The following is a 71,512-nucleotide window of genomic DNA, read 5'->3' on the forward strand; positions in this document are numbered from 1 at the left end:
CATATGATTCCTAAATGGACATTGACTCCATGAACAGTACCTCACTTTTTTAAAAATATATATTATTTGTTTTGCACTATTTTTAATCTATTCATTATACATATATATACTTAATGTAATTGATTTACTTTTTTTCCTTCTATATTATATATTATCATGTGTTGCATTGTACTGCTGCTGCTAAGTTAACAAATTTCACAACATGATAATAAACCTGAATCTGATTGGTCAGCATACATGACCAGGCATTTGATGATACCAAATGAGCTCTTTCTAATGTGACCCTACTGGCGTGCCCAGTCCCCAACGCACCCACAGCTATTACTACTGACACCTCAGACTATGCTGTGGGTGCGCCCTCTCCCCAACGCACCCATAGCCATTACTACTGACGCCTCAGACTATGCTGTGGGTGCTGTGCACGAACAGTTGGACGGAGGCGGGTACCAGCCACTCGCCTCATCAGCCGACCGCTCCATCACCCCGAAAGGAAGTACAGCACGTTTGTCTGTGAGCTTCTCGCTCTCTATCTGGCCGTCTGCCACTTTCGTTTCCTTCTAGAGCATCGTCATTTCACAATGTTCATTGACCACAAACCCCTTGTGAATGCGATGGACAAAATATCAGACCCTAGGTCTGTACGGCAGCAACACCAACTGGGCTACGTAGCAAAGTTCACAACTAGTATACACCATATCAAGGTGAAAAATAATGCCATGGCTGATTGCCTCTCATGGCCAACCATTGAGCCCGTACACATAGGGGTTAACTATGCAACCAACTAAGTTACTGACCCAGAGGTCCAGGCTTACTGGACAGCAGTCACAGGCCCCTGGCTGGCTGAGATTAAGTTCAGGGAAGCAGGGGTTTCTCTCCTGTACAATGGTTGCCATTGCCCCATCATGCCCGCAAACTGGAGATGGATGGTTTTTGACTCCATACGTGGCCTCTCACATCCAAGCTGGAAGACCTCACACAGACTGGTTGCTCTAAAGTTTGTGGCATGGCCTCGGAAAGAATGCACCTGATTGCACTGCAGCTTGTGCGGGCAAAAATAAGCTGCCATGTTCAGGCGCCATTGGCACTTCATGAGGTGCCCGTGTGGCAGTTTGACCATGTCATTGTGGACCTTGTTGGTCCTCTTCCCCACTCCCGTGGTTTCACGCACCTCTTACCGTGGTGGACCATACCACAGATGACCAGAGGTCGTCCCTTTAACATTGATGATGGCCGCAGACATGGGCCTGGGCTGTTGGGTTTGGCGACCCATCTGTTATTCCCTCTGACCGTGGTCCACAATCCATTTCAAACCTCTGGGCTGCGATGGCCCAGAACCTGGGTGTTAGACTACATCACACCACGGCATGTCACCCACAGTCCAATGGCCTATCCAAGCGGTTTCACCATTCCTGAAAGGCTGCTCTGGGGGCTTCCCTGATGGATGAGCGTTGGCATGATCATCTCCCAGGAGCCATGCTGGGGCTCTGAACAGACCTGCAGTCATCCTTAGCTGAGTTGGTATACAGGCAGCCATGGTCTCATTCCTGACGCCACGACAAGGTGGGTCTCCCAACGGCATTCCACCCTTCTCAGTAAATTCAATTCCTTTTCACCTCTTCCTATCTCCCATCATGGCGTACAGCACTTGGGTTCGGGTTGACCTACATTCCAGCTTGTTTGTTTTCATCTGCCATGATGCACTCCAACAACCTATTCGGTCCCATATGATGGAATGCTTTTCAGAATGAGAAGGAAAGGTCATGGACAAGCAGAGTCAATCTGAATGTATTTCAGTGGATTGCCTTCAGCTGGCCCACCAAGACTTGGAGTATTCAGTTGTCATGTCCTTGGCAGCACGACATGACCATCAATGTGTCAAAGCCCCTCTGGGTGAGCCAAATGTACCTGCTGTTCCTCCACCCATGGAACACAGGACTCAAGCTGGGTGGCTTGTCCGAGCTTCAGATAGGCTCACAATGCAGGTTTTAGTGGATTCTGGGGGGGGGGGGGAGGCCTGTGTAGGGTAACGTATTTGGGAGAAATATAAATAATTCACAACCACTGACATCGACTTAGGTTTTGCTTTAAGAGGCTGGTCTGACTTGATGACGTTGTCATGTTAAGATTTTTAGCACTCTTTTGTGTCTAGGTTTTGGAGTTCAATAAAAGGTTTAGTTAAACATAAAACACCTCACTTCATTTAATTTGTGAAAACCTACACACCCACAAAACTTATATCACATAGTAAAACAAAGTACAGTGGATTCCAGTTAATTAGGACACATCAGGACCAGTACATTTGGCCCAATTGAGTGGATGCCTCGATTAGCTGAAGTTTCATGGAAATAGTTAAAAAGGTATAAAAGAGACAAACTACCTTTTAACTGAGTAACAAATTATATATTTAAATGAAATACACAACAAACTAGAACATTACCTATAAACCGTATTATTAAACCTGTACTATAAGCTATAGACCTGTGTATTATAAACCTGTGTATTATTTCCTAATAGTTACCCATGGAGGAATTCATCCAGTGTGCACTGCCTTGTTCTTTTGATTGACAGTAAGTGAACAAAATCAGAGCAGGCACCAACTGCAGATAATGGACAGCCTTCAAACAATGCTTTTGGCAATTGCATCCTGCAAATCTTCATTTTCAAGATGATTGCTGATACCTTCAAATTCCTTGTAGTTCCTAACTTGATGAAGTAGTGAAATTGTTTCATTTTCACGCACAGCTGTTTCTGGCATCACCAAGTCTGAATGGAGTGGGCCCTTCCGACCCCCGATTTTACGCAAGCCTAATCACAGGACAACTTACAATGACAAATAACCTGCCAACCGGCATGTCTTTGAAACGTGGGAGGAAACCGGAGCACCCAGTACGGGGGGAAGGGGGGGGGAAGAGACTGTAGACTCCCTACACACAACGGCCGGAAAGTTTTTCTGTTCTTTTAAGAGTTCTCCCAAGTAAGTGACTGATTACCACAACGCTTAATACATTTATTGCTGTTAAATGCCCTGCGCTTGTATCTCACACTTGCTCACATATTTCTCCAGTTTATTTTGGTCGCAGTGGTTATGAAATGGCAATAATTCCCGACTCGCCGGCTAATCGACACGTCAATCAAACGCAGGTACAGAGGGATTGGCTGCTGAAGCGAGAGCTGGGCGGGGCCAGAGAGGACAGACTTCGGAAGCAGTTCAGGCCAACTTGTCTGTGCGGAGACCCGAACAGAGTCTGCCCGAGTTCAGGGACCGAACCTCTGAAATGGAAGTCAATTTCCTCTTTCTGAAATCCAGGCGGAGTGTGCTGAAAATTCTGGAGATGGTGAGAAAGCGAGCTGGGGCTGTGTGGGGGGAGAGAGAAAGAGAACAGAGAAGGCGAAGAGCGAGAAGTGGGAAGAGAGAAAGTAAGAACAGTGGAGAGACAGGACGAGTGGGGGAGTAAAGAGACAAAGGCTGGGGGGTGGCGTTGAACAGAGAGAACTGAAAAGAGAAAGAAGGGAGAGAGAGAGAGAGGTGGAAGGGGGGATGGAGGTGGAAGGGAGGATGGAGGAGGAAGGGAGGGTCGAGAGGGGAGGAACGGGAGGGTGGAGAGAGAGAAAGGGAAGGAAATAGAGGAAGAGAGAGTGGAAGGAAAGGGAGGGTACAGAGAGAGGGGAAAAAGGGGAGGGTAAGGAGAGGGGAGGAGAGTGAGGGTGGGAGAGACTGGGTGATGAGAGTGAGGGTGGGGAGATGGGGAGAAGAGTGAGGGTGGGGAGAGACGTGGGGTGAGAGTGAGGGTGGGGAGAGATGGGGTGATGAGAGTGAGGGTAGGGAGAGACACGGGGTGAGAGTGAGGGTGGGGAGTGACGGGGTGAGAGTAAGGGTGGAGAGAGACGGGGTGAGAGTGAGGATGGGGAGAGACAGGGTGATGAGAGTGAGGGTAGGGGAGATGGGGTGAGAGTGAGGGTGGGCAGAGATGTGGGGTGAGAGTGAGGGTGGGGAGAGATTGGGTGATGAGAGTGAGGATGGGGAGAGATGCGGGGTGAGAGTGAGGGTAGGGAGTGATGGGGGTGAGAGTGAGGGTGGGGAGGGGTGAGTGTGGGGAGAGGTGAGGGTGAGTGTGGGGAGAGACGGAGGTGAGAGTGAGGGTGGGGAGAGACGGGGTGATGAGAGTGAGGGTAGGGAGAGATACGGGGTGAGAGTGAGGGTGGGGAGTGATGGGGGTGAGAGTGAGGGTGGGGAGAGATACGGGGTGATGAGAGTGAGGGTAGGGAGAGATACGGGGTGAGAGTGAGGGTGGGGAGTGATGGGGGTGAGAGTGAGGGTGGGGAGTGATGGGGTGAGAGTAAGGGTGGAGAGAGACGGGGTGAGAGTGAGGGTGGGGAGAGACAGGGTGATGAGATTGAGGGTAGGGAGAGACGGGGTGAGAGTGAGGGTGGGCAGAGATGTGGGGTGAGAGTGAGGGTGGGGAGTGATGGGGGTGAGAGTGAGGGTGGGGAGAGACGGGGAGCGGGGGAAGTGAGAGCATAGTATCATCGTATCAAATGGACAGCCGAGTAGCTAAAGGGGATGAGGTGGCAATGTTGGTTAAAAATGACATCAAGATCTTAGAAAATGGTGACATAGGATAGGGAGGTCATGCCATCTGACAGCAGATTTTAAAACTCTGGGGTGGGTAAAACTGTTGCGCAGTACTGTACGTTGTAATGAATTGATCTGTATGAACAGTACGTAGCACTTTTTTTTGTACCTTGGTACATATGACTTCCTTACAGACCATAGTTTTTCACTCCACCCCTCTCAACACTTTCACTATTCTAGTCCCTCCACTCCTGCAAGAGGACCACAACCTTGTTGTAGGGTTCGGAGGCTTGTGTGCCTCAATGACCCAGAGAGCTATGTTGATGGAGTCGGGGCTTTATGCTTTGGCTCTCGGTAGTGTCACCCATGCCAAACAGGTCAAAGGGTAGAGGACAGACTAAGGGTGGTCCACCGGTCCTCCAGGTTCAGAGATTCAGCTCAGGGCCAACAGCCCTGACTGGTCAAACGAAACTGTTACGGAAACAGCAATGAAGAGCCTTTGTACATCTGAGTGCAATGGTATTCCCACCCGGGACTGGCATGGCTGACAGAACTCCGGGAGGAAGCTACTGACGCGATGAAGGAAGACCTGAACACCACTAGGAATGGAGGGACTTCATTGTGGCCCCAAAGGCCAGCGGTGTAACGGGCAGTAATAATAATCCCTCCCACCGCCCCACCAACCTGACCAACTCCATCCTTCAAACGGATTAAGTGAGAACAGTTTGAAAGACGTTCTTGAATGAAAACGTCAGGGCTTCTGTAATCATTTCAAGTCAGCTGTGGAGGCCAAGTCTTTATATGTATATTTAAAGCGGAGGTTGATAGGTTCTTGATTAGTCAGGGCGTCAAAGGTTACGGGGAGAAGCCAGGAGAATGTGTTTGAGAGCGATGATGGAATGGCCGGGCAGACTCGATGGGCTGAATGGCCTAATGCTGTTCATATGTCTCATGGTAAAGGATATACAGTATATTTGCATGGTTAGGAATTTGCCGAGGTGTGTTGGTCGGGACATGACGTGCAGCAAAACCACAGCATTCAATTATAAAGAATTATATAAAAATAGATATATGTAACTTCAAAAGCTAATACAGTTAGAGGGCAAACAAAATGTTCATGAATACCAGCATGTATTTACAATGGGATCAGCAGTGCCTGCGTAATGCTGCTCTTGGAATGCCCCATTGACCAGTTCCGGAGAAGTTGGTGGTGTGGGGTGTGGGGAAGAATCTCGAGGGGCTGGTGTGGTTTCCAAAGCGGAGGGTGATGCCCCTGTTCCATCTGCCCCCCAGGCCGTGGCCTTTGTGGTTTTCGTCTCGTTTGCTGCTTCGTCCTCCTCGGGGGCCTTCCTGGCCGTACCGCTCATGGAGATCTTCATCACGCTGGCCTTCTACATCTTGTACCTGCTCAAGCTCGACTCCAAAATAACCTTCCTCTTCTGGCCGCTCATGGTAAGACTTAAGCAAGCCGGCTCCGTAGTGCGTGCTGCCTTAGACCTGATCAGAGCGTGGTGTGCGTGGTGCTTGGTTCGTGTCAGTGGGAAGGTCTTTATTTCTGTTTATTTTACAGTACAGCTCGGAATGGGCCTGGCCATTTGAGAAGCACTGCCCACCAACCCCGATTCAACCCTAACCTAACCACAGAACAATTTACAATGACCAATTGACCTACCGGTACCAGTACATCTTCGGCCTGTTGGAGGGACCCAGAGTAAACCCCCACATTCCACTGGGAGGATGAGAGAGATTCCTTACAGAGGACACTGGGATTGAACTCCAAACCCTGATATCCCGAGCAGTGATTATGTCATGGTAACTGTTTGGCTACCGTGGCACTCCAGGTAGCGGAGGTACAGAGACATGGGTTGGGAATGCTGGAACGAAAGAGATGAGTGAAGATAATTGTGGCTTATCGGCCTTGTGCCCACCCTAAGAGTCTGTAATGGGACGGTGTGGAGGGAGCTTCACTCTTTGTCAGACCCTGTGAGGCTGTGTTGGGACGGTGTGGGGGGAGCTTCGCTCTTTGTCAGACCCTGTGAGGCTGTGATGGGACTGTGTAGCGGGAGCTTCTCCGTATGTCTGGCCCGGGAGTGTGTAATGGGAGTGTGGCAGGCATCACTCCGTGTCTGACCCCTTTTTTTTTTAAACAAAATTCTTTATTACAAATGTCGGTGCTATACAATATTTACAAAACCAGTGACTAACACATTTACTACACTACAAACAGACAATACATGTTAAACCAATATATTGCCATCCTCATCAATGATGGCATTTACACCCCGTGGAGCCCAATGGTCCCAGAACACCTCTACGGTCGCCGTGGACTGTGCGTATTCCTTTTCAATGTTCACCCGGGCACGAACATACCCCCTAAACATAGCCAGGCAGTCCGCACGGGGAGAACCTCCTGCCACCCTTTTCCAGGAGCCACGGATGGCAATTTTCGCCAGCCCCAGGAGCAAGTTGACAAGGACGTCCTCATCCCTCTGTGCCCCCCTCCTTACTGGATGACCACATATGAATAGGGTGGGACTGAAATGCAACCAGAAGGCGAGAAGCAGCCCACGCAAATACGCGAAAAGGGGCTGCAGCCTCACACAGTCCACGTACATATGGTACACGGTCTCCTCCAGCCCGCAGAAGTGACACGCGGCTGGGAGATCCGTGTACAGACTAAAGAACTTATTGCAGGGCACTGCTTTATGCAGCACCCTCCAGCCGAGATCCCCAAGGCGCATGGGAAGGACTCCCTTGTAAAGGGACTTGCATTGGGGACCCCCCTCACCTCCAGGTGGAAAGACCGACCGCCATGGCGTGTCGGGACGGTGGACAAATGCTAGGAAGTGGAGGGTGTGGAGCAGCAGCCCATAAAGGTACCTCCTACCTGCATCCCTGAATGTGGGATTGTGGGTGTCGATGAAAGACGGCTCAAGTTGTGTGGATTCGTCTCTCGGGTAAGGCTGTGGGGCCTGGGCCCGACGAGCAGCTCAGCTTGAGTTGATCCACACACCTGAGCCGCACCGACATCCGTTGAGGCAGGGCAAGGGTCGGCCAGGACCCCGCCCTCTGCCAGAGGGGGGGATTCCTGGCCTGAGGCAACCATGTTCCAGACTCTCAGTAGGTCCTGATAGAAGCCGGGCAGCCTCTGCAAAGCAGCACGGCTGACGCCCGCCGGTGGTAGCTGCATATCTTCATGAAGGCAGCAGCCCCTCCGGAGGAAGAAAGTCGCCAACACGTGCCACCTGGGAGGGTGCTCGGCGTACAGGAATCTCTGCAGAGTCCTGAGGCGGAGAGCCGCCAGTCGTGTGCGTACACACACCAGCGACTGTCCGCCCTCTCCTTCTGGGAGACTCAGAACCGCTGCAGAGACCCAGTGCTTCCTGTTTCCCCAGAAGAAGTCCACTAGCTTCCTCTGCATTCTCGCGACAAAAGGGGCGGGGGGGGGGGCCAAGGTGACCATTCGGTACCACAACGTGGAGGCCACCAGCTGGTTTATGACCACCACCCTGCCTCGATAGGAAAGCACCCTGAGAAGGCCTGACCAGCGCCCTTGCCGGCCCATGACCTTTGTCTCCAGGTCCTGCCAGTTCGCCAGCCAGGTCTCCCCAGAAGGACTCAGGTAGACTCCCAGATAGAGAAGGCGTCTGGTGCTCCACTCAAAAGCTCTCATCTCCTCCGGCAGGGAGTCCACCTGCCACTGGCCTACTAAGAGTCCGGAACATTTCGCCCAGTTGATCCTGGCGGAGGATGCCGCCGAAAAAACATCTTGGCACTCGCGCATTCTCCACAGGTCACAGGGGTCTGTCATCAAGAGGAGTACATCATCGGCGTAGGCCGAGAGGACGACCTCCATGTCCAGTTCGCGCAGAACCAGACCTGTCAGCCTTCTCCGAAGAAGGCCGAGGAATGGCTCGACACAGATTGCATACAGTTGACCGGACATGGGGCACCCTTGACGCACTCCTCTTCGGAAGTGGATAGGTCCTGTCAATGATCCGTTAATCTTAACTAGGCACTCTGCGGCAGAGTACAGGAGCCGAACTGGGGCCACAAAGTGTGGTCCGAGCCCAAAAGCCTGCAGGGTGCCCACCAGGTAACTGTGGTCCACCCGGTCAAACGCCTTCTCCTGGTCAAGAGAAAGAAACACTGCCGGGGTCCCAGTCTCCTGGAGTAGGTGGATCAGGTCCCGTACTAGGTGGACATTGTCCAGGATGGAGCGGCCCGGGACTGTGTAAGATTGGTCAGGATGGACCACCTGTCCAATTACCGAACCCAGACGGTTGGCATTGCCCGGGCGAAGATCTTGTAGTCCGCGCACAAGAGGGAGACCCGCCGCCAGTTCTTTAGCAGGCGGAGGTCTCCCTTCTTGGGCAGTAGAACCACAACAGCTCTTCGCCATGAGAGAGGCATTTCTCGGTGGCTAGGCTCTCCCCTAGGACAAGGCTGTAATCATTCCCCAGGACATCCCAAAAAACCTGATAAAACTCAACACTCAGTGCATCCAAACCAGGGGACTTGCCCCTCCGGAGTTGCCGAAGGGCAGTGGACAGCTCCTCCCAAGTCAGGGGGGGCGTCCAGACGCACTGCGTCCTCTGGGCTGACCTTAGGCAAATCCTTCCAGACCTCATTACACGCCTCCGCATTTGACGGATCAGGCGAGAATAATGACCGATAGAATGAACGGACTTCGTTGTTAATTCCATCAGGGTCCGTGATGGAGGAGCCATCGGCAGCCAGCAGCTCCACTAGCTGCTTTTGAACTCCCCGCCACCTCTCCAACGAGTAGAAGAAGGGTGAGCCACGGTCCAAATCCTGCAGCATTTGGATCCGTGACCTCACGTACGCACCTCGGGACTGCTGGAGCTGCAGGTTCCTTCTTCTGGTATTCCTGCCACAGCTGCTGGTCTCCAGCGGTCGGACCGAGGCGGGACTCCAGGTCAAGCAACGCTCTCTCAAACCGCTCAACCTCAGAGCCCCGCCTCTTTGTCGACCCCCTAGTGTACTCCCGACATAAAAACCGGATGTGGGCTTTGCCCACATCCCACCATAGCCGTAGGGAGCAGAACTCTCTCCGCCTCTCCTTCCAGGAGACCCAGAACGCTCGGAACGAATCCCGGAATCGGCTGTCCTCCAGCAGCCGGTTGTTAAAATGCCAATACCCAGATCCCACCCGAGGGTGTAGTGGAATAAATTCCATCCACACAAGGTGATGATCCGAGCACGACACTGGCCGCATGGAGGACGCCGACACGCGGGAGACGTAGGCCCGAGAGATATATATGCGGTCTATCCTGGAACCCCCCTGTCTAGACCTTCTCGAGAAGGCGCTAGAGTTGGGGTGAAGATTCCACCAGCTGTCCACCAAGTCAAAGGAGCCGACTAGCTCCTTTAACTTTTTTGCTGATGCTGGGTCGCGTTGGAGGCCCGAGCGGTCCTCCGCCTCGAGGGTGCAATTGAAGACTCCCCCGAGGATGACGCAGTCCCCAGGATCGATGGAGCTCAGCAGGGTGGACAGCTGGCAGAATAGGCGCGTCTGCATCACACCGCGCCTGGGAGCATACACATTGATAAAATGCAATGGTGCGCCATCCAGGTGCACAACCAGGTGGAGCAGACAGCCGGGCGCAACGTCTTGGACTCTTTCAATTACTGGCTGGAAGGTCGGGGCCAACAGGATCGCCACCCCGCTAGAAATGGAGCTGAGGTGGCTCATGTAGACCCCGCCCCACCACTCCAGGAGCCAAGCAGACTCGTCCCCAGGGATGGTATGGGTTTCCTGCAGGAAACTCACCGTATACCGCCCATCCCTGAGGGCTGAGAGATTGTTATGCCTGCGAAGAGGACCCCTGCTGCCATTTACATTGAGACTAGCTATGGTAAGCTTCATGGCGGGAGCACCAGTAGGTCTCAGCAGCTGTGCCCATTTCGGTGAGAGCGGAGGCGCCCTCCACCACACTGTCCGGAAAGAAAGCAAGGTTACTTTTTGCCTTCCGGGCTCGAGCGGTACCAGCGACACCCTGTGACCCACCATCCCCCGTAGGAGCGAGGCTGCTTCTCCCTCTAATGTCCCTTACTAGGTCATCTAGGAAAGATTTTAGTTGCCATCTGTCGTTCCCCGCCACCGCATTCCTCTTTCCCTTTCCCTTTCGTCCGAGGATGACTCGCAGGGACCTCACCAGCCTCGGCATGCTGGGGCAGCGTAGCGAGGCTAGTTGAGGCCGGTGCTTGGCACCCTCAGAGGTGAGAATAAAATGCTTAATTTCCTCTACAGGTATCAATGGGGACTTCTCAGGAGGGGTGAGGATGTCCATTATTTCACTATCGAAAGAGTCCCCCTCCAATCCGTCACTGCAGACAGAATCCCCATCGGCCTCCCCGCATGTTCCAAAAGATGGCTGCGCTTGTGACCCATACCGCGCAGCGGGCACCTCACTCTTACCTGCCCGCTCCACCGTCGCATCAGCCTCATCCACATTTGCGACAGTGGAGGGACAATCCCCAGGGATTCCCTGCAAGTCATTAATTGCTGGGGTCGACGTGCACAGAAAAACGCCCTCCCCAGGGGGCAGGCATAGAGGGGAACCCGGCACCTTTGGTCCAAGGGATTCACAAGCAGCCTGGTGCTGAGAATGAGAGAGCTTTGTCTCGTCTCCTCTTACATTATTCGGTACACTGGCCTCCAGAGAGGCGCTGACTTGCAGGTCCTGGGTGGAGGCCTCCAGGGCTGCCTCATTTGTGCAAACAGGGATATCACAAGCTTTTTGCACAACCACACCATCTTCCCCAGGACTGGTGGCTACATCTGGGGACTCAGGTTTAGAACCAACCCCTACCCGGATTCCCACCCCTTCCTGGGACTCCTCCGCATCTACATCCCCTGCCCTCTTGCGGGAACGTTCCCTTCTCCTCTTCACACCGGAGGAGCACACAGGTGCAGGCTTCACCGATGGGGCGGCGCTCTCTGTTTCCATCGCCCCGTCTGCTTGCGCACCTCCCCGAGCCCCACGCTCCACTTCAGGCGAAATGGGCGTGAGCTCTGCAGCCTCAAAGGCCCGCTTCTTACTGTGTTTGGATTTCCCCTTTGCCTTCTTACTCCGCACAGACTCCACCCCGTCCCCCACCTGAACCACAGGGAGAGGAGCAGGGACCGACCCAACCGTAGGAGTAGGGGTAGGGGCAGGGGCAGGGTGAGGGGCTGGGGCAGGATCACGGGCGGGGGCAGGGTCAGATGCAGGCGCAGACGCACGCGCAGGAGTAGGATCAGGGGCAGAGGTAGCTGGGGCACTGGTGCCCGAAATGGGCTCCCTTGGGTTCCAGGCGGCAGGACAGTCCCTCCGAAAGTGCCCCACCCCCCTGCACGCATGGCACCGCGGGCGCTCGGAGCTCCAGTACACCTGATAATCCACTCCCTCGTGCCGGACAGTAAACCGGCCCTCAACATCGTCCTCCCTTTCCAGCTGCATGAATACCTGACACCGGAAAGAGATTACGGTGCGGAGGGTGCGTCTCTTAAATTTGTGTCGGATGGCAGTGATCTCCGACCTTACTTGCCCTAAACGGGCCAGTGGGGGAAGCAAGTCCTCATTTGGAATGAAAGGCTTAACATGCCCAAGCACGATACGTTGCGTGGGGGCCGTCACCAGCTCCATAGGTAAAAAGATGTTGTCTACCGTGACTCCCCTGCTTAGGGCCCGGTGCACTAGCTCTTCATTCGCCAGATAAAACACCGCCTTTCCGAACTCCTTCTCGGTGGCCAGAATACCACCTTTCCCAACAAGGTCCTCCATTGCCTCCGTACACTTTTCTAGTGTCATTCCAGGGCGCAAAGTACGTTGCAACCCACGTTCCACCTTCACCGACCGAAAAAGGGCGTTGTCCGAGGCCGGGGAGGCAGCCGCCCTTGCGTAACTCCCCGAAGGCCCGCGACTCCCTGGAGACCGGTCCGGCATGCTGGCGCTCTTTCCAGTCCGAGAATCCTACAGTGGTGCCGGTTAGAAGTCCTGGAATGAGTCGAATAACTGGCCGGGAAAGTTTGCAGTCGACAGTTCCTCGCTGGCTCGACGCCAGGAAAGGCTCCGTCGGACTTGCAGAGACCCAGGCCGGGAGAGGCCGAAACGTCCTTCCAGATGCTCCGGCACCAACACCGGACGAAAATCAGGAAAACAATGGAGGAGGAACGTTGCCCCGCTGTCAATGGGGGGAACGACGGCGTTTGCCTCCGGTTTTGGAGCGAACCGGCTTCCTGGCGAGTTGCCAGCGCCGCAGCTGGGAGCTACGCAGTTAGCAGCCGCCAACAAACCCAGCCCAAACCGGCAGTAAAACTGCACACCGAGTTTCCACACCAGCGCCGTCACTCACTCAGTTGTCCAAGAGACTTTTAGAGCCACCTCCAAAGTATTCCACGAACTTTATCCAGTAGTTTTGCCTCGATTTCTCCCAGCTCAGTCAGCACAGCTCCTCTCTGTGTCTGACCCCTTTTTTTTTTTTTTACAAAATTCTTTATTACAAATGTCGGTGCTATACAATATTTACAAAACCAGTGACTAACATATTTACTACACTACAAACAGACAATACATGTTAAACCAATATATTGCCATCCTCATCAATGATGGCATTTACACCCCGCGGAGCCCAACGGTCCCGGAACATCTCGACGGTCGCCGTGGACTGCGCGTATTCCTTTTCAATGTTCACCCGGGCTCGAACATATCCCCTAAACATAGCCAGGCAGTCCGCCCGGGGAGAACCTCCTGCCACCCTTTTCCAGGAGCCACGGATGGCAATTTTCGCCAGCCCCAGGAGCAAGTTGACAAGGACATCCTCATCCCTCTGTGCCCCCCTCCTTACTGGATGACCACATATGAATAGGGTGGGACTGAAATGCAACCAGAAGGCGAGAAGCAGCCCACGCAAATACGCGAAAAGGGGCTGCAGCCTCACACACTCCACGTACATATGGTACACGGTCTCCTCCAGCCCGCAGAAGTGACACGCGGCTGGGAGATCCGTGTACAAACTAAAGAACTTATTGCAGGGCACCGCTTTATGCAGCACCCTCCAGCCGAGATCCCCAAGGTGCATGGGAAGGACTCCCTTGTAGAGGGACTTCCACTGGGGACCCCCCTCACCTCCAGGTGGAAAGACCGACCGCCATGGCGTGTCGGGACGGTGGACAAATGCTAGGAAGTGGAGGGTGTGGAGCAGCAGCCCATAAAGGTACCTCCTGCCTGCATCCCTGAATGGGATTGTGGGTGTTGATGAAAGACGGCTCAAGTTGTGTGGATTTGTCTCTCGGGTAAGGCTGCGGGGCCTGGGCCCGACGAGCAGCTCAGCCCGAGTCGTTCCACACACCTGAGCCGCACTGACATCCGTTGAGACAGGGCAAGGGTCGGCCAGGACCCCGCCCTCTGCCAGAGGAGGGGATTCCCGCCTGAGGCAACCATGTTCCAGACTCTCAGTAGGTCCTGATAGAAGCCGGGCAGCCTCTGCAAAGCAGCACGGCTGACGCCCGCCGGTGGTAGCTGCATATCTTCGGCAAGACAGCAGCCCCTCCGGAGGAAGAAAGTCGCCAACACGTGCCACCTGGGAGGGTGCTCGGCGTACAGGAATCTCTGCAGCGTCCTGAGGCGGAGAGCCGCCAGTCGTGTGCGTACACACACCAGCGACTGTCCGCCCTCTCCTTCTGGGAGACTCAGAACCGCTGCAGAGACCCAGTGCTTCCTGTTTCCCCAGAAGAAGTCCACTAGCTTCCTCTGCATTCTTGCGACAAAAGGGGCAGGGGGGGGCCAAGGTGACCATCCGGTACCACAACATGGAGGCCACCAGCTGGTTTATGACCACCACCCTGCCTCGATAGGAAAGCACCCTGAGAAGGCCTGACCAGCGCCCTAGCCGGGCCATGACCTTTGTCTCCAGGTCCTGCCAGTTCGCCAGCCAGGTCTCCCCAGAAGGACTCAGGTAGACTCCCAGATAGAGAAGACGTCTGGTGCTCCACTCAAAAGCTCTCATCTCCTCCGGCAGGGAGTCCACCTGCCACTGGCCTACTAAGAGTCCGGAACATTTCGCCCAGTTGATCCTGGCGGAGGATGCCGCCGAGAAAACATCTTGGCACTCGCGCATCCTCCGCAGGTCACAGGGGTCTGTCATCATGAGGAGTACGTCATCGGCGTAGGCCGAGAGGACGACCCCCATGTCCGGTTCGCGCAGAACCAGACCTGTCAGCCTTCGCCGAAGAAGGCCGAGGAATGGCTCGACACAGATCGCATACAGTTGACCGGACATGGGGCACCCTTGACGCACTCCTCTTCGGAAGTGGATAGGTCCTGTCAATGATCCATTAATTTTAACTAGGCACTCTGCGGCAGAGTACAGGAGCCGAACTCGGGCCACAAAGTGTGGTCCGAGCCCAAAAGCCTGCAGGGTGCCCACCAGGAAACTGTGGTCCACCCGGTCAAAAGCCTTCTCCTGGTCAAGAGAAAGAAACGCTGCCGGGGTCCCAGTCTCCTGGAGTAGGTGGATCAGGTCCCGTACTAGGTGGACATTGTCCTGGATGGAGCGGCCCGGGACTGTATAAGATTGGTCAGGATGGACCACCTGTCCAATTACCGAACCCAGACGGTTGGCCATTGCCCGGGCGAAGATCTTGTAGTCCACGCACAAGAGGGAGACCGGCCGCCAGTTCTTTAGCAGGCGGAGGTCTCCCTTCTTGGGCAGTAGGACCACAACAGCTCTCCGCCATGAGAGGGGCATTTCTCCAGTGGCTAGGCTCTCCCCTAGGACAAGGCTGTAATCATCCCCCAGGACATCCCAAAAAGCCTGATAAAACTCAACACTCAGTCCATCCAAACCAGGGGACTTGCCCCTCCGGAGTTGCCGAAGGGCAGTGGACAGCTCCTCCCGAGTCAGGGGGGCATCCAGACGCACTGCGTCCTCTGGGCTGACCTTCGGCAAATCCTCCCAGACCTCATTACACGCCTCCGCATTTGACGGATCAGGCGAGAATAAGGACCGATAGAATGAACGGACCTCGTTGTTAATTCCATCAGGGTCCGTGATGGAGGAGCCATCGGCAGCCAGCAGCTCCACTAGCTGCTTTTGAACTCCCCGCCACCTTTCCAACGAGTAGAAGAAGGGTGAGCCACGGTCCAAATCCTGCAGCATTTGGATCCGTGACCTCACGTACGCACCTCGGGACTGCTGAAGCTGCAGGTTCCTTAGTGCGTCCTTCTTCTCCTGGTATTCCTGCCACAGCTGTTGGTCTCCAGCGGTCGGACCGAGGCGGGACTCCAGGTCAAGCAACGCTCTCTCAAGCCGCTCAACCTCAGAGCTCCGCCTCTTTGTCGACCCCCTAGTGTACTCCCGACATAAAAACCGGATGTGGGCTTTGCCCACATCCCACCATAGCCGTAGGGAGCAGAAATCTCTTCGCCTCTCCTTCCAGGAGACCCAGAAAGCTCGGAACGAATCCCGGAATCGGCTGTCCTCCAGCAGCCGGTTGTTAAAATGCCAGTACCCGGATCCCACCCGAGGGTGTAGTGGAATAAATTCCATCCACACAAGGTGATGATCCGAGCACGACACCGGCTGCATGGAGGACGCCGACACGCGGGAGACGTAGGCCCGAGAGATGTAAATGCGGTCTATCCTGGAACCTCCTTCTCTAGACCTTCTCGAGAAGGCGCTAGAGTTGGGGTGAAGATTCCGCCAGCTGTCCACCAAGTCAAAGGAGCCGACTAGCTCCTTTAACTTTTTTGCCGATGCTGGGTCGCGTTGGAGGCCCGAACGGTCCTCCGCCTCGAGGGTACAATTGAAGACTCCCCCGAGGATGACGCAATCCCCAGGATCGATGGAGCTCAGCAAGGTGGACAGCTGGCAGAATAGGCGCGTCTGCATCACACCGCGCCTGGGAGCATACACATTGATAAAATGCAATGGTACGCCATCCAGGCGCACAACCAGGTGGAGCAGACGGCCGGGCACAACGTCCTGGACTCTTTCAATTACTGGCTGGAAGGTCGGGGCCAACAGGATCGCCACCCCGCTAGAAATGGAGCTGAGGTGACTCATGTAGACCCCGCCCCGCCACTCCAGGAGCCAAGCAGACTCGTCCCCAGGGATGGTATGGGTTTCCTGCAGGAAACTCACCGTATACCGCCCATCCCTGAGGGCTGAGAGATTGTTATGCCTGCGAAGAGGACCCCTGCTGCCGTTTACGTTGAGACTAGCTATGGTAAGCTTCATGGCGGGAGCACACTAGGTCTCAGCAGCTGTGCCCATTTCGGTGAGAGCGGAGGCGCCCTCCACCACACTGTCCGGAAAGAAAGCAAGGTTACTTTTTGCCTTCCGGGCTCGAGCGGTACCAGCGACACCCTGTGACCCACCATCCCCCGTAGGAGCGAGGCTGCTTCTCCCTCTAATGTCCCTTACTAGGTCATCTAGGAAGGATTTTAGTTGCCGTCTGTCGTTCCCCGCCACCGCATTCCTCTTTCCCTTTCCCTTTCGTCCGAGGATGACTCGCAGGGACCTCACCAGCCTCGGCATGCTGGGCCAGCGTAGCGAGGCTAGTTGAGGCCGGTGCTTGGCACCCTCAGAGGTAAGAATAAAATGCTTAATTTCCTCTACAGGTATCAATGGGGACTTCTCAGGAGGGGTGAGGATGTCCATTATTTCACTATCGAAAGAGTCCCCCTCCAACCCGTCACTGCAGACAGAATCCCCATCGGCCTCCCCGCATGTTCCAAAAGATGGCTGCGCTTGTGACCCATACCGCGCAGCGGGCACCTCGCTCTTACCTGCCCGCTCCACCGTCGCATCAGCCTCATCCACATTTGCGACAGTGGAGGGACAATCCCCAGGGACTCCCTGCAAGTCATTAATTGCTGGGGTCGACGTGCACAGAAAAACGCCCTCCCCAGGGGGCAGGCATAGAGGGGAACCCGGCACCTTTGGTCCAAGGGATTCACAAGCAGCCTGGTGCTGAGAATGAGAGCGCTTTGTCTCGTCTCCTCTTACATTATTCGGTACACTGGCCTCCAGAGAGGCGCTGACTTGTAGGTCCTGGGTGGAGGCCTCCAGGGCTGCCTCATTGGTGCAAACAGGGCTATCACAAGCTATTTGCACAACCACACCATCTTCCCCAGGACTGGTGGCTACATCTGGGGACTCAGGTTTAGAACCAACCCCTACCCGGATTCCCACCCCTTCCTGGGACTCCTCCGCATCTACATCCCCTGCCCTCTTGCGGGAACGTTCCCTTCTCCTCTTCACACCGGAGGAGCACACAGGTGCAGGCTTCACCGATGGGGCGGCGCTCTCTGTTTCCATCGCCCCGTCTGCTAGCGCACCTCCCCGAGCCCCACGCTCCACTTCAGGCGAAATGGGCGTGAGCTCTGCAGCCTCGAAGGCCCGCTTCTTACTGTGTTTGGATTTCCCCTTTGCCTTCTTACTCCGCACAGACTCCACCCCGACCCCCACCCGAACCACAGGGAGAGGAGCAGGGACCGACCCAACCGTAGGAGTAGAGGTAGGGGTAGGGGCAGGGGCAGGGTGAGGGGCTGGGGCAGGATTACGGGCGGGGGCAGGGTCAGATGCAGGCGCAGATGCACGTGCAGGAGTAGGATCAGGGGCAGAGGTAGCTGGGGCACTGGTGCCCGAAATGGGCTCCCTCGGGTTCCGGCCGGCAGGACAGTCCCTCCGAAAGTGCCCCACCCCCCTGCACGCATGGCACCGCGGGCGCTCGGAGCTCCAGTACACCTGATAATCCACTCCCTCATGCCGGACAGTAAACCGGCCCTCAACATCGTCCTCCCTTTCCAGCTGCATGAATACCTGACGCCGGAAAGAGATTACGGTGCGGAGGGTGCGTCTCTTAAATTTGTGTCGGGTGGCAGTGATCTCCGACCTTACTTGCCCTAAACGGGCCAGTGGGGGTAGCAAGTCCTCATTTGGAATGAAAGGCTTAACATGCCCAAGCACGATACGTTGCGTGGGGGCCGTCACCAGCTCCATAGGTAAAAAGATGTTGTCTACCGTGACTCCCCTGCTTAGGGCCCGGTGCACTAGCTCTTCATTCACCAGATAAAACACCGCCTTTCCAAACTCCTTCTCGGTGGCCAGAATACCACCTTTCCCAACAAGGTCCTCCATTGCCTCCGTACACTTTTCTAGTGTCATTCCAGGGCGCAAAATACATTGCACCCCACGTTCCACCTTCACCGACCGAAAAAGGGCGTTGTCCGAGGCCGGGGAGGCAGCCGCCCTTGCGTAACTCCCCGAAGGCCCGCGACTCCCTGGAGACCGGTCCGGCATGCTGGCGCTCTTTCCAGTCCGAGAATCCTACAGCGGTGCCGGTTAGAAGTCCTGGAACGAGTCGAATAACTGGCCGGGAAAGTTTGCAGTCGACAGTTCCTCGCTGGCTCGACGCCAGGAAAAGCTCCGTCGGACTTGCAGAGACCCAGGCCGGGAGAGGCCGAAACGTCCTTCCAGATGCTTCGGCACCAACACCGGACGAAAATCAGGAAAAACAATGGAGGAGGAACGTTACCCCGCTGTCAATGGGGGGGAACGACGGCGTTTGCCTCCGGTTTTGGAGCGAACCGGCTTCCTGGCGAGTTGCCAGCGGCCGCAGCTGGGAGCTATGCAGTTAGCAGCCGCCAACAAACCCAGCCCAAACCGGCAGTAAAACTGCACACCGAGTTTCTTCACCAGCGCCGTCACTCACTCGATTGTTCAAGAGACTTTTAGAGCCACCTCCAAAGTATTCCACGAACTTTATCCAGTAGTTTTGCCTCGATTTCTCCCAGCTCAGTCAGCACAGCTCCTCTCTGTGTCTGACCCCGGGAGTGTGTGATGAGACAGTGTAGAAGGAGCTTCGTTCTGTGTCTGACCCCAGAAGTGTGTGATGGGACGGTGTGGAGGGAGCTTCACTCTGTGTCTGACCCTGGGAGTGTGTGATGAGACAGTGTAGAGGGAGCTTCACTCTGTGTCTGACCCGGGAGTGTGTGATGAGACAGTGTAGAGGGAGCTTCACTCTGTGTCTGACCCGGGAGTGTGTGATGGGACAGTGTGGCAGGCTTCACTCCATGTCTGACCCTGGGAGTGTGTGATGGGACGGTGGGGAGGGAGCTTCATTCTGTGTCTGACCCCGGGAGTGTGTGTTGGGACAGTGTAGCGGGAGCTTCACTCTGTGTCTGACCCCTTTTTTTTATATGTAACAAAATTCTTTATTACAAATATTGGTGCTATACAATATGTACAAAAACAGTGACTAACACATTTACTTCACTATAAATAGACAATACATGTTAAACCAATATGTTACCATCTTCATCAATGATGACATTTACACCCCGCGGAGCCCAACGGTCCCGGAACACCTCTGTGGTCGCCGTGGACTGCGCGTATTCCTTTTCAATATTCACCCGAGCACGAACATACCCCCTAAACATAGCCAGGCAGTCCGCCCGGGGAGATCCTGCTGCCACCCTTTTCCAGGAGCCACAGATGGCAGTTTTCGCCAGCCCCAGGAGCAAGTTGACAAGGACATCCTCATCCCTCTGTGCCCCCCTCCTTTCTGGATGACCATATATGAATAGGGTGGGACTGAAATGCAACCCGAAGGTGAGAAGCAGCCCACGCAAATATGCAAAAAGGGGCTGCAGTCTCGCACACTCCATGTACATGTGGTACACGGTCTCCTCCAGCCCGCAGAAGTGACATGCGGCTGGGAGATCCGTGTACAAACTAAAGAACTTATTGCAGGGCACCGCTTTATGCAGCACCCTCCAGCCGAGATCCCCAAGGTGCATGGGAAGAACCCCCTCGTAAAGGGCCTTCCACTGGGGACCCCCCTCACCTCCAGGTGGAAAGACCAACCGCCATGGCGTGTCAGGACGGTGGACAAGGGCAAGGAAGTGGAGGGTGTGGAGCAGCAGCCCATAGAGGTACCTCCTGCTTGCATCCCTGCGGGAGTGTGTGATGGGACAGTGTCGAGGGAGCTTCACTCTGTGTCTGACCCCGGGAGTGTATGATGGGACAGCGTAGCGAGAGCTTCTCTCTATTCTGATCCTTTTTTTCTTTTCTTTCTTCCTTTTCAAATCTTTTTATTATTTTTTTCCAAAATAAGCACGAGTACATCGAAGTAAACAACACTTACAATGTCTCAAGAAAAAAAACATTATATAAAGATTGAAAAAATTTTGTGATTTGGAAAAAAAACCCCTACTAAGCAAGAAAAGTGGGAAAAAAGAAAAATCCCATTAGGTGTTCAACCCCAGAGCCATGCGTCATACATAAAGCTTCTAAAGATAAACATCAAACCGCCAGCAAAGAGAAAGTACCAAAAAAAAATTTACAATTAGATCGCGGAGAATCCATCAATTAACTCAAATGATAATAACGAGCAAATGAACCCCATCTTTTCTCAAAATCAAACATAGGTTCAAAGGTTTGACTTCTAATTTTCTCCAAACTAAAACATAGCATCACTTGAGGGAACCATTGTCACAAAGTGGGAGCTGCTGTGTCCTTCCACTTCAATAAAATGGCCCTCCTAGCTATCAATGTAGCAAATGCAATAACATGTTGGTTGGAGACAGAGGTACCATGGACCTGAGGAATTATTCCAAAAAGCACAGTTAATTTGTGCTTTTAATTAATTAACAACCTTTTTTCTTTTCTATTGATATAAAATATCTTAATATACAAATTTAGTGCTATATATACAAAACAGTGATTAACACAATTATTTCACTACAAATAGACAGTACACATTAAACTAAAATGTTTCCATCTGTTAATGATGGCAATTACCTCCCACGGAGCCCGGCGGTCCCAGAAAGCCTCTATGGTCGCTGTGGACTGCCCATGTTCCTTAATATTTACCTGGGCATGAACATACCCCCAAACATGGCCAGGCAATCTATCCGGCAAATCCTCCCGCCACCCATTTCCAAAACCCACGGATGGCTGATTTCGCCAGCCCCAGGAGCAAGTTGACAAGGACATCCTCATCCCTCCGTGCCCCCCTCCTTTCTGGATGACCGTATATAAATAGGGTGGGGCTAAAATGCAGCCAGAAGGCGAGAAGCAGCCCATGCAGATGCCCAAAAAGGGGCTGCAGCCTCGCACACCCCATGTATATGTGGTACACGGCCTCCTCCAGCCCGCAGAAGTGACATGCGGTTGGGAGATCCGTGTACAAACTGAAGAAGTTATTGCAGGGCACCGCTTTATGCAGCAGCCTCCACCCCAGATCTCCCAGGTTTATAGAAAGAACTCCCTCGTAAAGGGACTTCCATTGGGGACCTCCCTCACCTGGTGGAAAGACCGACCGCCATGGCGTGTCGGGATGGTGGACAAGGGCTAGGAAGTAGAGGTGTGGAGTAGCAGCCCGTAGAGGTACCCCTACTTGCATCCCTCAATGGGATTGTGGTTGCTGAGGAGAGATGGCTCAGGTTGTGTGGACTCGGCTCTCGGATAAGATTGCGGGGCCTGGGCCCGACGAGCAGCTCAGCCTGAGTCGATCCACACACCTGAGCCGCACTGACAAACGTTGAGGCAGGGCAAGGGTTGGCCAGGACCCTCTGCCAGAGGAGGGGATTCCCAGCCTGAGGCAACCATGTTCCAGACCCTCAGTAGGTCCTGATAGAAGCCGGGCAGTCTCTGCAAAGCAGCACAGTTGACGCCCGCCGGTGGTAGCCGCATCTCATCATGAAGGCAGCAGCCCCTCCTGGAGAAAGAATGTTGCCAACACGTGCCACCTGGGAGGGTGCTTGGCATACAGGAATCTCTGCAGGGTCCTGAGGCAGAGAACTGCCAGTCACGTACGTACACACACCAGCGACTGTCCGTCCTCTCCCACTGGGAGACTCAAGACCGCTGCGGAGACCCAGTGTTTCCTGTTACCACAGAAGAAGTCCACTAACTTCCTCTGCATTCTCGGGACAAAGGGGGCAGGAGGGACCAAGGTAACCATCCGGTACCACAACATGGAGGCCACCAGCTGGTTTATGATCACCACCCTGACTCGCTAGGAAAGCACCCTGAGAAAGCCTGACCAGCGCCTCAGCTGAGCCATGACTTTCATCTCCAGGTCCTGCCAGTTCACCAGCCAGGTCTCCCCAGAAGGACTCAGGTAGACTCCCAGATAGAGGAGATGCCTGGTGCTCCACTCAAAAGCTCTCATCTCCTCTAGCAGGGAGTCCACCTGCCACTGACCCACTAAGAATCTGGAACATTTCACCCAGTTGATCCTAGTGCAGGACGCTGCCGAGAAAACTTCTTGGCACTTGCGCATCCTCCGCAGATCACTGGGATCTGTCACCATGAGGAGTACGTCGTCGGCGTAGGCCGAGAGGATGACCGCCATGTCTGGTTCACGCAGAACCAGACCCGTCAGCCTTCGCCAAAGAGGGCTCAGGAATGGCTCGACACAGATCACATACAATTGGCCAGACATGGGGCACCCCTGACGTACTCCTCTTCTGAAGGGAACGGGGGCTGTCAGTGTTCCGTTGATCTTAACAAGGCACTCTGTGGCAGAGTATAGGAGCCGAACTCGGGCCACAAAGTGTTGTCCGAGCCCAAAAGCCTGCAGACGTTCCCACCAGGAAACTGTGGACTATCCAGTCAAACACCTTCTCCTGATCAAGAGAAAGAAATGCTGCCGGGGACCCAGTCTCCTGGAGCAGGTGGATCAGGTCCAGTACTAGGTGGACATTGTCCTGGATGGAGCGGCCCAGGACTGTGTAAGATTGCTCAGGATCGATCACCTGTCTCAGTACTGAACCAAGATGGTTGGCCATTGCCCGGGCAAAGATCTTATACTCCGCGCACAAGAGGGAGACCGGGCGCCAGTTCTTTAGCAGGCGGAGGTTCCCCTTCTTGAGCAGTGGGACCACGACAGCTCTCCTCCATGAGAGGGGTATTTCCCCAGTGGCTAGGCTCTCCCCGAGGACAAGGCTGTAGTCATCTCCCAAGACATCCCAGAAAGCCTGATAAAACTCTGCACTCAGTCCATCTAAGCCAGGGGACTTACCCCTCCGGAGCTGCTGAAAGGCAGTAGACAGCTCCTCCCGAGTCAGGGAGTGTCCAGTCGCACTGCGTCCTCTGGGCTGACCTTAGGCAAATCTTTCCAGACCTCATTGCATGCCTCTGCATTTGACGGATCTGGTGAGAATAAGGACCAATAGAATGAGCTGACTTCTTTATTAATTTCATCTGACCCTGGGAGTGTGTGATGTGGAGGGAGCTTCACTCTGTGTCTGACCCCAGGAGTCTGTGATGGGACAATGTAGAGGGAGCTTCACTCTGTCTGACCCCGGGCGTGTGTGATAGGACAGTGTGAAATAAAATTCTGCAATCTTCCTCTTTTCCAGGATTCTATGAATTCGGCGTTTGCAGCCATTTTCCTGCTGATCATCTGCATTGTAGCCCTGGCTCTGAGGACAACAGCAGGGATCGTTACTGGCTCAGTGAGTATCTGTGTGTGGATACGGGGTTATTACCGTCTCCCTGAGTGACACTGGTGTGTCTGTGTGGACACGGGAGTTATTACCTGCTCGGTGAGTGACACTGGTGTGTCAGCCACACCTGGTCCAACATCCAGTGACCGGTCATCTCCTTTGGTCTGTTCACTTTTTCATCCCCACACCTTGGTTACCCCACATTTTATAAAGATGCAGGCACAAGAGAAGATTACCATGTGTAGACACAATACAATGCCAGCAAAACGCTTACCAAACCACCACCTTCACTCCACCGCCATCTACAAGATGCACCTCAGTTCCTCTCCCGGGCTAGTCCAACAGGACACCCAAACTGATTACCTTTACCACCAAGAAGGATAAAGAGCACCCTGGATAGGGAGCCTCCGTCCAGTCCCTCTGTTATCACTGTGCCTGAACCCTGTTTAGACCACACTCGGAATATTGTGTTCAGTGCTGGTCTCCTCATTATAGGAAGGATGTGGAAGCTTTAGAGAGGGTGCAGAGGGGATTTACTGGATGCTACCCAGGTTTGAGAGCAAGTCTTATGAGGAGAGGTTGAGTGAACTGGGGCTTTTCTCTTTGGAATGAAGGTGACTTGATAGAGATGTCCAAGATGATAAGAGGCATAGATCGAGTAGATAGCCAAAGGGTTTTCCAAGGGTAGAAATGTCTAATGTGAGGGAGTATAATTTTAAGGTGATTGGAGGAAAGTTTAGGGGGTATGTCTGAAGTAAGTTTTTTTTTACACAGAGAGTGGTGGGTTTGTGGAATAGACTGCCAGGGTGGCAATAGAAGTAGATACATTAGGGACCTTTGAGACAATCTTAGATAAACACGTGGTTGAAAAAACAATGAAGGGTTACATGGGAGGGAAGGTTTAGACTGATGTAGTAGGTTAGGTGGTCAGGACAATCTCCTCTGCACCCTCTCCGAATCTTGACTGTTCCTATAATGAGGTGACCAGAACAGAACAAAATATTCAGTATTCCAAGTGTGAATTTGTTTTTTCTTTGTTGAACTTCAGCATATTCAGTGACACCAAGCACTTTTGTGCGTCTCTGTATATGCGGAAGTCTATATTCAGAAATTATTACCTGTAGGCGTCAAGATCCTGTTGTGGTCAAGGGGAACGGTGAGACACATGAGAAACTCTACAAACAGAAACTCAAAGTTCAAAGTAAATTTATTATCAAAATACATATATGTCAGCATGAACAACCCTGAGATTCATTTTCTTGCAGGCTTACTCAGTAAAACCAAGAACCATAATAGAATCAGTGAAAGACTGCATCCAACAGGATGGACAAACAACCAGTATGCAGAAGACATCAAACTGTGCAAATTCAAAGGGGGGAATAAATAATAACAATAAATATTGAGAGCATGAGATGAAGAGACCTTGAAAGTGAGTCCACAGGTAGTGGAACAGTACAGTGATGTGTATGTGAAGTTGAGTGAAGTTATCCCTTCTAGTCCAAGAACCTGATGATTGAGGGATAATAACTGTTTCCAAACATAGAACATAGAAAAGTACAGCACAGTACAGACCCTTCGGCCCACAATGTTGTGCCAACCCTCAAACCCTGCCTCCCATATAAGCCCCCACCTTATATTCCTCCATATACCTGTCTAGTAGTCTCTTAAACTTCACGAGTGTATCTGCCTCCACCACTGACTCAGACAGTGTATTCCACGCACCAGCCACACTCTGAGTAAAAAACCTTCCTGTAATATCCCCCTTGAACTTCCCACCCCTTACCTTAAGGCCGTGTCCTCTTGTATTGAGCAGTGGTGCCCTGGGGAAGAGGCGTTGGCTATCCACTCTATCTATTCCTCTTATTATCTTGTACACCTCTATCATGTCTCCTCTCATCCTCCTTCTCTCCAAAGAGTAAAGCCCTAACTCCCTTAATCTCTGATCATAATGCATACTCTCTAAACCAGGCAGCATCCTGGTAAATCTCCTCTGTACCCTTTACAATACTTCCACATCCTTCCTATAGTGAGGCAACCAGAACTGAACACAGTACTCCAAGTGTGGCCTAACCAGAGTTTTATAGAGCTGCATCATTACCTTGCGACTCTTAAACTCTATCCCTCGACTTATGAAAGCTAACACCCCATAAGCTTTCTTAACTACCCTATCCACCTGTGAGGCAACTTTCAGGGATCTGTGGACATGTACCCCCAGATCCCTCTGCTCCTCCACACTACCAAGTATCCTGCCATTTACTTTGTACTCTGCCTTGGAGTTTGTCCTTCCAAACCTGGTGGTGTGAGTCCTGAGGCTCCTGTACCTCCTCCCTGATGGCAGCAGCAAGAAGACAGCATGAGAGTGATTATAAACCTGATGCTGATCTTGATGATGGTTGCAATTTTCCCTGCAACAGTGCTCTATGTAGATGTGCTCAGTGGTACAGAGGGCTTTACCCCTAATCAGCTGAGCCGTATCCAGTAATTTTCATAGGATTTTTCATTCAAGGACATTGTCCTTCATGCAGCCAGTCAATGTGTTCTCCACCACACATCTATAGATGTTTGTCAAAGTTTTAGTTGTCATGCAGAACCTTCGCGAACGTCTAAGGAAGTAGGGGATCGTAAACACATGCCCTCACCCGCATCTCCTCCATTTCCCGCACTCCGGCCCTCACCCCATCCTCCCGCCACCACAACAGGGACAGAGTTCCCCTTGTCCTCACCTACCACCCCACCAGCCTCCGGATCCAGCACATTATCCTCCGCAACTTCCGCCACCTTCAACAGGACCCCACCACTAAGCACATCTTTCCCTCTCCACCCCTCTCCGCTTTCTGCAGGGATCGGTCCCTCCACAACTCCCTGATCCACACGTCCCTCCCCACGGATCTCCCACAGGGCACTTATCCCTGTAAGCATAAGTGCTACACCTGTCCTTACACCTCCTCTCTTGTCGCCATTCAGGGCCCCAAACAGTCCTTCCAGGTGAGGCAACACTTCATTTGTGAGTCTATTGGGGTCATCTATTGCATCCGGTGCTCCCGGTGCGGCCTCCTCTACATCAGTGAAACCCGACGCAGATTGGGGGACCGCTTTGTTGAGCACCTCCACTTCGTCCACCACAACAGACAGGATTTCCCGGTTGCCACCCACTTCAACTCTACTTCACATTCCCATCTGGATATGTCCATACATGGCCTCCTCTACTGCCATGATGAGGCTAAACTCAGGGTGGAGGAGCAACACCTCATATACTGTCTAGGTAGCCTCCAGCCCCTTGGTATGAACATAGAATTCTCCAACTTCCGGTAATTCCCTCCCCCGCCCTTCCCCCATCCCTGTTTCACTCTGCCTGCTCCCCCAGCTGCCTATCACCTCCCCCATGGTTCTGCCTCCTGTTTCCCCTATTCCTTCTTCACCTTTCCTGCCTATCACCTCCCTGCTTCTCCTCCCCCACCCCTTTATCTTTCCCCTTACTGGTTTTTCACCTGGAACCTACCAGCCTTCTCCTTCCCACCCTCCCCCCACCTTCTTTATTGGGCCTCTGCCCCTTCCCCCTACAGTCCTGACAAAGGGTCCGGCCCGAAACGTCAACTCATCGTTTCCACGGATGCTGCCCGACCTGCTGAGTTCCTCCAGCGTGTTGTGAGTGTTGCTAAGGAAGTAGAGGTGCTGCTGTGCTTTCTCCATAATTGCACTTGCATGCTGGGCCTAGAACAGACCCTCTGAAATAATAACACCAAGGAATTTACAGTTGCTGACCCTCTGAACCTCTGATGAGGACTGGACCTCCTGTTTCCTCTTCCTGAAGTCAAGAATCAGCTCCTTGGTCTTGCTGACATTGAGTGAGAGGTTGTTGTTTTGGCACCACTCTGCAGATTTTCAATCTCCCTCCTATATGCTGATTCGTCACCACCTTTGATTTGGCCAACAACAGTGGTGTCACAAGCAAAATTAATGATGACATTGGAACTGTGCTTAGCCTCACAGTCATGAATATAAGATGAGTAGAGCAGGGGGCTAAGCACACAGCTTTGTGGTGCAGCTGCCCTGATGGAGACTGTGGAGAAGTTGTTGCCAATCCAAACTGACTGGAGTTTGCAAGTGAGGATGCAGTTGCACAAATACGTATTGAGGCCAAGGTCTTGAAGGGATGATGGTATTGCATGCCAAGCTATAGTCAATGAAGAGCATCCTGCTGTATGTATCGTTGCTGTCCAGATGTTCCAGGGTTGTGAGGAGATCCAGTGGCTTTCTGGAAGCGAGATTTTGACCATGAAATTGTTGAGTGACTAACAAAACCAAAGCAGCAAAGACCAAGTGCCGGGTTGGTGATGGAAAATTTGTTTATCTTAATAGTCAAACTCTAAGCTGATAAGTTAATAATGAGAATCCACTGAGGTCTTTAGCACTACTGTCATAGAGTCAATACAGTATAGAAACAGGCCCTTCATTCCAGATGGCCCACGCTAACCAAGATGCCCCACACAAGCTAATTCCATGTCCCAGTGTTTGGCTGCTAACCTTCTAAACCAGGGGTTCCCAACTTGGGGTTCACGGATCCCTCGGTTAATGGTAGGGGTCCATGGTATAAAAAAAGTTCGGTACCCCGCTCTAAATTTTTCCTGTCCAGGTGGCTATCTAAGTATCTCTTAAATGTTGTTATTGTGTCAGTCTCAACCACTTACTCCGGCAGCTCATTCCATGTGCAGCCTATCTATAATAGGGCATAGAACACTACAATACAGTACAGACCTTCTGGCTATAATTATGTGCTATCTCGTAACTGACTCTAAGATCAATCTAACCCTTACTCCCACATAGCCCTCCATTTCTCTTCCATCCATGATTCTAACCCAGAGTCTCTTAAATATCCGTAGTTTATCTGCCTCTACCGCCCCCCCCCCGGCAACGTGTTCTACACACCCACCATCTCTGACACCGCCCACGCACACACTTTCCTCCAATCTCCTAACAATAATGCCCTCTCGTATTAGCCGCTTCCATCCTGGGAAGAAGTCTCTGGCTACCCTCTCAATCTATGCCTCTTACTGTCATGTACACCTGTGTCATCACCTCTCATCCTTCTCTCCAAAGAGAAAAGATCTTGCTCGTCAACCTATCCTAATAAGACTTGCTCTGTAATCCAGGCAACATCCTGGTAAATCTCCTTATGTAATTTTTTAAAAGTTCCCGTTAAATCCTCCTCTCCCCTCTCACCTTAAACCTGTGCCTTCTAGTTTAATTTTATTTAGAAATACGTACAGCGTAGAACAGCCCTCCTAGCCCAACGAGCCGCACTGCTCAGCTACCCATTGATTTAACCCTAGCCTAATCACAGGACAAGGGAGTTAAGTATAGGAGCAAAGAGGTCCTTCTGCAGTTGTACAGGGCCCTGGTGAGACCACAGCTGGAGTATTGTGTACAGTTTTGGTCTCCAAACTTGAGGAAGGACATTCTAGCTATTGAGGGAGTGCAGTGTAGTTTCACGAGGTTAATTCCCGGGATGGCGGGACTGTCATATGTTGAAAGATTGGAGCGACTGGGGTTGCATACGCTGGAATTTAGAAGGATGAGAGGGAATCTGATTGAAGCATATAAGATTATTAAGGGATTGGACACACTAGAGGCAGGAAACGTGTTCCCGATGTTGGGGGAGTCCAGAACCAGAGGCCACAGTTTAAGAATAAGGGGTAGATAATTTAGAATGGAGTTGAGGAAAAACTTTTTCACACAGAGGGTTGTGGATCTGTGGAATGCTCTGCCTCAGAAGGCAGTGGAGGCCAATTCTCTGGATTCTTTCAAGAAAGAGTTAGATAGAGCTCTCAAAGATAGCAGAGTGAAGGGATATGGGGAGAAGGCAGGAAAAGGGTACTGATTGTGGATGATCAGCCATGATCACAGTGAATGGTGGTGCTGGCTCAAAGGGCTGAATGGCCTACTCCTGCACCTATTGTCTATTGACAATTTACAATGACCAGTTAATCTACCAACCAGTACGTCTTTGGAATGTTCGAGGAAACCGGAGCACCCAGAGAAATCTCACATGTTCACGGGGATGTATAAATTTCTTACAGACATCAGAATTGAACTCTGAATGCCGATGCCCTGAGCTGTAATAGTGTCACTCAAACTGCTATACCAGCGTGGTGCCCTACGTTTTTAATTCCCTAACCCTGGGGTAGACCATGGTCCTTCCTGGATGCTAACCATCTTCTGTTTAATCTCCAGGTCTTTGGATTCGTTGGAGTTGGCCTATACGCTGTGGACACGTATATAATATACAAACTCATAACGTTCAACCAAAGCAAGAATCCCAGCACATAACCTGATGGTCTCGGGTCTCCTGAGCCACTGGCCCATCTCCTGATGGATCTTCAGCTTGTGCCTCAGCTCTTTATTTTGCATTTCTCAAATGAGCCATGCCATCATCTGGACCTACCTCGACAGGGCATTCAAGGTGCGCAGGAAGTGTTGACTTTAAGATGAGCTATCTTCATCCAGAGATTAATTCTCCCATTGATCTTTATCAATGTAACATTCTTAGTCTGTAAAATACCTGCGGTGACCTTGCATATTAAATTGCAAAGCCTTGACAGCACTTAAACAGGCTTTTCAGGTTCATGCTGGCAGTTGATGTCATCACCCCCCCCCCCCATTTTCATTTCTCCTCTCTCTGGAGGCATCACCTCCTTCCCCATCACTTTGTCCAGTGACCCATTAAGTGCCTCAGAGACATTCATCACAGCAAATACTTGTGAGAATGAGGACAACAAGGTAGTGTTAGTGATTAGCAAAATCACAGTGCCGGCAAACACTGATCACAGTTCAATTCCCACTGCTGTCCATGAGGAGTTTGCACACTCTCTGTGACCACGTGGATTTCCTCCCACAGACCAAAGATGTACCAGTTAGGATTAGTAAGCTGTGGACATGCTCTGTTGGTGCTGGAAGCATGGTGACACTTGTGGGACAAAAATGATAAATTTCACTATGTTTTGATGTACATGGGACAAGTAAAGCTAATCTATCTTTCCATATTCTCAGTGCATGAATAAGTTTCCACCAGATTTAAAGTTCAAGATTAAAGATTAGCTTGATTTGTCAACTACAGTGAAATGCGTAGTCTCATTTTGCGTCAAATCAAGTCAGTGAGAATTATCTGTCGGCTTCTGTCGCCATGTCATAGACATTGACGTAAACCTAGTCATGTCTGTTTGATGCTCTGGTCCTGCACACTTCCCGCCTACAGTGGAAACCTTTTTTAATATCAGGGGTTCCCAACCTGAGGTCCACACACTCCTTGCTTAATGGCATTGGTCCATGGCAGATCAGGCAGCATCTATGGAGGGAATAAACAGTCAACATCTTGGGCCAAGACCCTCCATCAGAACCTGACTGCTTATTCCTCTCTGTAGATGCTGCCTGACCTGCTGAGTTCCTCTAGCATTTTGTGTGTGTTGCTCCGGATTCCCAGCATCTGTCAGAATCTTTTGTGTCTCTATATCTACAGCTTGCAAAGACTACATGCTTGTCTTCATGAGTCTTCTATAGATGGTAAGACAAGGGAGACTCTGGAAGCACACATACAACAGGAGGACATGTGGTACATGAAGGCACAGATCAAGCATCTTCCTCAGTGAATTGAACGCCTGGGTAAAGGGGCCAAGTCAAATATTTGCAAGCACTGCCCTACTGAGCCTGTCCGCATTTATGCACCCAGCCACGGAAAAGGCTGCAGAAGGTTGTAAACTCGGACAGCTCCACCACGGGCACTGGGCTCCCCAGCATCGAGGACATTTTCAAAAGGCGATTCTTCAAGAAGGTGGCATCCATTATTAAGGGCCCTCACTAGCTGGGACGTTCAGATTTATTTATCACGTGTACATCGAAATGTGTTGTTTGCATTAACAACCAACACACCCAAGGATGTGCTGGAGGCAGCCACACAATCCAAGACTAACTCAGCATGCCCACAATGTTCAGCTGAACAACACGAGCAAAAACAGCAACAAAACAAGACAACAGCAGCAAAGCAAGTCCCTTTCAAACCACTCACACACCCACAAACACAGATAGGCCACCAACCCCAGGTCAGGCTGCCCACAGGCCTCCAGTCCTCGGCCAAAGACGAGCAGACGTCATGCCTCTGACCTTCGACCTTTGGGCCTGTACCTCCAGACTCACCATCGGGGAGGAGGTATAGGAGCCTGGAGAGACACACACTCAATGATTTAGGAACAGTTTCTTACCCTGCACCAACAGAATCAAGTTTAATATGACTGGCATATGTGGTGAAAGTTGTTGTCTTGCAGCAGCAGTATGTAATAATAAAAACTATAAATTGCAATAAGTATGTGTATGTATGTGTGTGTGTATATATATATATATATGAAAATTAAATTAAGTACTGCAAAAAGAGAAGGAAAAATACTAAGGTAGTGTTCATGGGTTCATTGTCCATTCGGGAATCTGATTTTAGAGAGGAGGAAACTGTGAAACGTTGAGTGTGTGTGTCATCAGGCTCCTGTATCAGATTTCTGAACAGTCCACGAAGTCATAAACGGTACCTCATTATTCCTTCTATTTACTCTTTATTTTAATAATTTACAATATTGTTACGCCTTTGCAGTGTACTGCTGCCACAAAGCACCAAACCTCACAACGTACAAATCACAGGTAATAACCCTGATTCTGGTCCGCTTTTCCTGCCGCCTTTATACACGAAAACAACTCTAATCCAGGTACAAATTACTCGGCTTTCGCTCACCAAAGCCATCATTCCAAGAGAAGATGCGGGGGAGAAACTTCATTCCAAGTAAGTTTATAAGCTAAGTATATATACATCACCATATATATGTCATGGGCAACATAGAGGTTAATGTGATGCTATTTTAGCTCGGGGCATCATAGTTCAGAGTTTAATTCTGGTGCCATCTGTAAGGGGTCTGTACATTCTTACAGTGGAATGCGAGAGTTTCCTCTGGGTGCTCCGGTTTCCTCCCACAGTCCAACATCATACCAGTTAGCAGGTTAATTGGTCATTGTAAACTGTCCTGCGATTAGGCTCGGGTTAAATAGGTGGGTTGCTGGGCGGTGTGGCTCGTTGGGCTGTAAGGTCCTGTTCAGCGCTGACTCTCTAAATAAATACTGTAAATAAATAAATATACTACCTTGAGATTCATTGTCTTCCAGGCATTCACAGAGAATGGAGATATACAACAGAATCAATGAAAAACTACACACAAACAAAGACAAACAGCCAATGTACAAAAGAACACAAACTGTGCAAGTAGATAGATAGCTAAAACCAAGGACGTGAGTAGTAGAGTCCTTGAAAGTGAGCCTGTGGGTTGTGGGATCAGTTCAGGGTTGTGGTGGGTGAAGCTGTCCATACTGTTTATAAGCCCGATTCAGGATTAAATGCCAGTAATTACGATATGGGATTTAAACTGTGTAAAATGCCTGATACAGGGCTCCTTTTGGTGGAAGTAGTTGTAGTATTTTGCATTATGGCATTCCTTTCCCTCTATCGCTTCCTTGGCGTTATCAGTGTCTTCATTTACACATAAACCATTCATGACAGTCGATCCAAATGTAATGAAGCTTCTAAAAGTCAACTGAGTTGTACTGCTCTGTAAATGCCAATTGGTTTAGCCCTGGTGAACCATCCAGATTGGATATATTCACTGCTTTGACCACGCTTGCTGTATTGTATGCAGTCTGGGCCACCGTATTGTAAGAAGGATGTTATTAAACTGGAGAGGGAGCAGACGGGTTTCATGAGGATGTTACCACAACTGGAGATGTTGAGTTATAAGGAGAGACTGAATAAGCTGAGACCGTTTCCCTGCAGTGCAAGAGGCTGAGGGGTGACCTTAGAGAAGTTTATAAAATCATGAAGGGCATAGATAACGTGGATGGTCACAGTTTTCCCAGTCTAAAACTAGATGGCAAAAGTTTAAAGTGAGAAGAAAAGAATTAAAATTCAAATTCAAAGTACATGTATATCACCAGATACAAACCTGAGATTCATTTTCTTCCAGGCATTCATGGTAAATACAAAAAACACAATAGAATCGCTGAAGACCACATCCAACAGGACAGGCAAACAACCAATGTGTAAAAGGTAACAAACTGAGCAAATACAAAAAGAAAGACAAAAAAGAAATAATAATAATATATAAGCAATAAATATCAAGAACATGAGGAGAAGAGTCATTGAAAGTGAGTCTATATGTTGTGGAAAAAATTCAATGTCGAGGTTCAAGAGCCTGATGGTTGGGGGGTAATAACTGTTCCTGAACCTGTTTGTGTGAGTCCGAAGGCTCCTGTACCTTCTTCCTGATGACAGCAGTGAGAAGAGAGCATGACCTGGGTGGTGGGGGTCCCTGATGATGGATGCTGCTTTCCTGTGACAATGCTCCATGTAGATGTGCTCAATGGTGGGAGGGACCTGTGATGGACTGGGCCATATCCGCTACTTTTTGTAGGCTTTTCTGTTCAAGGGCATTGGTGTTTCCATAAAAGGCCATGATGCAACCATTCAATGTAATCACCACCACACCTATAGATGTTTGTCATAGTTTTAGATGAATCTTTGCAAACTCCAAAGAAAGTAGAGGCGCTGCTGTGTTTTCTTCATAATGGCACTTGCGTGCTAGGTCCAGGACAGATCTTCTGAAATGATTACACTGAGGAATTTAAAGTCGCTGACCCTCTCCACTTCTGATCCTCCAATGAGGACTAGTTCATGGACCTCTAGTTTCCTCCTCCTGAAGTCAATAATCAGCTCTTTGGTCTTGCTGACATTGAGTGAGAGGTTGTTGATGTGACGCTGCTCAGCCAGATTTTCAATCTCCTTCCTGTATACTGATTCATCACCACCTTTAATTCGGCCAGTGAGAGTGGCATCAACAGCAAACTTAAATAGGGCATTGGAACAGTGCTTTGTCTTACAGTTATAAGTGTGAAGTGAGTAGAGCAGGGAGCTAAGCACACAGCCTTGTGGTGCACCTCTGCTGATGGAGAGTGTGGAGGAGATGTTGCTGCCAATCCAAACTGACTGGGGTCTGCAAATAAGGAAGTTGAGGATCTAATTGCACAAGGAGACATTGAGGCCTAGATCTTGAAGCTTATTGATTAGTTTTGAGGGGATGATGGTATTAAATGCCAAACTGTAGTCAATGAAGAGCGTCCTGGTGTATGGATCTTCGTGTCCAGATGTTCCAGGGTTATGTGAAGAGCCAATGAAATGGCCTCTGTTGTTGACCTGCTGTGACGGTAGGCACATTGGAGTGGATCCAAGTCAGAGGCAGGAGGTCATATGTTTCATCATCAACGTCTCAAGGCACTTCATCACAGGGGATCTTGAAGAGTAGGTTTTCCACACATAGGATGGTGGATATTTGGAACAAGCTGCAAGGAGAAGTGGTAGAGGTGGGTAGAATTACAATGTTTAAAAGCTTCTTGAACTGGTACATGATAGGAAAGATTTAGAGCAGTGTTTCCCAACCTTTTTTAGCTCAACACCCTCCTAAAGCACTTTGATACTTGCCAATGCCCCCCCCCCAAAGCACCTTCATACTTGCCAACACCCCTCTTAGGCACAATATACTTTCTGGCGACCTCATAGTGTTAAAACATGTCTACCATATGCGAAGATGAGAAAAATTATTCTGCTTTAAATTGTTATTTGTCTTTAAACCTAACTTACACAGTACCTGTGCGCTGTACAGCAGTTTCAATATTAATGTGATCCTTCAGCTTGATGGTTTTTAGCAAGAGTTGAAATATCTGGTTCAAGTTATGACAACAAAAGCCCCATGTGTAACAATGTCCATGCAGTTTCTGTTTTTTGTGAGTATGTGGTTCACTGGACCAAAGCCTCTTTCAACAAGGTAGGAGGATGGAAATGCAATGAAGAGCAGTTTGGATCTTCTCCAAAGACCAGGAAACATCATATGACAATGTAGCCACATACCACAAAAGCCAGTACCTTTGCTTCTTCATCATTCTGAATTTTGAATATTTCTTCTTACAAGCTCTCTTCCTGTTCTTCCACCTTGAAAAGAAATGAGTTAATTATCCAGTCTGGAATTTTCAGATCATTCACATCCTGAAAATCCTTCTTCAGTGACTGTAGGTGTAAGCAGTACTCTTGCAAGTCACCTTCTGTGAGAGTTCCATACTTTCCATGCAGGGAAACTGTGAGAACATTCTTCTCCTAATGTTTTACTTATATAATATGAATTTTCAAATAAAAGTGGACACTGCACTTTTTGCTTGGATTAAATTGAAATTCTCACCCTGCAGTTTCATATTTAGAATGTTCATTTTGTCATAGAGATCGGCTAGGCATGCCACATCTCCACATAGAAGTTCAACCCTGTCTTCCAAGCTCTTGCCATCTTTGAGCAAAATTTCAACCACAGCTGAGCAAAGATCAAAGAAACATTTTAACTAGCAGCCTTTTGACAGCCAATGTACTTCAGTGTGAAGAAGCAAGCATTCAAATTCTTCATCGTTATCTTGGAAAACTGGCAAAATATTCTGCTGTTTAATGGATGAGCTTTAATTTTGTTGATAGCAGGTATCACAAGAGTCGTGCTTGAAAAGTCATATCACTGGCTGAGGTTTTTGGCTGCAAGATGTTGATGATGAATTACACAACGGATTGCAAACAGACCTGGGATTTCTTTTTTCATAAATGCTACTAAACCAGCATGGTGACCTGAAAAATATGGTGCTCCATCTGTTGCATGAGAAATCATGTCCCTAATCTGAATACTTTTTCCTCAGTATACATTTTGATCTCGTCGTAGATTGGTTTTCCATTGATATTTGTTTTTAACTTTTACAAAAGAGAATCTCTTCATAAACTTCTCCATTTTTGATAAACTATACATATGCCATTAGTAATGCTTCGTTGTCTCACACAGTTGACTCATCCAGTTGTATCCCAAATTCTGTTTTTTGTAGCTCTGTGCATAGTTGATACTCAGTGTCATCACTCATTTTGTCAATACGACGAACTACAGAGTTATTACTCAGAGGAATTGATTTTAAAATTCTGGTATCTATTTTGAGAACAGTGGTGAGCACTTCTGATACAGCGGACATTATTAATCTTTCACCGATTGTGGGAGATTTTCCACACTTTTCTATCATTCTGGAAATGTTTTAAGAAGCAATGAGACCACTATCAGGGTCATTTTTAGCTTTCTTGGCAAATGACTTGAGTTTGTAATGCTTTTCGAATGCTTCTTTCATCTTCTGAGACTGAGTAATACCATATGTAGCCCTTTCAGGGTGTCTTTTACAGAAGTGTTCCTGCAATCTTGATGGTTTCATGGCTTCATTTGACAGTACAGTATTGCAAATAAGACACATAGGGCATCTCTGATTTGACAGGAATGGAATAAAACCATACTCCAGGTATGTGATATTGTACTGACGCACTTTCTGTAGTTTCGGTTTCTTAGGAGGATTAGAATTCAAGTCTTCACCGCCTTCAGACTCATAGAGACTGCGCAGTATGGATTTATCCATCATTAAAGGGGTAAATTCAAATTTTAAATTAATACAAACTGGGAATGCCTATCGGATGTTGACGACAGCAGCAAGTTGATACGGATGGAACAATGGTAGAGGCACGCAAAAGAATGGCAAGACAAAGATGAAGACGATCACAACAGCGAAAATTACATTGACAAGAATTCAGATTGGAATCTGAATGTTAGTTGGGATAGAGCTGATTTTCGGCAAGTTCCCTTTATACTATTCCTGTGTGTGTGTGTGTGTGTGTGTGTGTGTGTGTGTGTTGCAATGGAGTTACAGGCTAGAATGTGATTAAAGGATTTGGTTGTTTTTCGTAGTATAGAGTACTGTGGGGTGCACAGAGGTGTAATGGTTAGCACTATGCCTTACAGTACCAGCGACCCGAGTTCAATTCCCAATGCTGCCTGTGAGCAGTTTGTATGTTCTCCTTGTGACTGCATGGGTTTCCTCCCACAGTCCAAAGACGTACCAGTTAGTTGTTAATTGGTCATCATAAATTGTCCCGTGAGTAGGCTAGGATTTAATCAGGTGTTAGGGAGCAGGAGCGAGTGCCATTGCCATTACAAAGGAAACAGTGCCAGGCAAATCGAAAGGTCTTAAGATGGGTGACCCACCTGAACCAGATGGACTACATCCCAGAGTCCTGAGCGATGTCGCTGAAGAGATAATGGATGCATTGTTCATGATCTTTCAAGAATCACTTGATTCCGACATGGTCCCAGAGGACTGGAAGATTGCAAATGTCACTCCACTCATTAAAAAGAGATGAAGTCATAAGAAGGGAAATTATAGGCCAGTTAGCTTGACTTCAGTGGTTGGGAAAGTGTTGGAGTCTATTATTAAAGGATGAGGTTTGGGGGACAATGATAAAATAACTCAAAGTCAGCATAGTTTCTGTAAAAGGAAATTTTGTCTGACAAATCTGTTAGAATTTTTTGAGGAAGTAACAAGCAGGGCTGAGTAAGGGGAAAACCAAAATAAATCAAAGATAGCGTGCAACCGAGATTATAGGAAGAACAGGCAGGAGATGAGGCTTAATCAAAGCCAGTGGCATGAGTTACAGGGCAATAGAGACACAGTGCAGTTAAAACAGAAAGTAACAAATACTGGACTGAAAGTGTTGTATTTGAATGCAGACAGCATAAGAAATAAAATGGACGATCTTGAAATTCAGCTACAGATTGGCAAGTATGACATTGTGGCCATCTCTGAAACTTGGCTAAAGGATGGCTGCCATTGGGAGCTGAACGTCCAAGGATATACGGTGTATCAGAAAGATAGGTTAGTAGGCAGATGGGGTGGTGTGGCCCTGTGTATAAGAAATAATATTAAATCATTGGAAAGAATGACATAGGATTAGAAGGTGCAGAGTCTCTATGGGTTGAATTAAGAAATAGCAAGGGTAAAAGGACCCTAATGGTAGTTGTATACAGGCCTCCAAACAGCAGCCAGGATGTGGATTACAAATTACAGGAGGAGATAGAAAAGGCATGTCAGAAGGGCAATGTCATAACAATCGTTGGGGATTTTAACATGAAAGTGGATTGGGAAAAGCAGGCCAGTACTGGACCTCAAGAGGGAGAATTTGTAGAAAGTCTAAGGGATGGCTTTTTAGAACAGCTTGTTGTTGAGCCCACTAGGGGATCAGCTGTGCTGGATTAGGTATTGTGCAATGATCTGGAGGTGATAAGAGAGCTCAAGGTTAAGGAACCCTTAGGGAACAATATCACAATATGATCGAGTTCACTTTGAAATTTGAGAGGGAAAAAATAAAATCTAACAAGTTGATATTTCAGTGGAATAAAGGAAATTACAATGGTATGAGAGAGGAACTGGCCAAAGTTGACTGGAAAGGGACATTTGCAGGAAGGACAACGAGCAGCAATGGTTGGAGATCCTGTGAAAAATGAGGGAAGTGCAAGACAGATATATTCCAAATAAGAAGAAATTTTCAAAGGGAAGCAGGACACTACCGTGGCTGACAAGTGAAGTCAGAGCCAAAGTAAAATCAAAAGAGAGGGCATACAAGGAAGCCAGAGCTAGTGGGAAGATAGAGGATTGGGGAGCTTTTAAAATCTTGCAGAAGAAAACTAAGAAGGTCATTAGGAAGAAGAGATGAATTATGAGCGGAAGCTGGTGACTAATATCAAAGAAGATACTAAAAGCTTTTTCAAGTATATAAAGGGTAAAAGAGAGTTGAGGGTAGACATAGGACCAATACAAAATGACACTGCAGATATTGTAATGAGAGACTCAGAGATGGCAGAGGAATTGAATGTGTATTTTACATCAGTCTTCACAGTGGAAGACGTCTGCAGTTTACCAGACATTCAAGAGTGTCAGGGAAGTGAGGTTTGTACAGTGAAAATTATGACTGAGAAGGTGCTCAGGAAGCTTAATGGTCTGAGGGTGGATAAATCTCCTGGACCTGATGGAATGCACCGTTGGGTTCTGAAGGAAGTAGCTGGAGAGATTGCGGAGGCATTAACGATGATCTTTCAAGAATTGATAGGTTCTGGCATTGTACTGGATGACTGGAAAATTGCAAATGTTAATCCGCTATTTAAGAAGGATGGGAGGCAGCAGAAAGGAAACTATAGACCTGTTAGCCTGACATCAGTCAAGCTAAGTTGTTGGAATCAATAGTTAGGGATGAGATTACAGAATACCTCGAGGCACATGACAAGATAGGCCAAAACCAGCATGGTTTCTTGAAAGGAGGATCCTGCCAGACTAACCTACTGCAATTCTTTGAGGAAATTACAAGCGGGGTAGACAAAGGAGATGCAGTAGATGTGGTGTACTTGGATTTTCAGAAGGCCTTTGACAAGGTGCTGCACATGAGGCTGCTTAGCAAGATAAGAGCCCATGGAATTACGGGAAAGTTACTAGCGTGGGTGGAGCATTGGCTGGTCAGCAGAAAACAGAGAGTGGGAATAAAGGGATTCTATTCTGGCTGGCTGCCAGTTACTAGTGGAGTTCCACAGGGGTTGGTGTTGGGACCGTTACTTTTTACGACGTATGTCAATGATTTGGACTATGGTATTAAGGGATTTGTGGCTAAATTTAGTCATAGTCATAGTCATACTTTATTGATCCCGGGGGAAATTGGTTAATTTGCTGAATCCCCTAAATTTGCTGATGATACAAAGATAAGTGGAGGAGCAAGTAGTGTTGAGGAAACAGAGAGCCTGCAGAGAGACTTAGATAGCTTAGGGGAATGGACAAAGAAGTGGCAAATGAAATACAATGTTGGAAAGTGTATATCATGCACTTTGATGGAAGAAGTAAATGGGCAGACTATTATTTAGATGGGGAGAGAATTCAAAATGCAGAGGTGCAAGAGATTTGGGAGTCCTTGTGCAAGATACCCTAAAGGTTAACCTGCAGGTTGAGTCAGTTGTGAAGAAGGCAAATGCAATGTTGACATTCATTTTTAGAGGTATATAATATAAGAACAGCGATGTGATGTTGAGGCTCTATAAGGCACTTGTGAGACCACATTTGGAGTATTGTGTGCAGTTTTGGGCTCCTTATTTTAGAAAAGATACACTGACATTGGAGACGGTTCAAAGAAGATTCACGAGAATGATTCCAGGAATGAAAGGGTTCCCATATGAGGAATATTTGGCAGCTCTTGGGCTGTATTTCCTGGAATTCAGGAGAATGAGGGAGGATCTCATAGAAATATTCCGAATGTTAAAAGGCCTGAACAGATCAGATATGGCAAAGTTATTTCCCATGGTAGGGGATTCAAAGACAAGACGGCACGACCTCAGGATTGAAGGACGTCCTTTTAAAACTGAAATGCGGAGAAATTACTTTAGTCAGAGGGTGGTAAATCTGTGGAATTTGTTGCCACGAGCGGCTGTGGAGGCCAAGTCATTGGGTGTATTTAAGGCAGAGATAGATAAGTTCTTGATTAGCCAGGGCATCAAAGGGTATGGGGTGAAAGCAGGAGAGTGGGGATGACTGGATGAAGTGGATCAGCCCATAATTGAATAGCAGAGCAGACTCAATGGGCAAAAGGCCTACTTCTTCTCCTATATCCTCCTAAATCTTATGGTCTCATGGTCTTATGGGTGGACAAAGGAGAAGCAGTGGATGTCATTGATTGGATTTTCAGAAGGCATATGATAAGGTGCCACACATGAGGATGCTTAACAAGATAAAATCCTACAGTGTTACAGGAAAGATACTGGCATGGATAAGAGGAATGGCTGACAGGCAAGAGGCAGTGAGTGGGAATAAATGGGGCCTTTTCTCATTGGTTGCCAGTGACTAGTGGTTTTCCTCAGGGGTCAGTATTGGGACTGCTACTTTTGACATTTTTTGTCAGTGATTTAGATGATGGAATTCATGGCTTTGTGGCAAAGCTTGTGGATGATATGAAGATAGGTGGAGGGCTAGGCAGTGCTGAGGAAGCAATGCGATTGCAGCAGGCGGAAGTTGATCCTTTCCTGATCGGTCAGAGCATCAAAGGATATGGCAAGAAGGCAGGTGTATGGGGTTGAGTAGGACCCAGGATCAGCCATGATGGAATGGTGGAGCAGACTTGATGGGCTGAATGGCCTAATTCTACTTCTATGTCTTATGGTGGGTGATAATCGTCCGTCCATGGCCATGACTGTTCTTGGCAAATTTTTCTACAGAAGTGGCTTGCCATTGCCTTATCTGGGCAGTGTGTTTATAAGACGGGTGATCCCAGCCATTATCAATACTCTTCAGAGATTGTCTGCCTGGCGTCAGTGGTCACATACCCAGGACTTGTGATGTGCACCAGTTGCTCATATGGCCATCCACCACCCACTCCCATGGCTTCATGTGACCCTGATCAGGGGATGTGGGGAGGAGTTAAGCAGGTTCTACACCTTGCCTGGGGGGGGGGGAAGCACCTTACACCTCCCTTGGTAGAGACTTATCTCCACCCCACCACCTGAACCAAGTAGAATCTAATCAAAAGTGTTCGGGTCCTTATACATATAATCCCTGGTTGGAATCAAAGTGAGAATTGTTTTCGAACATCGCACACTGCCTTCACACTCTCCATTTGTTCTCTGTTCCATTATTCCTTCTCCTCACCTCCGAATCGGAATTATTAGGGGCATAAATGCCCCACTCTGGGAACGATGAAAACTTGCACAGTGGACCCACTGCACATGCTACAATAACACAATACTCTCTCCTGTTACAAAGCAGGAAGACGTGAAAGAAACATTTTAAATTGCTTTTGACTGCAGAAACACTTGCTATACTTCATCGACTCTGAGAATTGTGGTGGGCCGCAAGGAATTTTGATAGAACCACCTGTGATACTTTGTACTGGATAGTGGCAGATATCTTGGCCTGCTTGCTGGCTTCAGTAAACTAGATGCAGAGAATAGGCCATCCCCTGGCTCCTTTACAACGCTCTACATTCCTTTTCTCCATTAGGTATTTATCTGATACCTTTCTTTAAACCAGCAGTGATTACATCGACTCCCCATTCCCACATACTGGTCAATGGCCTCCTCTACTGCCACGATGAGGCCACACTTAGGTTGGAGGAGCAATGCCTCATAGTCCATCAAGTAGCCTCCAACCATTGATTTCTCTAACTTCCGATAATTTCTCCCCCTTCCCACTTCCCTCTTTCTCCATTCCCCATTCTGGCTCCCATCTTACCCATAGGAACATAGAAAGCACAATACAGGCCCTTCGGCCCACAATGCTGTGCCAGACATGTCCCTACCATAGAAATTACCTTGGGTTACCCATAGCCCTCTATTTTTCTCAGCTCCATATACCTGTCCAGGAGTCTCTTAATCTGCCCCCACCACTGAAGCCAGCAGCCCATTCCACACACTCACCACTCTCTGCATAAAAACTTACCCCTGACATCTCCTCTGTACCTACTTCCAAGCATCTTAAAACTGTACCCCTTCTCTTCTCCCCTGCCTATAAGCTCCCCCGGTGCCCCTCCTCCTTCCCTTTCTCCCATGGTCTACTCTCCTCTCCTATCAAATTTCTTCTTCTTCAGCCCTTTATCTTTTCCACCCATCACCTCCCAGCTCTCACTTCATCCCCCCACCTACCTTCCCCCCCACTCACCTGCTCCCTCATATCACCTGTCAACTTTTACTCCTTCCCCTTCCCTCACCTTCTTACACCGGCACCTTCCCCCTTCCTTTCCAACCCTGATGTGGGACAATGGCCTGAAACATTGACTGTTTATTCCCCTCCATTGATGCTGCCTGACCTGCTGAGTTCCTCCAGCATTTTGCTTGTGTTGCTCTGGATTTCCAGCAACCCTGCAGACAGCAGTATCCAGGGCTGAAATGATGGTGTCCTTCCAGTAAAAAAAAAGTCTCTCCCCCTCCCCTCTTCTTCTATTCCCCACTCCGGTCTCTACCTCTTCTCACCTGCCTACCATCTACCCCAGGACCCCTCCTCCTTCTCTTTCTCCCATGGTCCTCACTCCTCTCCTGTCAGATTCCTTCTTCTCCGGCCTTTACCTTTCCCACCCACCTGGCTTCACCTATCACCTCCCAGCTATCCTTCTTCCCCTCCCCCACCTTTTTATTCTGGCGTCTTCCCCTTTTCTCTCCAATCCTGAAGAAAGGTCTCGACCCGAAACATCGACTGTATTCTTTTCCACAAATGCTGCCTGACTTGCTGAGTTCCTCCAGCATTTTGTGAGCGTTCCTGATAGTGTCCCATGTTTACCTTGCAGAGAGGATCAGCATCAGAATCAGGTTTAATATCACCGGCATGTCATGAGCTATGCTGTTTTGTGACATCAGTACATTGCAATACATTATAATAAAAGATTATAAATTACGATGTCACAGACTTTCCACTTGGCCTTGGATCACCTGGACAATAGTAATACCTATGCCAGGCTGCTGTTTATTGATTACAGCTCAATGTTCAACACAATCATACCCTCAGTTCTAATCAACAAGCTCCAAAACCTGGACCTCTGTAGCTCTCTCTGTTACCAGCTTCAAATATGGCCCAAGTGCGGAGGGAGAGACAGTGAAGCAGGTCGATATTTCACAAACCTTAACGCGAACTGTGTTATAGGGAAAATAAACAATAAATGCTGGGCCAAATAGGGCCGCTAACTAAAACTCTGAAATGGGAAACGAACCCTACACTGCGGCTGAAAAGAAAATCTAAACATTAAACGTATATCGCGAGTCTTCAGAATCAGTTGACTCAAAAGTCCATTTTCTCCTGGAAGGCCGAACGCAAACAGGCAGCGAAGCGTTGCTGTGCTCTGTCCAAGTCTCGACAAGCACTACGACGACAAGTATGGAATGAAATACTATCACCATTAAATAGTAATTTGTTGGCACTTGCAAATTCACAAGCGCAATTGCCCTATCTACTGCGCTGCCGAATCCGTGGTTGTGACACTCTCTGCAACTGGATTCCTGACTCCCTCACCCAGGAGACCACGGTCAGTGTGGATCGGAAATAGCATCTCCTCTTCACTGACAATCAACGCAGGTACACCTCTAGGACGCATGTTTAGCCCACTGCTCTACTCTCTCTACACCCACAACTGTGTGGCTAGGCACAGCTCAAACAGCATCTATAACTCTGCTGATGACACAACAACTGTTGGCAGAATTTCAGATGGTGAATAAGAAGAAAAAGAATGCAGTGAGGTGCAGTGGCCAATTAATCCACCCAACCCACACGTCTTTGGCTTGCGGCCTGTGACCTTGCGGGTTTCCTCCTGAGTACACAGAGGAGACCCACACGGTCACAGGGAGAACACACCAGCTCTGCAGCAGCCAAGGTCGGGATTGAACCCGTGTCCCTAGAGCTCCATACGAGATGGGCCTCTGTGTTGTATTCAGAGTCACGAAGGTCTGGTCAAAGTGAAACTGTGCTGATTAAGGTGGATCTGTCAAAAAGGCAACTGGGAAAAACTGCAAGCTGGCGAGGAGACCCTGAGTGTACAGGTGAAAATCTGGCGGGGGGGTGCAGGATAAGATAGGTCAGGGTGGGAGTAAAATCAAAATGAATGCATCCTGCTGCATACAGGATGGCTGCTTTCCAAAAGACATCTACTGTGAGCTGGCTTCAGGCAAAAGAACCATTAGCTCCCTGCAACTGTGCTACAAAGATGCCCGCAAGTGGGGCATGAAGGTGCTGGGCTTCGAAGTTCAAAGTAAAATTTATTATCAAAGTACACACATGTCACCACATACACCCTGGGAGTCTTTTTCCTGGGGACATACTTAGCAAATCTATAGAATAGTAACTGTAAACAGAATCAATGAACAGCAAACTGTGCAAATGCAAATACAAATAAATAGGAATAAATAACGAGTATGAAATAACAATATAACAGTCCTTAAAGTGAGACCATTGGTGGTGGGAACAGCAGAAATAGAATGAGTGCAGTTATCCCCTTTTGTTCAAGAGCCTGATGGTTGAGGGGTAGTAACTGTCGTTGAACATCGAGTCCTGGGAGGAACTAGCAACTGACCGTACCACATGGAGAAGCACCCTGAAACAACACCTTAAGTTAGGCAAAGAAAAATTCCTGAAAGCAGCAGGATTCAAATGGACCTGTAGAAAGGATCTAAAAATGCAAACAACAGGAATTCTGCAGATGCTGGAAATTCAAGCAACACACATCAAAGTTGCTGGTGAACGCAGCAGGCCAAGCAGCATCTGTAGGAAGAGGTACAGTCGACGTTTCAGGCGGAGACCCTTCGTCAGGACTAACTGAAGGAAGAGTGAGTAAGGGATTTGAAAGTTGGAGGGGGAGGGGGAGATCCAGAATGATAGGAGAAGACAGGAGGGGGAGGGATGGAGCCAAGAGGTAGACAGGTGATTGGCAAAAGGGATACGAGAGGATCATGGGACAGGAGGTCTGGGAAGAAAGACAAGGTGGGGGCGGACCCAGAGAATGGGCAAGGGGTATATTCAGACGGACAGAGGGAGAAAAAGGAGAGTGAGAGAAAGAATGTGTGTATAAAAATAAGTAACAGATGGGGTACGAGGGGGAGGTGGGGCATTAGCGGAAGTTAGAGAAGTCGGTGTTCATGCCATCAGGTTGGAGGCTACCCAGATGGAATGTAAGGTGTTGTTCCTCCAACCTGAGTGTGGCTTCATCTTTACAGTAGAGGAGGCCGTGGATGGACATATCAGAATGGGAATGGGATGTGGAATTAAAATGTGTGGCCACTGGGAGATCCTGCTTTCTCTGGCGGACAGAGCGTAGGTGTTCAGCAAAGCCCATCTCTACCATCTCGGACCAGCCCCTCCGATACAGCCTCCCGAGCATCATCCTCTGCTGAGTGCCTTTGACCTTGCCCAGCCGCCGAAACAAGCAAAGCCGAGGATTTTGGGGCCTTCTCCTCCAGAGATTCTGGACCACACAGTAACAACGGCAGCAAAGCGGGCATTTCAGAAGTTTCTCCAGATGTTCCTCCGTACTCTCACGTATGTCTCCATCAAATCAGAATTGTGCACGGTCTCCTACTTGACAAATAACAGACATCACCACCGAAGTGGCCACGCGCGTTGTGTCGCGCCACCATCTTCTCCTCCTTCTCCTCCTCAAATCCTCCTATTTCTTCAAAGAATTCCAACAGATTTGTCAGGCAAGATTTTTCATTGAGGAAACCATGCTGACTAGACTATTTTATCATGTGCCTCCAAGTACCCCAAAACCACATCCTTAAGAATCAACTCCAACACCTTCCCAACCACTGAGGTCAGACTAACGAGCATATAATTTCCTTTCTTCTACCTCTCTCCCTTCCTCAAGACTGGAGTGACATTTGCAATTTTCCAGTCTTCCAGAACCATTCCAGAATCTAGTGATTCTTGAAAGATAATGAAAGATCATTACCAATGCCTCCACAACCTCTTCAGTCCCCTCTTTCAGAACACTGGGGTGTACACCATCTGGTCCAGGTGACTTATCTACCTTCAGACCTTTCAGTTTCCCAAGAAACACCTCCCTAGTAATGGCAACTTCACACACTTCATGACCCTCGACACCTGGAACTTCCAGCATACTGCTCGTGTCTTCCACAGTGAAGATTGATGTAAAATGCTTATTTAGTTCAATCGCAATTTCCTTGTCCCCCATTGCTACCTCTCTAGTATCATTTTCCAGCAGTCCAGTATCTGCTCTCACCTCTCTTTTACACTTCATATATCTGAAGAAACTTTTGGTATCCTTTTTAATATTATTGGCTAGTTTACTTTCGTATTCCATCTTTCCCTTCTTAATGACTTTTTAGTTGCCTTCTGTTGGTTTTTAAAAGCTTCCCAATCCTCTAACTTCCCATTAATATTTTCTCTATCATATGCCCTCTCCCTGGCTTTTATGTTGGCTTTGACTTCTCATGTTACCATGGTTGTGTCATCTTTCCTTAGAATACTTCTTCCTCTTTGGGATGTATATACCCTGCGTCTTCCGAATTGGTTCCAGAAATTCCAGTCATTGCTGCTCTGCCATCATCCCTGCCAGAACAGAATTCTTTTCCAATCAGTTCTGGCCAACTCCACTTTCATGCCCCTGTAATTAGAACCATAGAAACTACAGCACAGAAACAGGCCCTTTGGCTCTTCTTGGCTGTGCCGAACCATTTTCTGCCTAGTCCCACTGACCTGCACACGGACCATATCCCTCCATACACCTCCCATCCATGTATCTGTCCAATTTATTCTTAAATGTTAAAAAAGAACCCGCATTTACCACTTCGTCTGGCAGCTCATTCCATACTCCCACCACTCTCTGTGTGAAGAAGCCCCCACTAATGTTCCCTTTAAACTTTTTCCCCCTCACCCCTAACCCATGTCCTCTGGTTTTTTTCTCCCCTTGCCTCAGTGGAAAAAGCCTGCTTGCATTCACTCTATCTATACCCATCATAATTTTATATACCTCTATCAAATCTCCCCTCATTCTTCTACGCTCCAGGGAATAAAGTCCTAACCTATTCAACCTTTCTCTGTAACTGAGTTTTTCAAGTCCCGGCAACATCCTTGTAAACCTTCTCTGCACTCTTTCAACCTTATTTATATCCTTCCTGTAATTTGGTGACCAAAACTGAACACAATACTCCAGATTCGGCCTCACCAATGCCTTATATAACCTCATCATAACATTCCAGCTCTTATACTCAATACTTTGATTAATAAAGGCCAATGTACCAAAAGCTCTCTTTACGACCCTATCTACCTGTGACGACGCTTTTAGGGAATTTTGTATCTGTATTCCCAGATCCCTCTGTTCCACTGCACTCCTCAGTGCCTTACCATTAACCCTGTATGTTCTACATTGGTTTGTCCTTCCAACGTGCAATACCTCACACTTGTCAGTATTAAACTCCATCTGCAATTTTTCAGCCCATTTTTCCAACTGGTCCAAGTCCCTCTGCAGGCTCTGAAAACCTTCCTCACTGTCTACTACACCTCCAATCTTTGTATCATCAGCAAACTTGCTGATCCAATTTACCACATTATCATCCAGATCATTGATATAGATGACAAATAACAATGGACCCAGCACTGATCCCTGTGGCACACCACTAGTCACAGGCCTCCACTCAGAGAAGCAATTCTCTACCACCACTCTCTGGCTTCTTCCATTGAGCCAATGTCTAATCCAATTTACCACCTCTCCATGTATACCTAGCGACTGAATTTTCCTAACTAACCTCCCAAGCGGGACCTTGTCAAAGGCCTTACTGAAGTCCATGTAGACAATATCCACTGCCTTCCCTTCATCCACTTTCCTGGTAACCTCCTCGAAAAATTCCAACAGATTGGTCAAACATGACCTACCACGCACAAAGCCATGTTGACTCTCCCTAATAAGTCCCTGTCTATCCAAATGCTTGTAGATTCTGTCTCTTAGTACTCCCTCCAATAACTTACCTACTACTGACGTTAAACTCACCGGCCTATAATTTCCCGGATTACTTTTCGATCCTTTTTTAAACAACGGAACAACATGAGCCACTCTCCAATCCTCCAGCACTTCACCCGTAGACAGCGACATTTTAAATATTTCTGCCAGGGCCCCCGCAATTTCAACACTAGTCTCCTTCAAGGTCCGAGGGAACACTCTGTCAGATCCCGGGGATTTATCCACTTTAATTTTCCTCAAGACAGCAAGCACCTCCTCCTTTTCAATCTGTACAGTTTCCATCGTCTCACTACTTGATTCCCTCAATTCCATAGATTTCATGCCAGCTTCCTTAGTAAATACAGACGCAAAAAACCTATTTAAGATCTCCCCCATTTCCTTTGGTTCCACACAAAGCCGACCACTCTGATCTTCAAGAGGACCAATTTTATCCCTTACAATCCTTTTGCTCTTAATATACTTGTAAAAGCTCTTTGGATTATCCTTCACTTTGACTGCCAAGACAACCTCATGTCTTCTTTTAGCCCTCTTGATTTCTTTCTTAAGTATTTTCTTGCACTTCTTATACTCCTCAAGCACCTGATTTACCCCCTGTTTCCTATACATTTCATCTTAACTCTTTATCAGAGTTGCAATATCCCTTGAGAACCAAGGTTCCTTATTCCTATTCAATTTGCCTTTAATCTTGACAGGAACATACAAACTCTGCACTCTCAAAATTTCCCCTTTAGTCCACTGTAATACAATACATATGACTCTTGCTTCTCCTTCTCAAATTTCAGGATGAACTTGATCATATTATGATCATTTTCCCCTAAGGGCTCTTTTACCATAAGCTCTCTGATCAATTCTGGTTCATTGCACAACACTCTATCCAGAATAGCTGATCTCCTAATGGGCTCAACCACAAGCTGTTCTGAAAAGCCACCTCGTAGGCACTCCAGAAAATACCCTCTTGGGATCGAGCACCAACCTGATTTTGAAGGCTTGTCATATGAAGGGTGTTTGATGGCTCCGGGCCTCTCACTGGAATTCAGGGATGACCTCATTGAACTCTCTCAAAATTTGAAAGGCCTCATTAGAGTGGATGTGGGGTGGATGTTTCCCATAGCGGGAGAGTCTAAGACCAGAGGACACAACTTCTGAATAGAGGAGCGTCCTTTTAAAGCTGAGATGAGGAGGAATTTCTTTAACCAGAGAGTGGTGAATCAGTGGAATTCTTTGCCACAGGTGGCTGTGGAGGCCAAATCATTGGGTATATTTAAGACAGAGGTTGATAGATTCCTCATTAGTCAAGGCATGAAGGGATTTGGGGAGAAGGTAGGAGACTGAGGCTGAGAGGGAAAAGTGATCAGTCATGACAAAATGGTGTAGCAGAATCAATGGGCCAAATGGCCTGTCTGCTCCTATATTTTATAGTCCTTTGGTTTTATTTTAATGATCATCCGCCCAAAATCCATAAGATACACCCAAAAGTATTCGGGAAGCAAAATCTTTGTTATCCAGTGTTATTATTTATTTACTTGTTTGTTTATTGTTGTTGTCTTTTGCACACTGGTTAGTTGTCAGTCTTTGTGTGTAGTTTTTCATTGATTCTATCGTGTTTCTTTGTATCTATTGTGAATGCCTGCAAGAAAATGAATCTCAAGGTAGTATATGGAGACATATTCAGAGTTTGATAAAAAATTTACTGTGAACTTTAAACTTTGACAAGCATTTCACTGTACCTCAGTGTATCTGACAATTATAATCCAATATCAATTCCACTGCTCTGAAAAAATTAGAAGACAATCAGATGTGAAGTCACAGGAAATGGAACTTTAGAAACTGCGATGTGTCATTAATCTAAGCTGCCTCTGGTGCTTTCAAACTGCTGGCTAGAGGGATTTAAGACCTAAACTGCATGCCCTGACCAAAAGTTAACCCCAAGCCAGCTGAGTGGGGGTGTTTAAATTCTTCATCTAACCTAGAATCTCCTTTACGAGGTCTATCAGCATTTTGAGCACAAACCGACAGCTTCTGCCCTAGAGATATCATTTTGCATCCGTCTCTGTGCAATTTATTTTTAGATATGAACTTTGAATTTATTTCACTTCCTGGGGAGATTGAGACGAGAGAGGCTCCATCTCTCCCCACTCTTAACCAATTTTTACAGGAGCACCACCAGGAGGATCCTGACCAGCTACATCACCGCCTGGTACGGGAATTGCGAGGAATCTGACTTGCAAGTCCCTACAAGGGATTGCGAGGACTGCTGAGAGGCTCATTGCAGATTCTCTTTCACCTATCAAAGATACATACGCAGGGCCCTTAGCATTGTCAGTGATCCCTCCCATCCGTCCAATGATCTCTTTGGCCCCGTACCACCAGGCAGGAGGTACCATAGCATTAGGACAAGGACTGTTAGGATGGGAAACAGCTTCTTCCCCCAGGTCATAAGACTACCGCACTCCCTGCCACCAACCAGGCCTCATCACGTGAAGCGCCAGTCGCGTTATACTGTTTAACCTGTTATAAATGCACCTTACATTTTGTTAATTTACTAGTGGTACTATTACTTTATGTGTTGTGTGAGAGTTATATACTGTGTTGTGCATCTTGGTCCAGAGGGACATTCTTTCATTTGGCGGTATACATGTGCCATGTGAACTTGAAAGATACTGTATATAGCAATGTTACCGACAAAAACTTTTTCCACGACTTTAGGGCACTGGTGTAGCCGATTTTTTTGTTTGCAAACCTCATATTTAATTTGGTTTCACAAAACCGTTTGCAAAAAAAAAATGGAAATCATAAAATTTATGATTGCTGGCAAAGATCCCAGTGCAAAGCAATTAATGAAGTTTGCAAAGTTGTTAGTAACTCATTTGCGAGGTATTACTGAATTGCAGCGCATTTTCCGAAGGTTTCTGCAGAGCTCTTGCACCGATGAAATCCGGTCGAATTTTGACAAGTCAGTGGTGTGCCTGATTGCACCCAGTCCGCTTTTTTTTTAATTTCCTGTTTGCTGATACTTGTTCTTGCTCCAATCGTCCCATTGTCTCAAATCCTTAGATTGGACGATCCCTAGTCTCCGCACACTATTTCCGGTCTCCCGCTGCAGACCCACTTGTATATTTTTTTAAAGTGCCTCCGTTTCCCCAATTTCCCGCACTTAAGTTTCTTTCGCTCTCCTTCACCTCCCCCACCCTCCCTCCTTCTTTGCCTTTCCCCGATCTACCCGCATTCAGCGCCGCAATGAGTGACCGCGATTCGCCGGAGCCTCCGTCCCCGTCCCGGCCGGGACTGGGTGACTTGATCGCGGACAAAAGTTTCCTGACCTCTCGGAAGGGGCTGCTGTTGGCCGCTGAGGTGGTGAGTGATTGTAATCGCTGAAAGAAACGCCTATCTGCATTTTTGTCCCTTTTTTACAATCGGCTCCATGGCAATTTTCTCTGTAATTAAGGAGTTACGTTATCGCTCATTAATCCTTCACCCACCGTGTCAAAAGAAACAGCCGCTGTTTATGGGGAGAGTTCCTGTTTCCTTTGGAAACGATACAAGCAATGTGTTGGTAGTACTTGGGGAATCTACAGTGAGACAGAGTCACGGAACACTATAGCACTGGGACTGGCCGTTCGGCCCATCCAATCCGTGCCTAAATATTAATCTGCCTAGTCCCATCTCCCTGCACTGGGGCCCCTCATCCATGTACGTTCCAAACTTCTCTTAAATGTCGAAATTTAACTGAAATCCACTTCTGCTGTTTGCTGGTTCCACATTGTCACCACCTTCTGAGTGACGAAGTTCCCCCTCAAGGTTCCCCTTAAACACTTCACCTTTCACCCTTAACCCATGACCTCTGGTAGTCCCAGCCAACCTCAGTGGAAAGAGCCATGCTTGCATTTTTCAAGCATCTGTGGGAGGAGAGGATGTGTTGATGTTTCGTGTTGAAGCCTGGCAGGGAAGCCATTCGTAGTTGGACGGACAGCTGTGCCTATGACGGCTGTGGCCTGGGGGATCAGCAAGACCTCGCGTTGTGAGTGTTCATCCTGTTGCTCCAGGTACTGTCCTTCATCATCTTCGTGTGCTACCTGGCATCGTCCGTGGTCTCCCTGATGACGGCTCCGCTGATCGAGTTCCTGCTGGCTATCTGCGCCTACTACGTGTATGTGACAAAGTTCATCGAGCGGTTCAGGGGCTTCCACTGTCCCCTGATGGTGAGTATCTTGGTGGGCATTGGAAATTGGTGTATTATTGTCATATCCAGAGCCCTTTCTCCTATGGTCCACTCTCCTCTCCCATCAGATTCCTTCTTCTCCAGCCCTTTACCTTTCCACCCATCACCTCCCAGCTTCCGCCTCCCCCCCACCCACTTGGCTTCACCTATCATCTTCTAGCTTGTTCTCCTTCCTCTCCCCGCCTTCTTATTCTGGCATCCTCCCCCTTCCTTTCCAGTCCTGATGAAGGGTGTCGGCCCAAAGCGTCGACTGTTATTCCTCTCCAGAGATGCTGCCTGACCTGCGGAGTTCCTCTGGCATTTTGTGTGTGTTGCTCTGGATTTCCAGCATCCGTAACATTTCTTGTGCATGTGAAAAACATGTCTTGCATATTGTTCCTATATATGAAATCATTACGCAGTGCATTGGGCATAAGGAAAAACTATAACAACACAGAATAAAACTACTGAAAAAGTACAGTGCTGTACTGTTCTATGTCATCTGCCTTCCACCTGCACCCTTTCTTGTCAGTTCATTACAGAGTCCGTTCAGGTAGAACAAGGTAAAACGAGCGGAAAGCAGAATGAAGTGTTACAGTTACAGAGAGAGATTAACAATTAACTTTATTTGTCACATATACATCAGAATGTACAGTGAAATGTGTCGTTTGCGTCAACGACCAACACAGTCCAGGGAAGTGCTGGGGGCAGCCCACAAGTGTCGCCAAGTGGTGACAACATAACACGCCCACAACGTACAAGCCCTAACCCGTATGTTTTAGGAATGTGGGAGGAAACCAGAGCACCCAGAAGAAACCCACGTAATCACAGGGTGGGTTACAGACACCGGCAGGACCTGATCGTTGTCCTAACCATTATGCTACTGTGCAGATAGAGAACGAGGTTCAACGTCATAATGAGATAGATCGTGAGGTCAAGAATCCAGCTTGTCAACTGTTGGTACTGGTATTTGTACATTAACTGGGTGGGGTGGAGATATGTCTCTACCAAAGGGGGTGTAAGGCACTCCCTCCCCCCACTAGCCTGCAGGTCACCCTTGGACAACCTACTTAGCTCTCACCCCCACCCCAATCAGGGCCACATAACTCCGTGGGAGCAGGTGGTGGATGGCTGTAGGAGCAGGTGGTGCATACTGTTTTAGCGTCAGCCATTTGGGGTTCCGTTCCCTCCGCTCTCTGTCAGGAGATTGCCTGTTCTCCTCGTGAAGGCGTGTGTTCTGTACTTAATATTTCAGTAAAGGTAAAAGAATTTTTTTTCCTGGCCTCTCCCTTGTTTTGGGTGGCTGGTTTTCTCGTCTTTACGTAAGCAGTTCGCTAGCGGTAATAGAGGCACTTAGCGTGTTTTTCAAAGAGAAAAGCGAACTGATAATTAGAATGGTGGTGAAGTTGTTGTAGGCCTAACAAGGCAGAACTAAGAGTCGGTTCGCAGTATAGTTCACAGGCGGAGAGAGCGGAGTTTACCGACTTTAGCTCAAGAGGCTTCGGTGAGGAGGCACCGTTGAGTAGTGGGTAAAGCTTTTGTAGTGGCTGGATAAAAAGTCACCAAAGTACAACTAATTAACTAAAGTAGGGAGGATGCAGGTTCAGGTGATGAGCTGTAGCTGCATGCTGTGGGAGCTGGTGGACCCCATTGTGGTTCCTGGTGACCACATCTGCAACAAGTGTTGGCTGCTCGAGGAACTCAGGCTCAGTGTTGATGAGCTGGAATCTGAGCTTCAAACACTGCGGCACATCAGGGAGGGGGAGAGTTACCTGGATTCTCTGTTTCAGGAGGTAGTCACATCCATTAGATTAGCTGCCTCAAATTCGGTCTGTGGTCAGGGACAGGAGGGTGTGACTGCGAGTGAGGCGGGTAGTGGGATCCAAGAGACAGTGCTGAAGGAGCCTCAGCCTGTGAGCTTGTCCAGCAGGTCTGAGGTTCTTGCTCCCTGTGTGGATGAGGATGGGGGATGTAGGAAGGTTGAACAACCTAACTGTGGCACCGTAGTTCAGGGAGCCATTCAAGAGGGGGGAGAGAAGGGAAATGTAGTGGTAATAGGGGATAGTATAGTCAGGGGAATAGACAGAGTTCTCTGTCGTGAGGATAGAGCGTCCCTAAGGCTGTGTTCCCTGCCTGATACCTGGGTTCAGGACATCTTATTTGACCTGCAGAGGCATTTGCAGTGGGAGGGGAAAGACCCAATCGTCATGGTTCATGTGGGTACCAACGATATAGGTAGAATGAGGAAGGGAATTTGAGCAGCTAGGGACTAAATTAAAAAGCAGAACCAAAAAGGTGGTAATCTCTGGATTACTACCTGAGTCACATTCAAATTGGCATAGGGTGAAGAAGATTAGACAGTTACATGCATGGCTCAAGGACTGGTGTGGGAGAAGTGGGTTGGAATTCATGGGAAATTGGCCGCAGTGTTGGGGAAGGAGGGAGCTGTCCCAATGGGACGGGCTCCACCTGAACCGTGATGGGACCTGGATCCTGGCGAATTGCATAACTGGGATTGTGGACAGGGCTTTAAGCTAAATAGCAGGGCGAGGGTTCGACAGATTGGAGCAGTATGGGTAAAGTAAAAGAGAAAAGTGTGGATAAAGATAAAGGAAAAGCAAAAGTTAAAGAAAAGTAAGGGTAGAGAGCATAGGAGACAAAGATTACAAGATCTTAAAGACACAGTGAGTGTAAGAGCACATGATCTGAATGCTCGTCGTGATCGAAACAAGGTCAGTGAACTTGTGGAACAAAACAGTTTATTAGCCATTACAGAAATGTGTTGGAGTGGATTGGGAATTAAATATCCAAGGATATCAGGTAAAACAACAGGAGAGGCGGGAAGGTAAGGGAGGTGGGGTAGTGCTTTTAATTAAGGATGAGATCAGGGTGATAGTGAGAGACAATATAAGATCTAAGGAGCAGAATGTTGAATCCATCTGGGTCAAGATTAGGAATAGTAAAGGGAAAAATCACCAGTGGGAGTTGTCTATCGGCCACCGAATAATAACATAACAGTGGCACAGGCAATAAACAGAGAAATATCTGAGGCATGTAAGAATGGGACAGCAGTTATCGTGGGGGACTTTAACTTGCACATAGATTGGGTGAATCAAGTTGGTTGAGATAGTCTTGAGGAGGACTTCATAGAATGCATACGCGATAGCTTTCTTGAACAGCATGTTACTAGACCTGCAAGGGAATGTGCTACCTTAGATCTGGTCCTGTGCAATGAGACAGATAAAATTAGTGATCTTGTAGTTAGGGATCCTCTTGAAAAGAGTGATCACAGTATGATTGAGTTTCTCATACAAATGGTTCAATCTAAAATCAGTGCATTATGCCTAAACACAGAGACTACAATGGGATGAGGGAGGAGTTGGATAGAGTAGACTGGGAACACAGGCCATATGGTGTGATGGTTGAGGAACAGTGCAAGACTTTCAAAGAGATTTTCCACAAAAGTATATTCCAGTTAAAAGCAAGGACAGTAAGAGTGGGGAGAGCCAGCCATGGATAACTAAGGAAATAAAGGAAGGCATCAAACTAAAAGCTTGTGCATACAAAGTCACCAATAGTAGTGGAAAACTGAAACATTGGGAAAACTTAAAAAAGAAACAAAGAATCACTAAGCAGACAATAAAGGGAAGATTGATTATGAAAATAAACTAGCACAAAAATATAAAATGGATAATAAAAGTTTTTATAATTATATAAAGCGGAGAAGGGTGGCCAAAGTGAATGTAGGTGCTTTGGAGGACGAGAAGGGGGAATTGATATTGGGTAATGGTGAAATGGCCAAGGCTTTGAATGACTATTTTGTGTTGGTCTTCGTGGTGGAGGACATGTCTAACTTGCCAAAGAGAGATGTTATGGATGTGATGGGAGGTGAGGACCTCAATACAATAGCTATCACTAAAGAGGTATTGCTGAGAAAACTTGTGGGCCCAAAGATAGACAAGTCCCCTGGTCCTGAAGGAATGCATCCCAGGGTACTGAAAGAAATGGCAGAAGTTATAGTAAAGGCTTTGGTGATAATTTAGCAAAATTCTCTGGATTCTGGGCAGGTTCCGGCAGATTGGAAGAAGGCAAATTTCACGCCACTGTTCAAAAAAGGATGTAGGCAAAAGGCAGGTAACTATAGGCCAGTTAGTTTAACATCTGTAGTTGGGAAAATGCTTGAAGCTATCATTAAAGAAGAAATAGCGAGGCATCTGGAAAGAAATGGATCCATCAGGCGGACTCAGCATGGATTCAGCAGAGGCATGTCCTGTTTGACAAACTTACTGGAGTTCTTAGAGGATATAACAAGCACAGTGAATAGATGGACGTTATTTACTTGGATTTCTGGAAGGTGTTCGATAAGATGCCACATAAAAGACTTATCCATAAGATACGGATGCATAGAGTTGGGGATGATCTATTAGCATGGATAGAGGGTTGGGATACATGGGTGTTTCTCTGGTTGGCAATCAGTGATGAGTGGTGTGCCACAGGGTTGGTGCTGGGCCTGCAACTGGTCACAATATACATTATCGAGGGGGGTCTGAGTGTAGTGTATCAAAATTTGCTGATGATACTAAGTTGAGTAGAAAAGCAAATTGTACAGAGGATATGGAGAGTCTGCAGAGAGATATAGATAGGTTAAGTAAGTGGGCAAGGGTCTGGCAGATGGAGTACAATGTTGGTAAATGCAAGATCATCCACTTTGGAAGGAAAAATGACAGAAGATTATTACGTATTTAAATGGTAAAAAATTGCAGCATGCTGCTGTGCAGAGGGATTGGGAGTGTTGGTGCATGAATCACAAAAGGTTGGTTTGCAGGTGCGGCAGGCTATCAAAAAGGCAAATGGAATGTTGGCATTCATTGCTAGGAGGGATTGAATTTAAGAGCAGGGAGGTTATTCTGCAGCTGTACAGGGTACTGGTGAGGCTGCATATGGAGTACTGCGTGCAGTTCTGGTCTCCTTACTTGAGCAAGAATATACTGGCTTTGGAGGCGGTACAGAGGAGGTTCACCAAGTTGATTCCAGAGATGAGGGATTTAGACTATGAGGAAAGATTGAGTTGCCTGGGACTGTACTCGCTGGAATTCAGAAGAATGGGAGGAGATCTTATAGAGACATATAAAATTATGAAAGGGATAGATAAGATAGAGGCATGAAAGTTGTTTTCACTGGTAGGTGAGACTAGAACTAGAGGACATAGCCTCAAGATTTGGAGGAGTAGATTTAGGACGGAGTTGAGGAGGAACTGCTTTTCCCAGACAGTGGTGAATCTGTGGAATTCTCTGCCTGATGAAGCAGTGGAGGCTACCTCAGGAAATATATTTAAGAGAAGGTTGGATGGATTTTTGCATAGTAGGAGAATTAAGGGTTATGGGGAAAAGGCAGGTAGGTGGAGATGAGTCCATGGCCAGATCAGCCATGATCTTACTGAATAGTGGAGCAGGCTCGATGGGCCAGATGGCCTACTCCTGCTCCTATTTCTTATGTTCTTATGTAATATTGTAAATATATTGTTTGTTTAAGCATTCTTGTTCATTATGAGTTATATGTACAAATACATGAACTGCATTCATTGTCACACTACCACGTGATACGGGCATGCCTCACTTAAAGTAAGCACGAAGTTAGTCCCACATTTCGGGCTCCAGTGTCTTCCTTTGAATTAGTTTAATGTTTTGAAGATACAAAGCGTAACAGTGTGGGTTTCCTCTGGGTGCTCTGCTTTCCTCCCACAGTCCAAAGACATACCGGTTAAGGTTCTAAGTTGTGGACATGCTCTGTTGGTGTAGGAAACACGGCAACACTTGCGGTCTGCCCCCTCCCCAGCACGTTCCTGGACTGTGTTAATACAAACAACACTTTTTACTGTACGTTTTGATGCTCATATATCAAATAAAGCTAATTTCTTTAAAATCTCGCTTTTAGTTATGCATTGGAACTACAGTTCCTTTTAATACAATTTATTTTGATCCAAACACCCCCCGACAGGATTTCATCCGCTGTATCTCTGCTGCCATCATTTACTTTGCCATCTCCATTTACGCCGTTACTAAAAGCAACTCAGCTTCAAAAGCAGCTGGGGTGAGTAATGTTACACAGTCATTACACAAACCTATTTCACGTTCATTCAGTGTGTCAGCTCTCAGTAATGCTGGTCCTGTCCTACTCCCTGCTCCTCCCCCTCCTCCTCTCTTCACTTCTTCCCCTCATCTCCCGTGTCCATCGTTTCTTCCATCACCTCCTTCTCTTCTCCATCTCCTTCCTCCATCTCTCTTCCCTGCTCCAACATTCCCCGGCCATCTCACCTCCTCTCTCCAAAACTCTCTCACCTCCTGTCGCTATGTTGCCCTTCAATCTCCCCTTCTCTCCACCTCCCCACCTTCCTCCTCACCCTGTCCTCGCCTACCTGCCGTTTACCTCTTCATCTCCCCTCCACCCCGCCCTCCCCTTCCTACTCTCACCTTTTGCCTCCTTCCAATCTCACCTCTATCCTCTTCTTCTTATTTCCCTTCTGGCCCTTATCTCACCCCCCCCCCCCACCTTCATTCCACTCCTTGTTCTCCCCTCCTCCTTCCAAACTCCATCTCCCACTCTATATTCCCTCCTCCCCAATCTACTCCATCTCCCACTCTATATTCTCTCCTCCCCATCTCCCCAATCTCCCTCCTCCATCTGCCACTCTATATTCCCTCCTCCTGTATCTCCCCAATCTCCCTCCTCCATCTCCCACTCTATATTCCCTCCTCCCCTATCTCCCCAATCTCCCTCCTCCATCTCCCACTCTATATTCCCTCCTCCCCTATCTCCCCAATCTCCCTCCTCCATCTCCCACTCTATATTCCCTCCTCCCGTATCTCCCCAATCTCCCTCCTCCATCTCCCACTCTATATTCTCTCCTCCCCTATCTCCCCAATCTCCCTCCTCCATCTCCCACTCTATATTCCCTCCTCCCATATCTCCCCAATCTCCCTCCTCCATCTCCCACTCTATATTCCCTCCTCCCCTATCTCCCCAATCTCCTTCCTCCATCTCCCACTCTATATTCCCTCCTCCCGTATCTCCCCAATCTCCCTCCTCCATCTCCCACTCTATATTCCCTCCTCCTGTATCTCCCCAATCTCCCTCCTCCATCTCCCACTCTATATTCCCTCCTCCTCTATCTCCCCAATCTCCCTCCTCCATCTCCCACTCTATATTCCCTCCTCCCCTATCTCCCCAATCTCCATCTCCCACTCTATATTCCCTCCTCCCGTATCTCCCCAATCTCCCTCCTCCATCTCCCACTCTATATTCCCTCCTCCTGTATCTCCCCAATCTCCCTCCTCCATCTCCCACTCTATATTCCCTCCTCCCCTATCTCCCCAATCTCCCTCCTCCATCTCCCACTCTATATTCCCTCCTCCCCTATCTCCCCAATCTCCATCTCCCACTCTATATTCCCTCCTCCTCTATCTCCCCAATCTCCCTCCTCCATCTCCCACTCTATATTCCCTCCTCCTGTATCTCCCCAATCTCCCTCCTCCATCTCCCACTCTATATTCCCTCCTCCCCTATCTCCCCAATCTCCCTCCTCCATCTCCCACTCTATATTCCCTCCTCCCCTATCTCCCCGATCTCCCTCCTCCATCTCCCACTCTATATTCCCTCCTCCCGTATCTCCTCAATCTTCCTCCTCCATCTCCCACTCTATATTCCCTCCTCCTGTATCTCCTCAATCTCCCACCTCCATCTCCCACTCTATATTCCCTCCTCACCTATCTCCCCAATCTCCCTCCTCCATCTCCCACTCTATATTCCCTCCTCCCCTATCTCCCCAATCTCCCTCCTCCATCTCCCACTCTATATTCCCTCCTCCCGTATCTCCCTAATCTCCCTCCTCCATCTCCCACTTTATATTCCCTCCTCCCGTATCTCCCCAATCTCCCTCCTCCATCTCCCACTCTATATTTCCTCCTCCCCTATCTCCCCAATCTCCCTCCTCCATCTCCCACTCTATATTCCCTCCTCTCGTATCTCCCCAATCTCCCTCCTCCATCTCCCACTCTATATTCCCTCCTCCCCTATCTCCCCAATCTCCCTCCTCCCCCACTCTATATTCCCTCCTCCCGTATCTCCCCAATCTCCCTCCTCCATCTCCCACTCTATATTCCCTCCTCCCCTATCTCCCCAATCTCCCTCCTCCATCTCCCACTCTATATTCCCTCCTCTCGTATCTCCCCAATCTCCCTCCTCCATCTCCCACTCTATATTCCCTCCTCCTGTATCTCCCCAATCTCCTTTCTCCATCTCCCACTCTATATTCCCTCCTCCTCTATCTCCCCAATCTCCGTCCTCCATCTCCCACTCTATATTCCCTCCTCCCCTATCTCCCCATCTCCCTCCTCCATCTCCCACTCTATATTCCCTCTTCCCCTATCTCCCCAATCTCCCACCTCCATCTCCCACTCTATATTCCCTCCTCCCCTATCTCCCCAATCTCCCTCCTCCCCCACTCTATATTCCCTCCTCCTGTATCTCCCCAATCTCCCTCCTCCATCTCCCACTCTATATTCCCTCCTCCTGTATCTCCCCAATCTCCCTCTCCATCTCCCACTCTATATTCCCTCCTCCCCTATCTCCCCAATCTCCCTCCTCCATCTCCCACTCTATATTCCCTCCTCCCCTATCTCCCCATCTCCCTCCTCCATCTCCCACTCTATATTCCCTCTTCCCCTACCTCCCCAATCTCCCTCCTCCATCTCCCACTCTATATTCCCTCCTCCCCTATCTCCCCAATCTCCCTCCTCCCCCACTCTATATTCCCTCCTCCTGTATCTCCCCAATCTCCCTCCTCCATCTCCCACTCTATATTCCCTCCTCCCCTATCTCCCTTCTCCCTTATCTCCCCAATCTCCCTCCTCCATCTCCCACTCTATATTCCCTCCTCCCGTATCTCCCCAATCTCCCTCCTCCATCTCCCACTCTATATTCCCTCCTCCCCTATCTCCCCAATCTCCCTCCTCCCCCACTCTATATTCCCTCCTCCTGTATCTCCCCAATCTCCCTCCTCCATCTCCCACTCTATATTCCCTCCTCCTGTATCTCCCCAATCTCCCTCTCCATCTCCCACTCTATATTCCCTCCTCCCCTATCTCCCCAATCTCCCTCCTCCATCTCCCACTCTATATTCCCTCCTCCCCTATCTCCCCATCTCCCTCCTCCATCTCCCACTCTATATTCCCTCTTCTCCTACCTCCCCAATCTCCCTCCTCCATCTCCCACTCTATATTCCCTCCTCCCCTATCTCCCCAATCTCCCTCCTCCCCCACTCTATATTCCCTCCTCCTGTATCTCCCCAATCTCCCTCCTCCATCTCCCACTCTATATTCCCTCCTCCCCTATCTCCCTTCTCCCTTATCTCCCCAATCTCCCTCCTCCATCTCCCACTCTATATTCCCTCCTCCCGTATCTCCCCAATCTCCCTCCTCCATCTCCCACTCTATATTCCCTCCTCCCCTATCTCCCCAATCTCCCTCCTCCATCTCCCACTTTATATTCCCTCCTCCTGTATCTCCCCAATCTCCCTCCTCCATCTCCCACTCTATATTCCCTCCTCCCGTATCTCCCCAATCTCCCTCCTCCATCTCCCACTCTATATTCCCTCCTCCTGTATCTCCCCAATCTCCCTCCTCCATCTCCCACTCTATATTCCCTCCTCCCGTATCTCCCCAATCTCCCTCCTCCATCTCCCACTCTATATTCCCTCCTCCTGTATCTCCCCAATCTCCCTCCTCCATCTCCCACTCTATATTCCCTCCTCCCCTATCTCCCCAATCTCCCTCCTCCATCTCCCACTCTATATTCCCTCCTCCTGTATCTCCCCAATCTCCCTCCTCCATCTCCCACTCTATATTCCCTCCTCCTGTATCTCCCCAATCTCCCTCCTCCATCCCCCACTCTATATTCCCTCCTCCCTTATCTCCCCAATCTCCTTCCTCCATCTCCCACTCTATATTCCCTCCTCCTGTATCTCCCCAATCTCCCTGCTGTTCTCCTACTCCACTCCAAATACCCACCTCCGTATCTCCCTCCTCTCCTACCCCCACTTCATATACCCTCCTACCGTATCACCCTCTCCCCTCCTACCCCCCCTTGCTTCTCCAACTTACTTTCCACTACCACCTGCCTATTGCTACCCTCACATTTACCTCTTCCTGCCCCTACCACCTTCTTCCAATGGCCTTCCTTCCCAACCCTCCCCTACTCCCCACTGCACTCTCCTCCCCAGATCTTCGGCTTCATCGCAACTGTCGTCTTCGCCTTTGACTTCTACGGCACCTTCAACCAACTGATTGTCTTCCTGAACCCTCAGGATCTCCCCACTCACACCGCCACCATCAGGAAGGCCGCAGGTGAGGATGAGAGCACTGTCGCCATGACGATAACGTAACGACAACCTGTATTCAAGTTCTGCTTGTCATCCAGCAGAAGCTCCCTGGAAGCTTCACAGCTACAGTACTGTGTAAAGGTCTTAAAGGCGTGCGTTAGTCTTGTGAGATGATGGATCTGTGCCTGGAAAGTCTTTACTCTCCAGGGAGCAGGCCTGGGCAAGGTTGTATGAAAGACCGGCAGTTGCCCATGCTGCAAGTCTCCCCTCTCCGTGACACCGATGTTGTCCAAGGGAAGGGCAAGGGCCGATACAGCTTGGCACCGGTGTCGTCGCAGAGCAATGTGTGATTAAGTGCCTTGCTCAAGGACACAACACGCTGCCTCGGCTGGGGCTCGAACTCACGACCTTCAGATCGCTAGTCCAATGCCTTAGCCACTTGGCCACATGCCCACTGTAAAAGTCTTAAGCACATACATATAGCCAGGGTGCCTAAGGCTTTTGCACAGTACTGTATTTGTCAATGTGGAGCAGAGAGCACATTTGTATATCTGGCGGGAGCAAAGGATGGTGGGAATGGCGAGGGTGGAGTGCCGCAGGCGGGGTGTGGGACAGGTGGTAGAAAAGGAGTGTCGGCCGGGCGGTATGGGTGCAGACACCCCCAGCCCTGAGACACCAGGCAAGATCATTTGATTCCAAACAATTGGTTTATTGATCATTCCAGAATGTCTGGTACTTCCTGCTCCCTCACCTCTCCCCTCTTTTTTCAACCACGATCCCCTCTCCCTCCCCCTTCCCACTCTCAGTCCCCAATAGAGACCCGTATCAGAATCAGGTTTATCATCACTCACATCTGTCAAGGTTTTTTTTGCGGCAGCAGTATAGTGCAATACATTAAATTACTACAGTACGGTGTAAAAGTCTTCAGCAATTGAGCTATTAATGTGTGCCAATGACTTTTGCACAGTAGTGTCCTGTTAAGATTTGTTTGTCCCATGTACCTCGAAAGTTTGAAACACACAGTGAAATGTGTTGCTTGTGTCAATGACCAACACAGTCTGAGGATGTGCTGGGGGCAGCCTGCAAGTGTGAATCAAATCCTTAGTTAATCCCGCCATCAAGGGCGTAGGTGCAGAAAGGAGCTGGAAAAGGGCCAGTAACGTCAGGAAGGATCCCACCCACCCTGCTCATGGACTGTTTGTCCCACTCCCATCAGGAAGGAGGCTACGTAGCATCAGCTCCACCAGACTTAAAAACAGTTACTTTCTCCAAGCAGTAAGTCTGAGCAAGACCTCCACACCCCCATTACCACTACTTTATCATTTCCTGTCAGTCACCTTACGTACAGCCTAGTGTCACTTTATGGACACACAATCAATCTATGTATATAAGTTATTTTATGTATTTATATTTATTGTGTTTTATTATCATTGTGTTCTTTATTTTGTGTTTTTCTGTGCTGCATCAGATCCGGAGTAACAATTATTGTGTTCTCCTTTACACTTGTGTTCTGGAAATGACATTAAGCAATCTGGAATCGTGACTGTAACCCTAGCCCACAGGTGTTTGGACTGTGGGAGAAAACTGAAGCACCCTGAGGATATGCATATGGTCACAGAGAGAACGTTCAAACTCCGTACAGCCGACGGCGGCAATCAAACCCCAAGCACTGGCGCTAATCCATGCCAGTTAAATATTCGACCCATAGGCAGAGGTTAAGCACCTCACTAGAGCAGTGTGTAACGGCAGAGAGCTGAGTGCATAACAACGGTGGTGCAGCGAGGGCGGCTCACTGGCACAGTGGGTAGAGGCACTGCCTCACAACTTCAGGGGTCCCGGGTTCAATCCCCATCTCTGCCACTGTCTGTTTGGAGTTCTTCCATTTCCTTCCAGATACACGTGGGGTTGGTGAGTTAATTGAGGGAATAGAATCTAGGGGGAGTTTGTGGGAATATGGGGAGATAAAGACCACGGAAATAAGTGGGTGAAAGGAATGGCTCTGGGATCCAGAATATATTTGATGGACCGGTTGGCCTCCTCTGTGATGTGAAGATCTGACAGGCTGCAGAGGAATCCCACAGTGTGACCCTCCCTCAGTACCACCCCTCCCACAGTGTAACCCTCCCTCGGTACCACCCCTCCCGCAGTGTGACCCCCCCTCAGTACCACCCCTCCCACAGTGTGACTCTCCCTCGGTACCACCCCTCCCGCAGTGTGACACTCCCTCAGTACCATCCCTCCCGCAGTGTGACTCTCCCTCAGTACCACCCCTCCCGCAGTGTGACCCCCCCTCAGTACCACCCCTCCGACAGTGTGACCCTCCCTCGGTACCACCCCTCCCACTGTGTGACACTCCCTCAGTACCACCCCTCCCACGGTGTGACACTCCCTCAGTACCACCCCTCCCACGGTGTGACCCTCCCTCAGTACCACCCCTCCCACAGTGTAACCCTCCCTCGGTACCACCCCTCCCACAGTGTGACACTCCCTCAGTACCACCCCTCCCACAGTGTGACCCTCCCTCAGTACCACCCCTCCCACAGTGTAACCCTCCATCAGTACCACCCCTCCCACAGTGTGACCCTCCCTCGGTACCACCCCTCCCACTGTGTGACACTCCCTCAGTACCACCCCTCCCACGGTGTGACCCTCCCTCGGTACCACCCCTCCCACAGTGTGACCCTCCCTCAGTACCACCCCTCCCACAGTGTAACCCTCCCTCAGTACCACCCCTCCCACAGTGTGACACTCCCTCAGTACCACCCCTCCCACGGTGTGACTCTTCCTCGGTACCACACCTCCCACAGTGTGACCCTCCCTCAGTACCACCCCTCCCACAGTGTGACTCTTCCTCGGTACCACCCCTCCCACGGTGTGACCCTCCCTCGGTACCACCCCTCCCACAGTGTGACCCTCCCTCAGTACCACCCCCACAGTGTGACCCTCCCTCAGTCTGATGCTCCTTCAGTACCACCCCTCCCACAGTGTCACCCTCCCTCAGTACCTTGCTAAAAGAGTTCACCTGGAGTTTGTTCCTAGGAATCTTCACCCCCTCCCCCCCAAGGCATGGTGACTTCCTGTACAAGAAATCATTTACATCACATGACTTCTTTCTCTATTTCCTTTAGGAGACGACGTTGTCCCCTCAGACTCTGACAGCGAGTGAAGACAAGGAGCTTCCCTCCTCTTTCCCCGTCCATCGCTCACTTCTGCCAGACCAGTGTAATGTTTACAACATACAATGCTCGTGTGCCAACTCTCACACCTCCTTCCCAACTGTGAACGCGGATGGTGAGTGGTGGAGATTTACCCTGGAGATGTGGGTCATCCTCACAGGACCTGCTGCCCTGTTTCAGTCTTCTCACACCACCCTAAATTGTCTGAACTCCTGTTGCAGGGTTATGACCTGAAGCGTTGATGACTCTCTCTCCCCCTCAGATGATGCTCGACCCGCAGAGTTGCATCAGCAGATTGTCTGTTGCTCCAGATTCCAGCAACTGCAGCCCCTCATGTCTCCTCGTTCTAGATCTTTCTTGACTTCTGGTCAGTCTAGCTTTGCAAATGTGTGTGCCAGCAGGAAGCAGATCACCCCTCTGTGACCTCCGAAGAAGCACTCAATGTTAAACCAGAAACCTCAGGTCAAACGTGTCTTGTATGGAATTGCTGTGACTCTCTGCTGACCTAATGTTTCTGTGGATCGATGGAGCCACAGACAAATTGTACAATTAAAAGTATGTGTTAATTGTGAATTAACAAGCGTGTGCCTTCACATTATTGAGCAAATATTAGACAGGAATTGGTCAGGGTGATGGGAGACGTTGGAGAATGGTGGTTAACCAGAGGCGTGTAAGGGTAAAGCCAGTCAAACAGAGAAAGTGGAGGAAGTGTTTCTCGAGAGAAGGTGACTGGAGATGTAACACTCATCATCATCGTTACATGCAGTGTAATATGACATCGTCATTATGTGTGGTGTCGTATGACATCGTCATTACGTACCTGTCATATGATATCATCATTATGCGCCGTATTGTATAGCGTGGGTGATCATGGTCCCATGACCATGATTGTTCCTGGCAAATTAGTCTACAGAAGTGGTCTGCTGTTGCCTTCTTCTAGGCAGTGCCTTTACAAGACAGGTGGCCACAGGCACTATGAACAATCTTTAGGGATTGTCTGCCTTTAGGACTTGCGATATGCACCAGCTGCTCACACAGCCATTGACCACTTGCTCCCATGGCTTCATATGACCCTGATCTGGGGGGCTAAGCAGGTGCTACACCTTGTCCAAGGGCGACCTGCAGGCTAGCAGAGGGAAGGAGTGCCTTGCACTTCCTTTGGAAGAGACTTATCTCCACGCCACATGAAACCTAACACTGCCGTTCCTGAAACAGTATCAGTCCTGGACCGTACTCAGTCCCGAATGGATAAGGGGGGGCAGATCTTTCCTTGAACCCTGATCTCAGGTTCCCTGCTGGAATAGAAAGAGGTTCTTCAGCCCAACCACGCCCAGACTGACTACCTGGGTTGTCCCATTTTCCTGCATTAGGCCCCTACCCCTCAAAACCTTTCCTAATTGTACCAGCCTAAATGCTCATTAAACATTATTCAGCTCGAACACTTCCTCTGGCAGCTTGTTCCATATCCCCAACACCCTGTGTGTGAAAACGTTGCCCGTCGTCCCCGTCAAATCTTTTCCCTCTCACTATAAACTTACACGTGTAGTTTCAGACTCCCTTACCCTGGGGAAAAGAATATTACTGCCAACCTTATCTATGTCTCCTATAAGCTTAGACATTTCTCCTATGACCACCCATATTCCCTGGGCCCCTGGTGTAAGCCGGACAGTTTCAGAGTGTTTCAGCTCCAAGAGTAGGGGTCAGTGTCAGATGCTCTCACATAACAACTCTAACGGCGGGTGGGACTGTCCACCCCCCCCCCCGGCTCCCCAGGGCCCCTCTGTTATCATGGATGGGGCATTGATAGTGAGTCATTGACGATGCAGTTACAAAGGACATTTCTTAATATACCTTTATATTTAAAATCACACTCACAAAGTGAAAATCAAATTCTTTTGAACAAACTCACCCAAATAACCCATTCTGACATGTCTGTCCATGGCCTCCTCTACTGCCGTGCTGAGACCAAACTCGAGAGCAACACCTCGTTCTGTCTGGAAAGCCTCCACTTGATGGCATAAACATCAATTTCTCCAACATCCAACCCTCCCCTCCTCCTCTCTTTTTCCATTCCCCATACTGGTTCCCCTCTTACCCCTTCTGTCCTCCTCACCTGCCCAGCACCTCCCTCTGGTTCTTTCCCTTCCTCCCACAGTCCAGTCCACTCTCCTCCCCATCAGATTCCTTCTTCAGTCCTTTACCACTTCCATCTATCAGCCCCAGCTTCACACCTCCTCCCTCCTCCTCACCCACACTCCCCCTCACCTATCAGCCCCAGCTTCTCACCTCCTCCCTCCTCCCTACCCACATTCCCCCCTCACCAATCACCCCCAGCTTCTCACCTCATCCCTCCTCCTCACCCACACTCCCCCCTCACCAATCACCCCCAGCTTCTCACCTCATCCCTCCTCCTCACCCACACTCCCCCTCACCTCATCCCTCCTCCCTACCCACACTCCCCCCTCACCTATCACCCCCAGCTTCTCACCTCATCCCTCCTCCCTACCCACACTCCCCCTCACCTATCAGCCCCAGCTTCTCACCTCATCCCTCCTCCCTACCCACACTCCCCCCCTCACCTATCACCCCCAGTTTCTCACCTCATCCCTCCTCCCTACCCACACTCCCCCCCTCACCTATCACCCCCAGTTTCTCACCTCATCCCTCCTCCCCACCCACACTCCCCCCTCACCTATCACCCCCAGCTTCACACGTCATCCCTCCTCCCTACCCACACTCCCCCCTCACCTATCACCACCAGCTTCTCACCTCATCCCTCCTCCCTACCCACACTCCCCCTCACCTCATCCCTCCTCCCTACCCACACTCTCCCCCTCACCTCTCACCCCCAGCTTCTCACCTCATCCCTCCTCCCTACCCACACTCCCCCTCACCTCATCCCTCCTCCCTACCCACACTCCCCCCTCACCTATCACCCCCAGTTTCTCACCTCATCCCTCCTCCCTACCCACACTCCCCCCTCACCTATCACCCCCAGTTTCTCACCTCATCCCTCCTCCCCACCCACACTACCCCCTCACCTATCACCCTCACCTTCTCACCTCATCCCTCCTCCCCACCCACACTCCCCCCTCACCTATCACCCCCAGTTTCTCACCTCATCCCTCCTCCCCACCCACACTCCCCCCTCACCTATCACCCCCAGTTTCTCACCTCATCCCTCCTCCCTACCCACACTCCCCCCCTCACCTATCGCCCCCAGTTTCTCACCTCATCCCTCCCCCCCACCCACACTCCCCCCTCACCTATCACCCCCCGTTTCTCACCTCATCCCTCCTCCCCACCCACACTCCCCCCTCACCAATCACCCCCAGCTTCTCACCTCATCCCTCCTCCCTACCCACACTCCCCCCTCACCTATCACCCCCAGCTTCTCACCTCATCCCTCCTCCCTACCCACACTCCCCCTCACCTCATCCCTCCTCCCTACCCACACTCTCCCCCTCACCTATCACCCCCAGCTTCTCACCTCATCCCTCCTCCCTACCCACACTCCCCCTCACCTCATCCCTCCTCCCTACCCACACTCCCCCTCACCTATCACCCCCAGCTTCTAACCTCATCCCTCCTCCCTACCCACACTCCCCCTCACCTCATCCCTCCTCCCTACCCACACACCCCCAGCTCCTCACCTCATCCCTCCTCCCCACCCACACTCCCCCAGCTTCTCACCTCATCCCTCCTCCCTACCCACACTCCCCCTCACCTATCACCCCCCAGCGCCTCACATCCCTCCTCCCCACCCACACTCCCCCTCACCTATCACCCCCCAGATCACCTCATCCCTCCTCCCCACCCACACTCCCCCCTCACCTGTCACCCCCCAGCTTCTCACCTCATCCCTCCTCCCCACCCACACTCCCCCCTCACCTATCACCCCTCAGCTCCTCACCTCCTCCCTACCCACACTCCCCCTCACCTATCACCCCCCAACTTCTCACCTCATCCCTCCTCCCTACCCACCACTCACCTCACCTATTACCCCCAGCTTCTCACCTCACCCCTCCTCCCTACCCACCACTCACCTCACCTATCACCCCCAGCTTCTCACCTCATCCCTCCTCCCCACCCACACTCCCCCCTCACCTATCACCCTCAGCTTCTCAGCTCATCCCTCCTCCCCACCCACACTCCCCCCTCACCAATCACCCCCAGCTTCTCACCTCATCCCTCCTCCCTACCCACACTCCTCACCTATCACCCCCAGCTCCTCACCTCCTCCCTCCACCCTACCCACACTCCCCCTCACCTAT

General features: G+C 49.4%; 2 protein-coding genes across 5 annotated transcripts; both read left to right on the plus strand.

The window, feature by feature from the left end:
- Window positions 1-3,165: 3,165 nt before the first annotated feature.
- On the plus strand, window positions 3,166-31,335 carry LOC140210739 (chemokine-like factor). The gene is made up of 4 exons (XM_072279971.1): window positions 3,166-3,335; window positions 5,867-6,025; window positions 23,956-24,051; window positions 30,274-31,335. The coding sequence occupies exons 1-4, from the start codon at window positions 3,276-3,278 to the stop codon at window positions 30,367-30,369; spliced, it is 411 nt and encodes a 136-aa protein (XP_072136072.1). The 5' UTR covers window positions 3,166-3,275; the 3' UTR covers window positions 30,370-31,335.
- A 21,162-nt stretch (window positions 31,336-52,497) lies between these two features.
- Window positions 52,498-67,802, plus strand: cmtm3 (CKLF-like MARVEL transmembrane domain containing 3). Of its 4 annotated transcripts, XR_011889289.1 has the most exons (6): window positions 52,498-52,843; window positions 53,533-53,688; window positions 59,685-59,777; window positions 63,964-64,087; window positions 65,531-65,970; window positions 67,191-67,802. XR_011889289.1 is itself a non-coding variant. In XM_072279972.1 (5 exons), exons 1-5 carry the CDS (start codon window positions 52,727-52,729, stop codon window positions 67,226-67,228), a joined length of 528 nt encoding a protein of 175 aa, XP_072136073.1. In that variant the 5' UTR covers window positions 52,498-52,726; the 3' UTR covers window positions 67,229-67,802. The 4 variants fall into 4 exon arrangements, 3 of the variants coding, with proteins under 3 accessions (XP_072136073.1, XP_072136074.1, XP_072136075.1); XM_072279972.1 differs by lacking the exon at window positions 65,531-65,970; XM_072279973.1 differs by lacking the exon at window positions 65,531-65,970 and having other exon boundaries at window positions 64,048-64,087.
- The last annotated feature ends 3,710 nt before the right edge of the window (window positions 67,803-71,512 follow it).

This window comes from Mobula birostris, chromosome 15, assembly GCF_030028105.1.
Source record: "Mobula birostris isolate sMobBir1 chromosome 15, sMobBir1.hap1, whole genome shotgun sequence".
NCBI lineage: Eukaryota > Metazoa > Chordata > Chondrichthyes > Myliobatiformes > Myliobatidae > Mobula > Mobula birostris.

What these genes read in the sequence shown, in the direction of transcription:
- LOC140210739 (XM_072279971.1), top strand. Translation starts at nt 3,276, where the DNA reads ATGGAAGTCAATTTCCTCTTTCTGAAATCCAGGCGGAGTGTGCTGAAA. An exon ending in TCCTCTTCTGGCCGCTCATG is followed by an intron (nt 6,026 to 23,955) that starts GTAAGACTTAAG and finishes CCTCTTTTCCAG; the next exon opens with GATTCTATGAATTCGGCGTT. An exon ending in CAGGGATCGTTACTGGCTCA is followed by an intron (nt 24,052 to 30,273) that starts GTGAGTATCTGT and finishes TTTAATCTCCAG; the next exon opens with GTCTTTGGATTCGTTGGAGT.
- cmtm3 (XM_072279972.1), top strand. Translation starts at nt 52,727, where the DNA reads ATGAGTGACCGCGATTCGCCGGAGCCTCCGTCCCCGTCCCGGCCGGGA. An exon ending in TGCTGTTGGCCGCTGAGGTG is followed by an intron (nt 52,844 to 53,532) that starts GTGAGTGATTGT and finishes CTGTTGCTCCAG; the next exon opens with GTACTGTCCTTCATCATCTT. An exon ending in GCTTCCACTGTCCCCTGATG is followed by an intron (nt 53,689 to 59,684) that starts GTGAGTATCTTG and finishes ACCCCCCGACAG; the next exon opens with GATTTCATCCGCTGTATCTC.